This window comes from Salvelinus namaycush, chromosome 14 (assembly GCF_016432855.1).
Source record: "Salvelinus namaycush isolate Seneca chromosome 14, SaNama_1.0, whole genome shotgun sequence".
NCBI lineage: Eukaryota > Metazoa > Chordata > Actinopteri > Salmoniformes > Salmonidae > Salvelinus > Salvelinus namaycush.
In genome coordinates, this window is record NC_052320.1 from 40,644,613 (window position 1) to 40,716,701 (window position 72,089).

The 72,089-nt window shown below is 42.8% G+C and overlaps 1 protein-coding gene across 1 annotated transcript; it reads right to left on the reverse strand.

Moving 5' to 3' along the window:
- Nucleotides 1–2,874: 2,874 nt before the first annotated feature.
- LOC120058758 (prickle-like protein 2) lies at nt 2,875–31,607 on the reverse strand. Its single transcript, XM_039007495.1, has 8 exons — nt 31,455–31,607; nt 18,778–18,891; nt 18,526–18,663; nt 13,638–13,841; nt 12,971–13,157; nt 10,717–10,871; nt 9,821–10,616; nt 2,875–3,878 (listed from the first exon to the last, which is right to left on the reverse strand). Exons 1-8 carry the CDS (start codon nt 31,584–31,586, stop codon nt 2,875–2,877), a joined length of 2,730 nt encoding a protein of 909 aa, XP_038863423.1. The 5' UTR covers nt 31,587–31,607.
- Nucleotides 31,608–72,089: the final 40,482 nt, after the last annotated feature.

Consider the following 72,089-nt stretch of genomic DNA (forward strand, 5'->3'; position numbering starts at 1 on the left):
CTGTGAGACGCCTAAGACAGCGCTACAGGGAGACAGGACGGACAGCTGATCGTCCTCGCAGTGGCAGACCACGTGTAAGAACACCTGCACAGGATCGGTACATCCGAACATCACACCTGCGGGACAGGTACAGGATGGCAACAACAACTGCCCGAGTTACACCAGGAACGCATAATCCCTCCATCAGTGATCAGACTGTCCGCAATAGGCTGAGAGAGGCTGGACTGAGGGCTTGTAGGCCTGTTGTAAGGCAGGTCCTCACCAGACATCACCGGCAACAACCTCGCCTATGGGCACAAACCCACTGTCGCTGGATCAGACAGGCCTGGCAAAAAGTGCTCTTCACTGACGAGTCGCGCCAGGGGTGATGGTCGGATTCGCGTTTATCGTAGAAGGATTGAGCGTTACACCGAGGCCTGTACTCTGGAGCGGGATTGATTTGGAGGTGGTCACAGCATCATCGGACTGAGCTTGTTGTCATTGCAGGCAACCTCAACGCTGTGCGTTACAGGGAAGACATCCTCCTCCCTCATGTGGTACCCTTCCTGCAGGCTCATCCTGACATGAACCTCCAGCATGACAATGCCACCATCCATACTGCTCGTTCTGTGCGTGATTTCCTGCAAGACAGGAATGTTAGTGTTCTGCCATGGCCAGCGAAGAGCCCGGATCTCAATCCCATTGAGCACGTCTGGGATCTGTTGGATCGGAGGGTGAAGGCTAGGGCCATTCTCCCCAGAAATGTCCGGGAACTTGCAGGTGCCTTGGTGGAAGAGTGGGGTAACATCTCACAGCAAGAACTGGAAAATCTGATGCAGTCCATGAGGAGGAGATGCACTGCAGTACTTGGCCACACCAAATGCTGACTGTTAATTTAGATTTCTCCCCCCCCCCCCTTTCTGTTAGTCACGTCTGTGGAACTTGTTCAGTTTATGTCTCAGTTGTTGAATCTTGTTATGTTCATACAAATATTTACACATGTTAAGTTTGCCGAAAATGAACGTAGTTGACAGTGGGAGGACGTTTCTTTTTTTGCTGCGTTTAGATTGATGTATGATCACTAAGCAGCCAGCCAGTAAGGCAGTCTAATAGCAGCAGACTGGTAATGAAACAGATCGTATTTCCACACCAGTATTTGGAGCGGTGTCCGGAGGAACGGAGACTGTCAGTCAACCAAAACAACATGGGATTCCAGCTAGAACCAACCACAGAAATCTGGAACAAGCAGCATTACAGCATTCATATACACTTATAAGCGTTTATAATGGCCTATTAAACATGGGTATTGTTATAGTGTCACCAAAAGATGTGACATTTCCATTGTTCATTGAAATCCACTTTAATTCCAATATGACACAACATCAACAAATAAACATGCAAGCCTTTTCTATCTCTACATCATGATATACAAATAATGGTTCTGTAGTTACAAAATATATATAAATATTTAGGACCATTATGTACAGAACATTTACATTACCACATCAAAAACTTAAATAACATTTATTTGACTGTTATATACATTTAACAGGTATTACTATTGTTATTATTTGTTTTATCTAGTAGTAATAATATAACGTTGAAAAACAAAGCATGTGGCGGGAGAAAACGGGACTATACGGGACGTTACAGTGCCTGAATGGCCAAGGAGCATTGGCTAGAGCTGTCCTTGGTAAGCGTGGAGAGCAGGGCAGTGTAGTTAGGTTCAACAGGCTATTTATACAGGGTGATAACACGATCTGCTAGCCACCTGTACGGTAGATCCAGCAGCTCTTGGTTTCCACTGAGGTAAACGACAACACTGTATGGGCAGCTATCTAGCACACACCGTCCACAATCACACTTCCAGCTGACTGGTTTTGGAGGGCTGTGGTGTTTGCCAGACAGTTTTTGGTTCTCCTTAGTAAGTGATGGACTGATTATAAGTCATTGGTTGGTCAATGCTATGAGAAGGTCCACTCAGGTGGTTTTCCAAGGTCCAGTAGGTACATAAAATATGTGAGCACTTCAGCCATTAGTGCTCTTGGAGTTGTGTACCAATACTTATTTGAAACTGAGTTATTTCGGAGCATTCATTAAACTTTACAGACATGGTGAATTTATCCCTTGTCGGTTTCAAGACAGAAATATAATGCTAAAGAGTTGCTAAACTCCAGCATGAATTGCAATTATTTGCTGTATTATTTGTATGCCTTGTTGACATACTGAACATTATGCATGCATAAATCCAATTTCTAGAAATGTTTTAAACTGGTTTTAAATAACAGCTGGTAAATTTACTACAGCAGTACAATGTTATGAATAAGTCCCATATTTCTGTTATGTATCTGTGGAAGGCACACACACACACACACACACACACACACACACACACACACACACACACACACACACACACACACACACACACACACACACACACACACACACACACACACACACACACACACACACACACACACACACACACATCAATCAAATGCCGTAACCTTTCTTGGGCTATATAATAATAAACGGTTAACAATACAAATGTGATGTTTTTGCCAATTGTTAGTCACCTGACTCCAGTTATTGTAAACATTGCAGTTGTTTAAGAAGCCAGTCCATTGCAGGCTTCTTGTCCTGATTAGCTCATGCTGTGTAGGCGTATACCCCCCCCCCCCCCCCCCCACCGCATAGAGCTAGTTGTGTAACTCACACACATCAAATATATATAGGCCTCTCTTTGACACACACACGATCACTCTTTCATTTACTCTCTCTCCCCCCTTTCTCTCTCCCCCTCCCACTCCCTCTTCTTCCTTTCTTTCTCACTTTATTTTTCTCTGTCACCCTCCCACTCCCTCTCTCCTTTCTCACCATCCCTAACTCTCTCTATGAGATGATGCAGTTCTTGCTCTTCCTCCTCTGGCGCATGTGGAGCTGTCCGTGCAGCTGCCCTTGGTTTCCTCCATGTAGGGGTCCATGTATGGGTCCATGGTGGCCCCCCATCCCTCCCATCCCTGTAGGGCTGTATCTGTGGCGCAGCTCCTCATTGTGGAGGTAGCGTAGCTGGACAGGTCTGGGGATGGGCTCACCCAGGAAGTACCCCTCATCTTCTTCAGACTCAGAGGATGAGGAGCAGCTGGAGCACCAGGGGTCCGCCCCCTCCCCGTATCCCTCCCCACCCAAGTGTGGTCCCCCAAGGCCCAGCGGCTGCATCCCCCCACCCCCCGCTGCATTGTGCAGGGTGAGGTCTGAGGTGGTGCGGGGGCAGGGCCGGTAAGGCTGCTGTCTGTACCCGCCTATGCCCTCCACCCCAAACAGGTCCCGGGCGGTACGGCCGGCAGGGAAACGGTCATAGTCCTCCTGAACACGACGGTGCGGGGGTTCCATCATATGACTTCCCCGGTCGGCCGCCAGGTGGAGGGCATTGTCAGAGCGTGAGCGTCGAGAACGCCGGTAGTGGCGACCGCTGCTGCGGTGGTTGCCGTTTCCATCATTACCATTGCCACGGTGTTTGCGTCGCCGCGATTGTGTTGGCTGTTGTTGCTGTATGGGCTCTGGCCCATTCGGCCGACGACGAGGGATCCTCTCACTCATGGGGGTCATGCGGAGGTTACCACTACTCCCCATTAGGCCCACGCGACCTGTACCCTTAAAGGCCAAGGGCTGGGGGGAATCCCAGTACCCCAGAGGGTACCCCACCTGCACAGGCGCATTCAGGTACCCGTAGGGCCGAGAGGTCAGGGACTCAGAGCTGCGGAACTGGACAGAGGAACGCAGTGTGCCAATGTTACTCTTCTCAGACACATTCATCCCAGAGTCTTTACTAAGGTCTGGCATGGAGTATCGGGACAGGTGCTCCTGACGCTTACTTACCCCATCCAGTGAGTTACCTGGGAAAGATACACACACAGGTTATTCATGTATATAGATACTGAAGGTATTAAATAATCAATCATGATCCCTATTATCATATTACATCTTGACATGGAAATGTTAGAAAATGATTGACACTTTGGGCTCTATTTTAACAAACCTATTGCAATGGTAAATCTTAGTGCTAGGGGAGGGCTATAGGTTAGGGGGTTTGTCAGAAATATTTTTACTATTTTCACTGCGGGAATTATAAGCTCAATAGCTGACAGTGGCTCGAAAGGGCTGGGTTTTGATGAATACATAAATGATAGGTGTGACGAGTCCTTGACCCCTCACTGGTCAATAGCGCATGCCGTTGTCTCAAGTTCTGTTGCTTATTAACGGTCTTTGCGTTGTCATCAACTCCAATTCGGCCGTGGTCACCGAATATTATTTTCCTAGTCCATTGTGGATTGATACCGTTTTTTATTAAATAGCATAGGCTACAGTAACGCGTAACAGCAATAGTAAAACAATCAAAATAATCCAGTGTTTGCTCAATATGTTTTGACTGTTGACGGTCAACCCTGTTGTAATTGGCTTCAGTATAGTACAGGCCTTTACGCGTCGCACGTATCCTCAGATAAAAAATACTGGGCTCCTGTAAATGGTATTGTATGTGTGAGGCATGTTCTCAATAAGCAAGATATAACCTAGGCCTGCTGTTATAGGACAGAATCATTTGCATATGTTTGGAGGAGCCGCACATATGTCGGATAACCGGACAAGAGGCGGGGGTGGATACAAGCCAAATGGAGTAGCCTATACACTGCAGGTAGGCCTATGTGAATAATGCCAACGCCTCACAAGTAGACCATTTAGAAACAGGCTACTTGACTAATGCATGGAAATACAAATGCATTTAGCAGATGCTCTTATCCAGAGCAACTTACAGGAGCATTAAGGTCTAAGTGCCTTGCTCAAGGGCACATCGACAGTTTTTTCAGCAAGTCATCTCAGGAATTCAACCAGCGACCTTTTGGTTACTGGCCCAACGCTCTTAATCGCTAGGCTACCTGCCACCCTGGGCCAAGGATAAGAAAGACACCAGACTCATTGCTGTTGAACCAGCTTTCAATATAGTAGGGTAAGGGTGGCATATTAAGTAGCACTTCCAAAACTAGGGGTCGTCTGATAAGAAAATGAGGTAGCGGGAGAATTTCCAAAATCCTGGTTATACATATACATATATATATATATATATACACTACCAGTCAAAAGTTTGTACTCATTCAAGGATTTTTCTTGATTTTTGCTATTTTCTACATTGTAGAATAATAGTGAAGACATCACAACTATGAAATAACACATATGGAATCATGTAGTCACCAAAAAAGTGTCAAACAAATCTAAATGTATTTTAGATTCTTCAAAGTAGCCACCCTTTGCCTTGATGACAGCTTTGCACACTCTTGGCACACTCTCACATCAACACCTTTGTCAGATAACACTGTGAAACTAAGAATTGATTCTGTAGCTAGCAATCAAGAGGGCGACACAAAATGGGGCTCCATCTATCACAGGATGGCGGGCAGGCCTCTGCACTCTAGTTATGAATGTCTCCCTCTGCCATATGGACGCATTGTATGACACACCCACTGAGCTATAATGGATACACTGAGAGCAACTGGCAGGCAAAAGAGCTGAGCGCCGAACTTTGAGATATGTAGCAGGTAACTCCGGTTGTAAACTCCATTGCGCATGCCTGTTTGCAAAACTGCTGTGCATTCGGAAAGTGTTCAGACCCCTTGACTTTTTCTACATTTTGTTACATTACAGCCTTATTCTAAAATGGATTAAATTGTTTTTTCCCCCTCATCAATCTACACTCAATACCCCATGATGACAAAGCAAAACAGGTTTTTATAACATTTTGAAATATCACATCACAAGTATTCAGACCCTTTACTCAGTACTTTGTTGAAGTATCTTTGGCAGCGATTACATTCTTGAGTCTTCTTGGGTATGATGCTACAAGTGTGGCACACCTGTACCTCGGGATTTTCTCCCATTCTTCTCAGCGTCGCTGAGCGTCGCTGCACAGCTTTTTTCAGGTCTCTCGATTGCGTTCAAGTCCAGGCTCTGGCGGGGCCACTCAAGGACATTCAAAGACTTGTTCCGAAGCTACTCCTGCGTTGTCTTGGCTGTGTGTTTAGTGTGGTTGTCCTGTTGTAAGGTGAACCTTCGCACCAGTCTGGGGTCCTGAGCGCTCTGGAGCAGGTTTTCATCAGGGATCTCTCTGCTCCGTTCATCTTTCCCTCAATCCTGACTAGTCTCCCAGTCCCTGCCGCTGAAAAATATCCCCACAGCATTATGCTGCCACCACCATGCTCACTGTAGGGCCAGATAATCTTGTTTCTCATGGTCAGAGAGTATTTAGGTGCCTTTTGGCAAACTCCAAGCGTGCTGTCATGTGCCTTTTACTGAAGAGTGGCTTCTGTCTGGCCACTCTACCATAAAAGCTTGATTGGTGAAGTGCTGCAGAGATAGATGTCCTTTTCTCCCATCTCCACAGAGGAAGTCCGAAGCTCTGTCAGAGTGACAATTGAGTTTTTGGTCACCTCCCTGACCAAGGCCCTTCTCCCCCGATTACTCAGTTTGGCCGGGCGGCCAGCGCTAAGAACAGTCTTGGTGGTTCTAAACTTTTTCCATTTAAGAATGATGGAGGCCACTGTGTTCTTGGGGACCTTCGATGACGCAGACATTTTTGATACCCTACCCCAGATTTGTGCCTCGGCACAATCCTGTCATAGAGCTCTACGGACAATTCCTTCGACCTCATGGCTTGGTTTTTGCTCTGACATTCAATGTCAACTGTGGGACCTTATATAGACAGGTGTGTGCCTTTCCAAATCATGTCCAATCAATTTAATTTACCACAGGTGGGCTCCAATCAAGTTGTAGAAACATCTCAAGGATGATCAATGGAAACAGGATGAACCAGAGCTCAATTCGAGTTATATAGCAAAGGGTCTGAATACTTATGTAAATAAGGTAGGCCTGTTATTATATTTTAATACATTTGCAAAAATAAACAGTTATGTCATTATGGTGTATTGTGTGTAGAATGAGAATGACATTTATTTATTTAATCCATGTTAGAATATGGCTGTAACATAACAAAATGTGGTAAATACTTTCCAAATGCACTGTATGTGGAGATATGGGATCAGAGCATGACAATGTTCTATTTTATTTAACCTTTATTTACCTAGGCAAGTCAGTTAAGAACAACTTCTTATTTACAATGACACCAAGGCTTGGTGGTTATCGAGAGGATGTAAGGGGTGTGTAACTGGTGGCAGCGAAGTCAGACGCAGGCGAGCAGAACTGGGTAATAACCGGAGCAGTTTAATATATATATATATATATATATATATAACCACCGGCATCCAGAATAATAAAGAATGAGTACAAAACCCGTCGCGTACCAGAACAACAATGTGCACAAGCACTTACAACAAACAAAACCACACAAAGACATGGGGGGAACAGAGGGCTAAATACACAACACGTAATGAGGGAATGAAAACCAGGTATGTGGGAAAACGAGACAAAACAAATGGAGAAAAAAAAATGGATCGGCGATGGCTAGAAGACCGGAGACGTCGACCGCCGAACACCGCCCGAACAAGGAGAGGAACCGACTTGGGTAGAAGTCGTGACGGAGGAACTGTTGTCATTCACACTGGATATAAAAAACATACTTTGTTGACTGTCTGTGTAATGAACTGAGCATGTGTCTCCTTTCCTACGTAATAGACATATTTGGGAAACTGAACGATAAGAACGCAAGCATGCAGGGCAAATGCAAAAACCTTATACAGATGAGTGACCATATCAGTGAAATCCATTTGACTGTGATCCTGGCTCATTTGACATGCCCTTAAGTGAAACCAATCAGCTGATCGCACTGTCATGTGCCCGAATTCTGCAGACAATGCATTCACGGGTCACTATGGAGGAGTTTTGGTTCCGGACTCAAAGGGAATACTGTGCCGTCTCCCTCCGAGCATTACAACTCATGGTGCGCTGATTCAGTGCTCTCGTCTGCATTAAAAACAAATATCGATCCAGGTTGGATGTGACAGGAGAGATGTGGTGTGCACTGTCAACCACGCCCCCTGACTTTGTGAAGCTCCGACGCGACATGCACACCCATCTCATTAGTGCTGGTGAGATAAGAGACATTATGTCAGACTCATTTGCAATTGACTGTCATAGCCCCACATTTAAAGTACATGATGGTGAGTTCAGAAATACTGTTAGAATGTTTTGCAATTGACTGCCTGGCCCCAATTAAAAACATAAACATAGGCTGTTAATTACATATATTATTTTTTCACATGGTTCAGGTCACAAGAATTTTTAGATATCAAAATGGGGTCATGGGACAAAAAAGTTTGGGAACCCCTGCAATAAGGGCTTGTTTTTTAATCTAAAAAAACTGAAAACAAGCAATTGTTATAGGATATTCACTTAAATGTTTTTAAATACGAGTGTCACCGGATCATCCTATCTCTCGTTCCATGATGGGCATGGAGGGGTTTTTACATACATAAAAATAATAACAGTAGCTGGATAAAATAATGTACAATAGCCCACATATATAAAAAATGGATGCTCCCAAACTTGATCTTTTAATAAAGCTTTGGTGATTAAGATTTATTTCAAAACAGTCACACGAGCCAAACCCTTTATGATAGTCTTCCCAGCAAACCGGGAACATTCCCAGAACATTAGCTAAGATTCCCAATAACTTCTAGTTTTATCTAACATTAGGATGATAACATCCTAAAAACATTTTTTTTAAGGAAATGACATTGGTATGTTCTCCTAACATTCACTAAAATGTTGTGCACAACATCTGTAACAACCACCACAGAACATTCCCCAAACATTCTCAATAGGTTTCCAGGTAATGTAATAACACAATGTACCTGTAATGTTTTCCCAGCAAACCAGAATCGGTTCTGTGAAAGTTCCCAGAACATTTGATAGGTCGTGGCAAATGTTCTCATAACACACAAACCGTGCAGTCGTACTGATGATTATAGAATGTTTGCATAAATCAGTCACCTGATGTTGCAAGAATGTTCCTAGAAGACATTTAATTTGTTCTTTTTTACCCCTTTTTTCTCCCCAATTTCGTGGTTAGTTACAGTCTTGGTTAGTTACAGTCCCCAAGTTAGTTACAGTCTTGTCTCATCCTTGCAACTCCCGTACGGAGAGACGAAGGCCGAGAGCCGTGTGTCCTCCGAAACACAACCCACCCAAGCCGCACTGCTTCTTGACACAATGCCCACTTAACCCAGAAGCCAGCCGCACCAATGTGTCGGAGGAAACACCGTACACCTGGCGACCGTGTCAGCGTGCACTGCGTCCGGCACAGAAGTCACTCGTGCGCGATGGGACAAGGACATCCCTGCTGGCCAAACTCTCCCCTAACCCGAACGACGCTGGGCCAATTGTGCGCTGCCCCATGGGTCTCCCGGTCACAGCCGGCTGCGACAGAGCCTGGACTCGAACTCAGGATCTCCAGTGGCACAGTGATGCAGTGCGATGCAGTGCCTTAGACCACTGCGCCACTCGGGAGGCCCAATTCTTTCTTTAAACATTGCCAGAATGTTTCATTAGATCGTGGGGACCAGCGTTACCTGAAATTTGCACTTTGGCACAAGTTTTTAAGGATACACCCCAGATATTGCCAACCCTCCCACCTCAGCGCATGATAGGTCATTTAAGACATGTAAATTACCAATCCTGATGCTAGGGTTTGAAAACAGAAGAGCGCCGGCTTTAACAGGTCGAAATTGCAAAACGAGCATGCATTTGACAATTGTGCTGGCTTAACACCCGCCGAAATTAAAAACCCTTGTCTACAATGTAGCTTCTAAACTCAGTTGAGAGGGTACAGTACCTGTAGCATTGGACAGGGCCAGAGACTCCATAGATCCTCGGGGGGTCTGTTCCAGAGGGGTGAGGGGCTCTGTGAAGCTCATGCCATTGCTCATTGCTTTCCTGGTCCTGGTCAGGGGGGGCCTGCTGTCCCTCTGGAAGCCATGCATGCTGATGCTCCTCTTGTCCGAGAAGCCCTGGCCTTGGCTGGACACCTCGTTGAAGCTCATCTGGGTCTTCAGCTTGGGTGTGCGGAACTCGTCCTGGCTGTGGTGGATCCAGTTGTCCTGGAAGGATTGACCCCTCAGTGCCGCCATGGGCGTTCGCTTGGTGTTGCCCTGCACTTTAGCCCTGGACTCAGGCCTTTTTCCTGGGTTGACAGGGCTCTGGGCTGGGGGCAGAGGGTTGTGGGGGCTGGGGCTGTAGCCTTTCCTGGGGTTACACAGGCCCAGGAGCAGGGATGTGGGGGTTGGAGAGGCATCCTGCTGGGAGCCCTCGTAGGCTGTCTCATAGGCTGGGGGGTAAGGTTCATCCCGGCTCATCCACACTTGGTTGAGACTAGGGGTGCGGCTGGGGGCACGACTGGGTGTGCGGCTGGGTGTTCGACAGGGTGTCTGGCTAGAGCCAAGGCTCAGACGGTCCATCTGAATAGACAGGGGGTCCACCTCAACAGACAGACGATCAGTCATGGGCGCTGGCTGGCGACGCTCCTGCTCAGCATTTCGGCGCTCCGGTTTTAGAATCTTGATGCTGTGGTGAGACTCACGGGAGCGGGCACTCTGGAAGGCCGAGTCAGATGAGTCTGACTCATCTGGGTCCTGATTGATGGAATTTATAGAATTTATAACATAGAATTGAAATACATATAAAATACACATACTATACAACTGAACATTCAGTCAAATGCTGGTTGTTCACCTGTCCGGCACTGCAGGAGCGTGAGCAGTAGATCTGTCCCTGTTTGGGCAGGAAGGGGCGCCCCAGGAGGGAACGCTTACAGCGGGCACAGCAGAAACACTCCTCTGTGGCGTGCCAATGCTGCCCGTCATACGTCATCTGGCCCTGGTCAATGCCTGGGGAAAGGATTAGATCCTGTCAATATGTACCTGGGCTTGAACCAGGGACCCTCTGCACACGTCAACAACTGCGACCCACAAATCATCTTTACCTATCACTCCACAATAGCCGCCACCCTTGCTGAGCAAGGGAAACAACTACTTCAAGGTCTCAGAGTGAGTGACGTCACCGATTGATACGCTACTAGTGCGCACCCCGCTAACTAGCTAGCCATTTCACTCCGGTTACACTCACCCCCCTTTTGACCTCCTCCTTTTCCTCAGCAACCAGTGATCCGGGTCAACAGCATCAATGTAACAATATTGCTTCCATCCCTCTCCTCGCTCCAACCTGGCCTTGAACTGTCACGCCCTGATCTCTTTCACCTGTCCTTCTGATTGTCTCCACCCCCTCCAGGTGTCGCTTATTTTACCTGGTGTATTTATCCCTGTGTTTCCTGTCTCTCTGTGCCAGTTCGTCTTGTGTGTTCAAGTCAACCTGTCTGTTTTTCCCGTGCTCCTGCTTTTCTATTCTCTTTTACTAGTCCTCCCGGTTTTGACCTTTGCCTGTTTTTCTGGACTCCCTTCCCACCTGCCTGACCATTCTGCCTGCCCTGACCTCGAGCCCGCCTGCCCTTCTGTACCTCTGGAACTCTGAACTGGTTTGGACCTTTTGCCTGTCCACGACCATTCTCTTGCCTACCCCTTTTGGATTGTTAATAAACATCTTGGACTTTAACCATCTGCCTCCTGTGTCTGCATCGGGGTCTCGCCCTTATAGTACCAACCAGGGACTCTCTGCACACATCAACAACTGACACCCTCGAAGCATCGTTACCTATCGCGCCACAAAAGCCGCGGCCCTTGCAGAGCAAGGGATACAACTACTTCAAGGTCTCAGAGCGAGTGACTTCACTGATTGAAACGTTGCTAGCGTGCACCCCGCTAACTAGCTAGCCATTTCACATCGGTTACAATTAGAATTAGAAATAATACTACTACTTACTACTAATAAGGTTTCAGTGTCGGGATATCACATACTGAGTCTAATGAACCCATTATCTACAGTGAGAGACTGTATCACTCCTCAGTAAGACAACAGCTAATCTGTAAAATATGAGCCTGCAAAAATATTTTTATGATATTTACTGGAAGAAGAAATTAAATACAGTACAAACACTGTTTTATTTCCCAGAAGGTGACTGATATTGGGATTTTACCCAAAACTGGGATTATGCGGTCTATATAATAATTTAAAAATACATTAATAGAAAGCCCTCCTCCTAAACCAAGGGAACTAATAATATTTCACATGGTCCATCTGGACACAACATGGCATCCTCTGGGTCTGAATGGCTCATAGCTTCCCCCTATCTAACTGGATTCTGGGCAGCAGATAATAACCACCTTCATTTCCCTAGCCAGCCATGTCTTAGCACAGCTGAATGATGCACAGGGCTCTGAGTGTTCTGTTCTGCTATCGAGTGACAGCTGCTTTCCAAATGACTTCTACTGTAAATTGGTATGTAATGTTTTCTATTATAAGCTTTAGTCATGAATGCTTGAAGCTATGGATTTCTCTCTCAGATTTTATGACTATTCTCTCTTAACGACTACAGGGTCCTTGAATGACTCCATTGCGTTTTGTCACACGAAAAACATGTCAATAATGAAATTAGCTGAGACACGGAAAGAAGACGTTAATGACACAGAGAAAGACAAAGTGAGATTGGTAGTGTGTGTGGGAACAACACAGTCAAAGAGTGAGGCTGGAAGACAGGGTTAAGATACATGTAAAGAGACACAGAGACAAAGAAAGGGTGAAAAATAGAGCAAGGGAAGAAATGGTACAAAGAAAAACAGCGATTGATATAAAGTTAACAAGAGCGACTGAGTGAGATGGCAGGAGACGAACAGCAATGGAGAGAGTGGCAGATACAGAGGGTAAGATAGAAAAACAGGAAAAGGACGCAGGTGCTTTTTGAAGAATAGAATCTTTGCATTATTTATCTATTTCCATGTCTACACGTACCATCTGATACTAATCAATAGAAAGAAAGAGAAGAGTGCAGTAAACATGTATACATCGTGTTTAGGAAACATCTCGAACCGTGTACCTATGTGTTCACCGCAGGCGTCGCAGTACTCTGCATACAGGGACTCAAAGCAGTGGCAGCAGTGTGGACGTCCATCCTTCATGATGTAGCGCTGGCCGCCCAGCGGAGCCTCACACTCATAGCAGCAGAAGTGCTTCATGTGCCAGTGCCTGCCCTCTGCCTCTGTGCACTCATCAGCAAAAATAATCTAAAAAAAGAGTGTGAGAGAGAGAGATAGAGAGACAGACAGATAGACAGAGAGCAAAGATAATCATCAGCAAACATCATCTGAAGCTATTAGAGACACCAAGCTCATCAGCAAAGACAATGAAATATAATAATCAGGAGAGACAGAGAACAGACTGTCAAACCATAGAACACCAGAGAGGGAGAGAGATAGACACCAAGCGGTGACAGATTCTGGGCTTGCACGCACCTTAGCATTAGCAGAAATAAGACTCAGTCAAACGGAGCAAAACTTCTGCAGAGCTGGATAACTGCGGTGTGGAAGGACGGATGAGATCTCTCAACACTCTTTACCCTGTAAAACCCAATCTCACCCTTCTGAGCTTCAGCTCCAGCTCCTCCCAACTTCCCACCACCTTAAACCCCATCTCAACCTTCTGAGCTCCAGCTAACCCAGCCAACCCTCCCACCACCCCAGCCCTCTAAGCCCAGCCGGGCTCACCTCATCGCAGGCACAGCAGCGGGGTTTGAGTATCTCTGAATGGTGCCGGCCGCAGTAGATCTTCCCTTCCTGGTGAAAGTAGATGAGGTCCACCAGGAGCTCCTCACACATGCTGCACACAAAGCAGTGAGGGTGCCACACCAGGCCGTGGCCTGCCCGTGACGCAAACACCACCATGTCCCCTCCATTTATCTGGCCCCCACACTGAGAGAGAGGGAGCGAGAAAGGGCAGGGGAGACAGGGAGAGGGAGTGAGAGATAAATAGATGAAAAGAGAGAGAACGAGAGAGTCAAAGAAGGGAATTGACCGAGGGGGAGGGGGAGCGAGATGCCAGTTACATGATATAAATAATCCAATCTTTTTAAATGTGCATGACCTAATCACAAAAGGGCTTCTATGGCAAATCCTTATGATTAGACATCAAACAGAAAACCAAGCCAAGCTGATTATTTTCAAATATTTGATTTTCTTTAGCAAAGATTTTATCCCATTTGCACTATCCCTAGTGCAGTGGTTCCCAAACTTGTTATAGCCCCGTACCCCTTCAAACATTCATCTTCCAGCTGCATACCCCCTCTAGCACCAGGGTCAGCACACTTTCAAATGTTGTTTTTTGCCATCTTAAGCCTGCCACACATACACCATATGACACATTTATTGAACATAAGAATGAGTGTGAGTTTGTCACAACCCGGCTCGTGGGAAGTGACAAAGAGCTCTTATAGGACCAGGGCACAAATAATACACTGCTCAAAAAAAAAAAGGGAACACTTAGACAACACAATGTAACTGCAAGTCAATCACACTTCTGTGAAATCAAACTGTCCACTTAGGAAGCAACACTGATTGACAATAAATTTCACATGCTGTTGTGCAAATGGAATAGACAAAAGGTGGAAATTATAGGCAATTAGCAAGACACCCCCAATAAAGGAGTGGTTCTGCAGGTGGTGACCACAGACCACTTCTCAGTTCCTATGCTTCCTGGCTGATGTTTTGGTCACTTTTGAATGCTGCCGGTGCTTTCACTCTAGTGGTAGCATGAGACTGAGTCTACAACCCACACAAGTGTCTCAGGTAGTGCAGTTCATCCAGGATGGCACATCAATGCGAGCTGTGGCAAGAAGGTTTGCTGTGTCTGTCAGTGTAGTGTCCAGAGCATGGAGGCGCTACCAGGAGACAGGCCAGTACATCAGGAGACGTGGAGGAGGCCGTAGGAGGGCAACAACCCAGCAGCAGGACCGCTACCTCCGCCTTTGTGCAAGGAGGAGCAGGTGGAGGACTGCCAGAGCCCTGCAAAATGACCTCCAGCAGGCCACAAATGTGCATGTGTCTGCTCAAACGGTCAGAAACAGACTCCATGAGGGTGGTATGAGGGCCCGACGTCCACAGGTGGGGGTTGTGCTTACAGCCCAACACCATGCAGGATGTTTGGCATTTGCCAGAGAACACCAAGATTGGCAAATTCGCCACTGGCGCCCTGTGCTCTTCACAGATGAAAGCAGGTTCACACTGAGCACATGAGCACATGTGACAGACGTGACAGAGTCTGGAGACGCCGTGGAGAACGTTCTGCTGCCTGCAACATCCTCCAGCATGACCGGTTTGGCGGTGGGCCAGTCATGGTGTGGGGTGGCATTTCTTTGGGGGGCCGCACAGCCCTCCATGTGCTCGCCAGAGGTAGCCTGACTGCCATTAGGTACCGAGATGAGATCCTCAGACCCCTTGTGAGACCATATGCTGGTGCGGTTGGCCCTGGGTTCCTCCTAATGCAAGACAATGCTAGACCTCATGTGGCTGGAGTGTGTCAGCAGTTCCTGCAAGAGGAAGGCATTGATGCTATGGACTGGCCCGCCCGTTCCCCAGACCTGAATCCAATTGAGCACATCTGGGACATCATGTCTCGCTCCATCCACCAACGCCACGTTGCACCACAGACTGTCCAGGAGTTGGCGGATGCTTTAGTCCAGGTCTGGGAGGAGATCCCTCAGGAGACCATCCGCCACCTCATCAGGAGCATGCCCAGGCGTTGTAGGGAGGTCATACAGGCACGTAGAGGCCACACACACTACTGAGCCTCATTTTGACTTGTTTTAAGGACATTACATCAAAGTTGGATCAGCCTGTAGTGTGGTTTTCCACTTTAATTTTGAGTGTGACTCCAAATCCAGACCTCCATGGGTTGATAAATTTGATTTACATTGATAATTTTTGTGTGATTTTGTTGTCAGTACATTCAACTATGTAAAGAAAAAAGTATTTAATAAGAATATTTCATTCATTCAGATCTAGGATGTGTTATTTTAGTGTTCCCTTTATTTTTTTGAGCAGTGTAATATAATAATCAATAATTTTGCTCTTTATTTAGCCATTTACATATAAAACCTTATTTGTTAATCGAAAATTGTGAATAACCTACCACAGGTTAATGAGAATGGTATGTTTGAAAGGATGCATATACAGTTGAAGTCGGAAGTTTACATACACCTTAGCCAAATACATTTAACTCAGTTTTTCACAATTCCTGAAATTTAATCCTAGTAAAAATTTCCTGTCTTAGGTCAGTTAGGATCACCACTTTATTTTAAGAATGTGAAATGTCAGAATAGCAGTAGAGAGAATGATTTATTTAAGCTTTTATTTCTTTCATCACTTTCACAGTGGGTCAGAAGTTTACATACACTCAATTAGTATTTCGTAGCATTGCCTTAAAATTGTGTAACTTGGGTCAAACGTTTCGGGTAGCCTTCCACAAGCTTCCCACAATAAGTTGGGTGAATTTTGGGCCATTCCTCCTTACAGAGCTGGTGTAACTGAGTCAGGTTTGTAGGCCTCCTTGTTCGCACATACTTTTCAGTTCTGCCCACACATTTTCGATAAGATTGAGGTCAGGGCTTTGTGATGGCCACTACTTCACAAGGTCCTTTGTTGTTGTTCTGGGATTGATTTGCCCTTTTCGCACCAAAGTACGTTCATCTCTAGGAGACAGAACGTGTCTCCTTCCTGAGCGGTATGACCGCTTGCATGATCGCATGGTGTTTATTCATGTGTACTATTGTTTGTACAACGTGTTACCTTCAGGCATTTGGAAATTGTTCCCAAGGATGAACCAGACTTGTGGAGGTCTATCATTTCTTTCTGAGGTCTTGGCTGATTTTTTGGGATTTTCCCTTGATGCCAAGCAAAGATGCATTGAGTTTGAAGGCAGACCTTGAAATACATCCACAGGTACACCTCCAATTGACTCAAATTTGGTCAATTAGCCTATCAGAAGCTTTTAAAGCCATGACATAATTTTCTGGAATTTTCCAAGCTGTTTAAAGGCACAGTCAACATAGTGTATGTAAACTTCTGACCCACTGGAATTGTGATAGAGTGAATTATTAGTGAAATAATCTGTCTGTAAACAATTTTTGGAAAAATTACTTGTGTCATGCACAAAGTAGATGTCTAACTGACTTGCCAAAACGATAGTGTGTTAACAAGAAATTTGTGGAGTGGTTGAAAAATGAGTTTTGATGACTCCAACCTAAGTCTATGTAAACTTCCGACTTCAACTGTAACTCTGCAATGTTGGGTTGTATTGGAGAGTCTGAGTCTTGAATCATTTGTGTGCTTGTATTTACTTTTCATGCTAGTGAGGGCCGAGGGCCTCCCACTCCTCTTTCTATTCTGGTTAGGGCCAGTTTGCGCTGTTCTGTGAACACAGTGTTGTACGAGATCTTCAGTTTCTTGGCAATTTCTTGCATGGAATAGCCTTCATTTCTCAGAACAAGAATAGACTTGTTTCAGAAGAAAGGTCTTTGTTTCTGGACATTTTGTGCTTGTAATCAAACCCACAAATGCTGATGCTCCAGATACTCAACTAGTCTAAAGAAGGTCAGTTTTATTGCTTCTTTAATCAGAACAAAAGTTTTCAGCTGTGCTAACATAATTGCAAAAGGGTTTTCTAATGCTCAATTAGCATTTTAAAATGATAAACTTGGATTAGCTATCACAACGTGCCATTGGAACACAGGAATTATGGTTGCTGATAATCGGCCTATGTAGATATTCCATAAAAAATCTGCCAGCTACAATAGTCATTTACAACATTAACAATTTCTACACTGTATTTCTGATCAATTTGATGTTATTTTAATGGACAAAAAATGTGCTTTTCTTTCAAAAACAAGGACATTTCTAAGTGACCCCAAACTTTTGAACGGTAGTGAAAGTGAACCCCAAATCAATGTATTTCTCATCATATTTGTGCCTCTACGATGGTCAAACGTTTCTGTTCTGTTGTTCTGTGCTTTCCCAGGTATGGGGGCAGCAGTTCTTCGGCTGCATCAGAGTCACAACCGTCAGTGTCTATGCTAGCTGGGCTAACAACAAATGTAGAATTACTGATGCTAGCATTGGATGTTTTCATGGAAGCAGAACAACTTGTGTTGTCGACAGGTGCAGGTGTAGTACTGCTGGTAGTAGCAGTACTACCAGTAGAGTTGGTATGTCTCTACGGACGCGGGCCTTACTTTTTTTTACGATTCATCCATTTTCCAGCAAGCGGAATGAGCAGCAGCTGCGAGAGAGTAACAGTTAATGTGATTGGATGTTAATTATTTGAGTCGGCTACCTGTATTTGACATTGTGTTGCTATTTCGCTGAACACTAGATGGTTTAATTTTATTTTTGGCAGTGAAACGAGGCTACTCAAGCGTGAAAAAAACCGCACCCAAAAAATGAAATGAAAATGTAAAGACTTATTATTGTTATATATATTGTTTAATTGTTTTGTACAGGTATTCCCCAGTTTGGGAATACCTGCCCTAGTGGAACCCCCTATGTGTCTGCTCTTTATGCTGTAGGATTTCTGTGATGGTTGTTTTGTGTCAGCAGTGTGTACCTGTTCACAGATGGCCCCACTGACGGACAGTGGGAAAGGGCGGACATTGCCTCGGCCCAGGTTGTCCCTTTTCCTCTGGTTACTGAAGAGCTTGAGCTCCCTCTTTTCCTCGTCGTCCAGGGCGTTACAGTACCGGACCTGACAACCAGATCAACATACTCCATCATCACCATTATCAAACACATCAGCCATACCTGCGTGAATGTGTCAATAGTCACTAGACAGAGAGTTTCAGGTAAACTAGTGTGTCACCTCGTTGTCGTGTGGGGGCAGCTGGTGAATCAGCTGTTTGATGCGGTGCTTCTCTCCTGGGCTGTTCACATACGGCACCCTGTCCTCAGGTAGAGAACTGTAGTACTGATGCACCTGACAGGGACACAAACCATAGATGAGTGATTTGATTTGATTTGAGTGGCTAGTGTGGTCCTCCCTTCCTAAAGTAAGACATGTGCATCCCTGTCATTATCTCTGTTGCCGTTGGATGGAAAAGAAAAACAGAATTGGTTTCTAATGGTCAAATGTCTGTCGATTGAAAGCATACCTTGAGTTTTAAAGAGCCCTCCCAGATTAACATGAAAGCAGCTGTTTCTAATGAATTGATCATGGGCTTCATATTCTGCTGTGTTGGTTATTGGTCTGTCCTCCATCAGCCTTATTCTTGAGAACAATGGCTGGAACCGTGAGTGTCTGGGACAAAGGATCCTGTTGCACTGCAGCAGATGCAGCGATGGAGAGCAATGTTCTCTTTCAATAGCTGACTGATCAAATCAAATCAAACTTTATTTGTCACATGCGCTGAATACAACAAGTGTAGACCTTACCGTGAAATGCTTACTTACAAGCCCTTAACCAACAGTGCAGTTCAAGAAGAGTTAAGAAAACATAAAAAATGATAAAAAGTAACACAATAACATAACAATAACGAGGCTATATACAAGGGGTACCGGTACTGAGTCAGTGTGTGGGGGTAGGTACAGGTTAGAGGTAATTTGTACATGTAGGTAGGGGTGAAGTGACTTTGCATAGATTATAAACAGTAAGTAGCAGCAGTGTACAAAACAAATGGGGGGGGGGGGGGGGGGGGGGGGGTCAATGTAATAGTCCGGTGGCCATTTGATTAATTGTTCAGCAGTCTTATGGCTTGGGGGTAGAAGCTGTTAAGGAGCCTTTTGGTACTCTTGGGGTGTTTGGAGCATGATAGATCGTTGGTGATGTGGACACCAAGGAACTTGAAGCTCTCGATAAAACCCTGTTGCTATGTAGAACTGAGTCATGTTTTGGATTGTGTTTGTAGAGTGCCGACTGTAGGCCCCTATTCTACTTAATAATGGGAAAATGAAAAAGTACACTACCAGTCAAAATGTTTTCTTTATTTTTACTATTTTCTACATTGTAGAATAATAGTGAAGACATCAACACTATGAAATAACACATATGGAATCATGAAGTAACCAAAAAAGTGTTAAACAAATCAAAATATATTTTATATTTGAGATTCTTCAAAGTAGCCACCCTTTACCTTGATGACAGCTTTGCACACTCTTGGCATTCTCTCAACCAGCGTCACCTGAAATGCTTTTCCTACAGTCTTGAAGAAGATTCCCACATATGCTGAGCACCTGTTGGCTGCTTTTCCTTCACTCTGAGGTCCAACTCATCCCAAACCATCTCTATTGGGTTGAGGTCGGGTGATTGTGGAGGTCAGGTCATCTGATGCAGCACTCCATCACTCTCCTTCTTAGTCAAATTTTTATTTTTATTTTTTATTTCACCTTTATTTAACCAGGTAGGCTAGTTGAGAACAAGTTCTCATTTACAACTGCGACCTGGCCAAGATAAAGAGCTTGGGCTCCCTCTTACACAGTCTGGAGGTGTGTTGGGTCATTGTCCTGTTGAAAAACAAATGATAGTCCCACTAAGCGCAAACCAGATGGGATGGCGTATCGCTGCAGAATGCTGCGGTAGCCATGCTGGTTAAGAGTGCCTGGAATTCTAAATAAATCACAGACAGTGTCACCAGCAAAGCAAAGCACACCCACACTATCACACCTCCATCGTTCACAGTGGGAACCACACATGCAGAGATTATTTATTATTTATTTTCTTACCCCTTTTTCTCCCCAATTTTGTGGTATCAATTGTGAGCTGCCACCTGGGTCTCCCGGTCACAGCCAGCTGCGACAGAGCCTGAACTCGAACCCAGAATCTCTAGTGGCACAGCTAGCACTGCGAAGCAGTGCCTTAGACCACTGCACCACTCAGGAGGCCCACTGGTTCTCCTTCTCTGCGTCTCACGAAGACACGGCGGTTGGAACCAAAAATCTAAAATTTGGACTTCCAGATTTCCACCAGTTTAATGTTCATTGCTCGTGTTTCTTTGCCCAAGCAAGTCTCTTCTTCTTATTGGTATCCATTAGTAGTGGTTTCTTTGCAGCAATTCAACCATGAAGGCCTGATTCACACAGACTTCTCTGAACAATTTATGTTGATATGTGTCTGTTTCGTAATCTTTGTGAAGCATTTATTTGGGCTGCAATTTCTGAGTCCTATGGGACTCCCAAACACAGCCGGTTGTGGCACAGCCTGGGATATGAACTCGGGACCGTAGTAGCACTTTTAGAACTACTGCGCCACTCGGGAGTCCCTGAGGTTGATAACTCTAATGAACTTATCCTCTGCAGCAGAGGCAACTCTGGGTCTTCCTTTCCTGTGGCGGTCCTCATGAGAGCCAGTTTCATCATAGCACTTGATGGTTTTTGTGACTGAACTTGAAGAAACTTTCAACGTTTTTGACATTTTCCGCAATGACTGATCTTCAGGTCTTAAAGTAATGATGCAATGTCATTTCTCTTTGTTTTTTTGAGCTGTTCTTGGACTTGGTCTTTTACCAAAAAGGGCTATCTTCTGTATACCACCCCTACCTTGCCACAACACAACTGATTGGCTCAAACGCATTAAGAAGGAAAGAAATTCAACAAATTAACATATAACAAGGCACACATGTTAACTGAACTGCATTCCAGGTGACTACCTGGTTGAGAGTATGTCAAGCGTGTGCAAAGCTGTCATCAAGCGAAAGGGTGGCTACTTTGAAGAATCTAAAATCTAAAATATATTTTGATTTGTTTAATAGTTTTTTGGTTTTTACATTCCATATGTGTTATTCCATAGTTTTGATGTCTTCACTATTATTCTACAATGTAGAAAATACAAAAAATAAAGAAAAACCCTTTGAATGAGTAGGTGTGTCCAAACATTTGGCTGGTACTGTATCTATGGTATCTATGACTTTACTGTAGGCAACAATCAAAGTAATTACAGGCATTCAGTTAAACTTGTTTAGCTAAAGTCACTTGATGAAATGGAGGGGAAACGCTTCAGGTAATTATTCTCCAAGAACACAATGATCTGATCGTATTATTATAATGATTTGCAACATAATCCTTGACACATACAGAGCAGATCTAAACTAAAATCATATTGTGGCTCACACCTCCCACATGAAAAAAAATGACAGTTTACCATAGAATTCTTCAGTACTTACTATATAATTCTGTAGTAAACTGTATTATACTTAAGCAATAAGGCACAAGGGAGTGTGGTATATGGACAACATACCACAGCTAAGGGCTGTTCTTAGGCACTTCGCATCGCTGTAGTATATTGGCCATATACCACAAACCTCCGTGGTGCCTTATTGCTAGTATAAACTGATTACCAATGTATTTAGAGCAGTAAAAATACATGTTTTGTCATACCCGTGGTATACCATGGCTGTTAGCCAATCGAACTTCCCAATTTATAATGTAGAATACCCTACTCCACACTGTAGTATCCCTCGATCATGTGTAGTACTTACTATATAATGTTGTAGTATACTTTAAAATACTATACTACACTCTGTAGTATCCCTCGATCGTGTAGTGCTTACTATATAATTGTGTAGTATAGTATAGTATACTATACTACACACTGTAGTGTCCATCGATCATGTAGTGCTTAATATAGAACTGTGAAGTATACTATAGAATACTATACTACATGCTGTACTATCCCCTTATTATGTGTAGTCCTTACTATAGCATTTTGTAGTATACTGTTGAATACTTTAGTAAATAATACAGTATTATCTCCAAAAAACACTGTGTAACTACTACAGTATTTCCACACTACAGTGTCTGCAAAACAAACAACATTTAAAAAAACATATAGTAATACTACAGTATTCAGTTTGCATATACCTCACCCATTCCCTTCCCCATATCCCAATTTGTGCCTCCCATGAATGAGAAACCTACATGCCAAGTATAGACCATATGTTATGTTCCCTACAGGTAATAGAGGAGCCCTCGATATGGATTGACAAGATAGTGGAAAGTGAAGTTTTGTTTGAAACTGCTAGGCAGTCGGGTGAAGATAATAGCACAGAGAGTGAGAACGAGTAGGGTACAGAGGCGAAGAAGAAGGTCAACAAGAGATGTAGTTGTTGCGGTGGAAGCTAGCAAACCCCCTAGACTCGTTTTTTAATAGGAGTGAGGGTATTGGACCAATGCTACCTGGGAAATCCATTTAACGTCTCGAGGAAAATCTGGAATGTGTTGGAGGAAAGTGTTGAGAGTCACAAGAAGTGGTGTTATTTAGATTTCTTTTGTGTGTGTCTGCGTAGCAGAGGAAGCGGGTCATACGTCTCATAAAGATATCAGAGTAGAGTGTTTCCTGTATGGATTCTCAAAGCAAGGCGCCTGTCAAGGGTGTCATTTCTGGGGTGGCGCATGAGAAAAGGCAGAGGATACTGTAACTGAAGACATACTGTAGATGGAGTGGTTGGTGCCTGTTGACTGATCTGAGAGGTGGATGGAGAAATAAAAATCCCTTCATCCATACTACTGTTCTTTGATGAAGAATTTCTCCCTTCTCATATAAAGATAGGATTCATGAGATATCCTGTAAGAGCTTTTGTGCACAAGCCCCTTCAGTGTCATAAATGCAGAAGATTTTGTCATCTGTCAAGTGTGTGCAGACGGGAAGAGTATAGTATGCCCAGATTAAGTGAAATGCTGCAATTGTGGTGGCGAACACACCCCCTAAATTCCTGGAGTGCCCTGTTAGGGTGAAGGAGATCGAGGTGGCAAGAGTAAGGGGTGTCCAGCTTGTTCCCTATCTGGAGGCGGCGAGAAGAACGGAACGGAAGCAAGGAACAAAGGTTGTAGAGCCACCACCACAAGTGAAGGTTTCTCATAAAATGTTACATGTTAAAAAGGTGGACATTTGGCTATTTATTACATTGGTCATAAACTGTACAGCACAATGCGAGAAGAGAAAATTGGAATCATTGTGAATGCAGCTGAAATTTCACAGCTGAGGCCTTGCAAGAAATCCTGTTGGTGAATGTTCTTCCCTCACAGGCCCCCGAGCCTGTGTAGGGATGCATTTTGGAATGGACTGTGATTGAAGAAGTGGGATGGGTTTTGTTTGTTGACGTGTCAATTTTCGATATTTGGTATGATGTCATTTTCCCCCTTTCCCGCAATGTTTTTTTAAATTATATTTTTTGGTTCCATTAATAATAATGCACCATTAACTGTCACGATCGTCGTTGGAAGCATACTCGGACCAAAGCGCAGCGTGATCTGGGTTCCACATATTTATTTAATGAAACGCACAAAAAAACAATAAAGAATAACCGAAACGTGACGTTCAGGAGTGCTCACAGGCAACAACACAAAAACAAGATCCCACAAAACACAGTGGGGAAATGGCTGCCTAAATATGATCCCCAATCAGAGACAACGATAAACAGCTGCCTCTGATTGGGAACCATACTAGGCCAACATAGAAAAAAACAACCTAGATTACCCAGCCTAGTCACACCCTGACCTAACCAACATTGAGAATAAAAAGGCTCTCTATGGTCAGGGCGTGACATTAATGTTGGATGCCAATCGCCGTTAAACCCTATCGAAGAAGTAGAGCAGAAGCTCTGAACTATCCGTTTAGACCTACCTACTTACAGGTTATGGAAAATGTGCTCTTTTAGCAATTATCCAGTAGGTTTCCTCAATGTGAAAGACCAAACTTCTATGTCAAACATAATAAAACAAAAACAGTATAGTAAATACAACAGTATAATACAGTCATGTCTGCAAAAACACTGCAGTAAATACAACAGTTTAATACACTAATGTCCCCCAAAACACGGCAGTAAATACTACAGTATACTAGTCATGTCCGCAAAAACACTGTAAATACTACAGTAGAGTCTGAAATAACCCTACAGTGAATACTATAGTATATAAATATAGCAATACTACAGTATTTATACCATAGAATACTATAGTATTTTTCATTTTGCACCAAAACACTAAGGCTCTCCAATCCTGTAGAAAACAATCACTTAGGCAACAGTAGACGCCAAACTAAGTTGTCTTGATTTCATTAATCTCCTGTCGGTTCAGAGAAAGGCCACAGCTTCCATCAGCATCCTGTCAAGATGGCTGACTAGAGAAAATAACTATCATCAGCAATGCCTGTCGTCTATTAATAGAGCCTCGGGAGCGAGCGAGCAAGGGCGGGAGGTACAGCACTTTACTGTGGAGACAGGAGTTTTAACTTCAGCCTGATTGACCTGAGAACAAACACAGAACTAATTTCTCCATCATCTGGACAGCTCCCGTTCATGGAAAGCACAAGGAATGCTTATGTCTGTGCTATTTTCTCTCTGTGCAGGAAGTTTACGCTTTAGTTTGTTCCAATTTTGTTCCTGATCGAATAAAAACATTGCAATGCAACAAACAGCATAAAATGAAATGATTTGAATGAACCATTATTTAACCAGGGATTCATGCTGAGACCACGGCCTCTTTTGCATATGAGCCCTGCATGAACACATCAATAAACAACATTTACACTATACATAGCTACAGTATATACTGTACACATCAATTACACAATACATGGGAAGCAAACACAAAACATGAAAAACAAAACACATTCTTCCGCCCTCTAACATCCACCTGAATTGCCCTAGAGCAGGGGTCTCCAACCGTTCCTAGAATGAGAGCTACTTAAAAAAATGTTACGAGCTAGTAATTTTTTCCAGCTTTCAAATAGGTACGTCCTTCTCTTCTCCTCTCCACCCCAGGTCTTTAGTTTACAAGAGAAAGTAGTGTACTATGTTTCTGTCAATATACCTGGTTAATAATGGTTAATAAACAACTGTAAGGGGGGGCCCTATAAAATCTATGATTTCTCCCCCAAATTCTGTTTTATATTTTTCCAAATTCTGTTTCTCAGTTTTATTATTCCTGGTTATAGATTTTCATTTGTATTTCACTCCCAGAATTACAATACTTCATAGAGAAACTGTAACGGTTTTCGTCGTCTGAAGAAGAGGAATCGGACCAAAGCGCAGCGTGGTAAGTGTTCATGCTTTTTATTGAAACTGAACACTATAACAAAATAACAAAGGGAATAACCGAAACCGAACCAGTCCTGTCAGGTGCAAAACACTAAACAGAAAATAACTACCCACAAAAACCATGTGGGAAAAAGCTACCTAAGTATGGTTCCCAATCAGAGACAACGATAGACAGCTGTCCCTGATTGAGAACCATACCCGGCCAAAACAAAGAAATACAAAAACATAGAAAAAGAACATAGAATGCCCACCCAAATCACACCCTGACCAAACCAAAATAGAGACATAAAAAGCTCTCTAAGGTCAGGGTGTGACAAAAACAACAGAATTGAAGCTGTGGACAATAAAAGGCCACTCTAAAATGTGCAGTTTTGTCACACAACACAATGCCACAGATTGGCATGCTGACTGCAGGAATGTCCACCAGAGCTGTTGCCAGAGAATTTGGCACCACGTTCAACCAGCCTCAAAACTGCATACCATGTGTAACCACGCCAGCCCAGGACCTCCACATCCAGCTTCTTTACCTTCGGGATTGTCTGAGACCAGCCACCTGGAAAGCTGATGAAACTGTGGGTTTTCACAACCCAAGAACATTTGCACAAACTGTCAGAAACCATCTCAGGGAAGCTCATCTGCATGCTCGTCATCCTCACCAGGGTCTTGACCTGACTGCAGTTCGGCGTCCTAAACAACTTTAGTGTGCAAATACTCACCTTCGATGGCAACTGGCATGCTGGAGAAGTGTGCTCTACATGGATGAATCCCGGTTTCAACCTTTTCTGGCAGATGGTAGACAGCGTGGCAGTATGGCGTTGTGTGGGCAAGCTGCTTACCAATGTCAACATTGTGAACAGAGTGCCCCATGTTGGCGGTGGGGTTATGGTATGGGCAGGCATAAGCTTCGGACAACAAACACAACTGCATTTTGAATGCACAGAGATACCTTGACGATATCCTGAGGCCCATTGTCGTGCCATTTATCCGCCGCCATCACCTCATGTTTCAGTATGATATTGCACGGCCCCATGTCGCAAGGATCTGTACACAATCCCTGCAAGCTGTAAATGTCCCAGTTCGTCCATGGCCTGCATTCTCACCCATTGAGCATGTTTGGGATGCTGTGGATTGACGTGTACAACTGCATGTTCCAGTTCCCGTCAACATCCAGCAACTTCGCACAGCCATTGAAGAGGAGTGGGACAATATTCCACAGGCCACAATCAACAGTCTGAAAAACTCTATGTGAAGGAGATACTGACTGATTTTCTGATTCCTTCCTTTTTTTAAGGCATCTGTGAACAATATATGCATTTCTGTATTCCCAGTCATGTGAAATCCATAAATTAGGGCCTAATGAATTTACTTTAATAGACTGATTTCCTATGAACGGTAACTCAGTAAAATCTTTGAAATTGTTGCATAAAGCATTTATATTTTTGTTCAGTAGATACAAATTATATACTTACTCATGATATACTTGTCACGACTTCTGTCAAAGTCGATGCCTCTCCTTGTTCCGGCGGTATTTGGCGGTCGACGTCGCCGGTCTTCTAGCCATCGCTGATCCATTTTTCATTTTCCATTTGTGTTGTCTTGTTTTCCCACACACCTGGTTTCATTTCCCTCATTATGTGTTGTGTATTTAGCCCTCTGTTTCCCCCATGTCTTTGTGCGTGTTTGTTTGTTGTAAGTGCTTGTGCACATCTTGACTGGTGCGCGACGGGTTTTGTACCCATGTGTTGTTATTTTTGATGCCTTTGGTTTTGCCATTAAACTGCTCCGGCTATTACCTAGTTCTGCTCTCCTGCGTCTGACTTCCCTGCCACCAGTTACGCACCCCTTACAGCAAATGGGTCTTCCAAATGGACAATGACCCCAAGCATACTTCCAACGTTTTGGCAAAATGGCGTAAGGACAACAAAGTCAAGGTATTGGAGTGGCCATCACAAAGCCCTGACCTCAATCCTATAGACAATGTGTGGGCAGAACTGAAAAAGCGTGTGCGAGCAAAAACTCCATTCACCCTAGTCATAGACTGATCTCTCTTCTACCGCAAGGCAAGCGGTACTGGAGTGCCAAGTATAGGTCCAGAAGGCTTCTTAACAGCTTCTACCCCCAAACCATAAGACTGCTGAACAGCTAATCTAATGGCTACCTGGACTATTTGCATTGCCCCCCCACCCCCATTTTTACGCTGCTGCTAATCTCTGTTTATTATCCATGCATAGTACCTTTACCTCTACCTATACTTTACTTAAAAAAAATGTTTTACTTCAGTTTATTTTAGTAAATACTTTCTAAACACTTTTTTTCTTAGAACTGCATTGTTGGTTTAAAGGTCTTGTAAGTAAGCATTTCACTGTAAGGTACCTGTTGTATTCGGCGGTGACAAATACAATTTGATGTGATTTGATTACAACAGTGATTGTTTATTTGTGTCAATTAATCCCATAAGGTTGCCAACTGGCGATTTTCATTCATTCATTCATCAAGCATGTCACACATATTATCTAGATACTGACTGTAAGCACTTGGTGGCCTATAGCGACACCCCAAAAGAAAAGGCTTTACATGTGCCAAGTGAACCTGCAACCACAACAATTCAATAACACTTGACATAAGATCTTCTCTAAGCATTACAGGGATATGGATCTGAATTTACACAGCAGCACCTCCCCCATAAGCATGTCGGTCTCTTCTATAGATGTTATATCCTTGTATTGCTACTGCTGTATCATCAAATGAATTATCTAAGTGACTCTCAGAAATGGCGAATATATGTTATCTGATGTTAGCAAGTTATTGATTTCATGAACCTTATTTCTAAGGCTACCTATATTAATATGGGCTATTTTCAGCCCTTTCCTTGGGTAGCTTATCAGAGATAGAGATAATATGGAAAAGTAATAGAAAAATATATACATTCAGCAGTCCATTAATCAATTGGTGTGTGTGTGTGTGTGCTGCGGGGTTGAAGCTACGAACCCATAGGTTTGGCTCTCATCCCTTCCAGGCTTCTGGGAGGGAGAGTGGACAATGAGCCTGTCATAGTGGATGTAAGTAATGTCCCCACGTGCTCTGGCAGCTTTCATGGCAGGGATAAGTTATTTCCTCTTTTGGTGCACAGCTTCACGATAGTCCTTGTTGAGGAAGATATATGTTCCACTCAAGTTCTTGGCTATTACCAGAACAGCTACCTTGTCCTTGAACCTCAGGAACTTTACCACTATCGGCCTGGTTTTTCCAGCCCTATGGGCGCGCTCCACCTCAATCTTCCTGTGGTCCATCTTCAATTTCTCAGAGATTATTTCCCTCACTTTGTCCTCGGACTACGTTCAGGTCTCATGTGGAGATTCTGCAATTCCGTCCACAACCTTGTTGTTGCGGCTTGATTGTCGCTCGAGATTTGATTCCTCCATCATTGTTATTTATCATGGATTCACACACAGAACTGATGTCCTCTCTCAATGACTTACAGATTGCTGTCATCTTGCCGTTTTCCTGACCCTGGGAGAACTGCAAGCTGTTCTTCAGATCCTGGACCTCTCTGGTCAGGTCGTCCATTCTTTTATTAGTTGAATCCACCAGTATTTGGACAAAACACTTGAAGCTATTTTCTGCTTACAGAACTCTTTGTGTTTGTTTAAAAGATCCTTCAACTGTGATAGAGAAACACCACTGTCCTCAACGGTACTCCCGCCGGCTTTGGTATTTGTCATGGTAGCTATAAACCATGTACTCCTCGCAGTTCCAGACAGGGCAGGTCACAAGGAAGATTGAAAACAACAACAAATAGCAGGGATCTAGACAGCCACAAACCCGGACAATCCGCGGTCCCAGCCACAATGGCTAACCGCGTTGTGGGCTGCAGTCACGGGCTCCAGTCACAGGCTGCTAGCATGAAAGGCAGCTAGCTAGCCTATCATGCTATGCCAAATAGGTCCTCAGACCCGGCCTTGGTCGGCAGGATCATTGGACAGAGAGTAGCAGTCCCAGCTACTGATGCTAACTGCATCACATGATCCAAACTCAAAAGTTATCCAGCTACTAAGAAACTTTCCAATACACTTTCAAAACAACAAACTATCCAAAACAACAAACCAAGCTCTCCCTGGTTCCACGTTCAACAGGAAGGGATTTGAAACAATTACAATAATTGAAGCTCTGACAGAGCCTGGTCAGCTGTGGGGGCAATAGCATACACCACAGTGTCATCTGCATACAGATGAAAGTTTGAATTATTACAGATACAGTAAACCAATATTGTTTGAAAGGTTGCTGGATCGAATCCCCAAGTTGACAAGGTAAAGATCTGTTTTTCTGCCCCTTAACAAGGCAGTTAACCCACTGTTCCCCGGGCGCCGAAGACGTTGATGTCGATTAAGGCAGCCCACCACACCTCTCTGATTCAGAGGGGTTAAATGCGGAAGACACATTTCAGTTGAAGGCATTCAGTTGTACAACTGACTAGGTATCCCCCTTTCCCCTTTCATGTAAATAGTGAAAAGAACCGTACCAAGAACCGATCCCTGTGGGACACCCTTTGTTATGTGTTCTGTCCTTACATTTTTTTTCAAACCATCTACATGTTGCCTGGTTCAGACCAATTGATGAAAGCCTCTGAATAAGTAATGAGTGTTCTACTGTGTTGAATGCTTTAGACAGGTCCAAAGAAGTAGCATAGATGGTGCTATGACCAGGTCTGAAACCTGACTGGTGTACATTTAGAATACATGTTATAATAAAAAATGATCTAAGCTGAGTATTTTCAATCAAATCAAATGCTATTTGTCACACCGCCAAATACAACAGGTGTAGACCTTACAGTGAAATGCTTACTTACAAGCCCTTAACCAACAATGCAGTTTTAATTTAATTAAAAAAAATATATATATATAAAAGTAACAAAGAATTAAAGACCACTGAAATCTTTTTTTTTTTTTTTTTTTTTTACCTTTATTTAACCAGGCAAGTCAGTTAAGAACAAATTCTTATTTACAATGACGGTCTATCCGGGAACAGTGGGTTAACTACCTTGTTCAGGAGCAGAACAACATATTTTTACCTTGTCAGCTCGTGGGTTTCGATACAGCAACCTTTCGGTTACTGGCCAAATGCTCTAACCACTAGGCTACCTGCTGCCCCCAAAATACAAAATACAACCATAATTTCATTACTTTCATATTTTCATGTCTTTCAGACAATGCATTCCACAGATTATCCTCCAGCTCATCTTCAGTTTGGTCATGGTTTCTGTCTTTTTCTCCTCTATTCTTCTCTCCTCAAACCACACGTGGCACTCAGCGCATGATCGAGGGGATTGAAAATTAATTAACCATCAGTTCTGTTGCTCGTTTACCGTGGGTAGTTGGGTTAAAGAGGTAACAGAGAGGTCAGAATTGGGTTGTGCACCTGTTCAGGGCTGAGACCGAGGGGTGTAGTCAGCAGTGTAAGAGAAGGGGAAAAAAGGGGTACAAAAGAGTGGGTAACAGAGAGGTGGGTAGTGTACCTGTTCAGGGCTGAGGCCAGGGGGCACCCAGGCGTATTCCTCCAGCGCGCAGCCTGAGTCGTCGTCAGAAGTAGAATTCCTCTGGAAGTCGTACATCAACTTAGTGACACTCTTATCCATCTCCAGAGACATGGCCCTCACCACATGCTCCTCACTGGGACTCTTAGAGTGGACACCAGTCTTCTTTTAGCAGAGAGTGTGAGAGAAAGGAGAAGGGGAGAGAGAGAGAGAGTGAAAGAGAGGGAGAGAGAGAGAGGTAGAGCGAGAGAGAGGGGGGAGTGAGAGAGGGAAAAGGGGAGCGTGCGAGAGAGCGCAAGAGAGGGAGAGGGAACAAGAGAAAGTGAAGAGAGCATGAGAGAAATAGAGAGATATAATAATTAGTATTCTAGACTACAGGCTGAGGGCTCAGATTTCCCAGTGGCATACATCAGGGCTATGGCAGATATATTAAAACATTTTAAGCAATTTGTTACAAGCAATTACTCATGAATATTGTACAGAGACACACACACTTGGAATCTAACAGATAACTAAAACAGCTTCTCAGAACCTCTTACAAAACACACACAAAACCAAATGAGATAACTAAAGCCATGAAAGGACAATGACTTAACTAGTCTCCCTCTCTGTGCTTTGAGGGAGAGCCGGTGAGTGAGTCAGAGTGCATGAGGTACTGTGGTGTGTTGTTTATCTCTCTCTAAAATGGACGCTGCTGATTCCTCTAAGGGACTAGGTAAAGCTGGTGTAGCTGCTAGCCCCTGGCCTGGCCTGAGGAAGGCAGGCAGTGCACTACTTACATCACCACTGTATGGAGGCTGAGTGGAGAGAGAGGGAGAGACCTGGAGGGAGTGTTTTTTTTGTTGACGTAACACACTCTCACTGTACCGAGTGGTTAGTCATCAACACACTCCTCTGATCTGCCTAGGCAACATATTAGGGGGTGGGGGGATTCGGGGGGAGGGAAGGTCTCTCGCTTTGCTCGCTGGCTTGTGTTCAGTTCTGCTTTCTAGAGAAAAAACGGAGGCTTGTCTATCAGTCACAGTCAATCAAAGATAATATCCATTATGTGCAATGATAATGAAGATGAGCACATACAGTTGAAGTCGGAAGATTACAAACACTTAGGTTGGAGTCATTAAAACTTGTTTTTCAACCACTCCACAAATTACTTGTTAACAAACTATAGTTTTGAAAAGTCGGTTAGGACATCTACTTTGTGCATGACACAAGTAATTTTTCCAACAATTGTTTACAGAGAGATTATTTCACTAATAATTCACTGTATCACAATTCCAGTGGGCCAGAAGTTTACATACACTAAGTTGACTGTGCCTTTAAACAGCTTGGAAAATTCCAGAAAATTTTGTCAATGCTGTAGAAGCTTCTGATAGGCTAATTGACATCATTTGAGCCAATTGGAGGTGTACTGTGGATGTATTTCAAAGCCTACCTTCAAACTCAGTGCCGCTTTGCTTGACATCATGGGAAAATCCAAAGAAATCAGCCAAGACCTAAGAATAAAAATTGTAGACCTCCACAAGTCTGGTTCATCCTTGGGAGCAATTTACAAATGCCTGAAGGTACCATGTTCATCTGTACAAACAATAGTACGCAAGTATAAACACCATGGGACCACGCAGCCATCATACCACTCAGGAAGGAGACGCGTTCTGTCTACTAGAGATGAACGTACTCTGGTATGAAAAGTGCAAATCAATAACAGAACAACAACAAAGGACCTTGTGAAGATGCTGGAGGAAACAGGTACAAAAGTATCCATATCCACAGTAAAACTAGTCCTATATCGACATAACCTGAAAGGCCGCTCAGCAAGAAAGATGCCACTGCTCCAAAACTGCCATAAAAAATCCAGACTACGGTTTGCTACTGCACATGGGGACAAAGATCCTACGTTTTGGAGAAATGTCCTCTGGTCTGATGAAACACAAATAGAACTGTTTGGCCATAATGATACTTTGAATGATCGGCTATGAAAATCCAACTGACATTTACTTGTGAGGTGCTGACCTGTTGCACCCTCAACATCCACTGTGATTATTATTATTTGACCCTGCTGGTCATCTATGAACATTTGAACATCTTGGCCATGTTCTGTTATAATCTCCACCCGGCACAGCCGGAAGATGACTGGCCACATCTCATAGCCTGTTTCCTCTCTAGGTTTCTTTCTAGGTTCTGGCCTTACAATGGAATTTTTCCTAGCCACCGTGCTTCTAGACCTGCACTGCTTGCTATTTGGGGTTTTAGGCTGGGTTTCTGTACAACACTTTGAGATATCAGCTGATGTAAGACGGGCTTTATAAATACATTTGATTTGATTTGATCGTTATGTTTGGCGGAAAAAGGGGTAGGCTTGCAAGCCGAAGAACACCATCCCAACCGTGAAGCACGGGGTTGGCAGCATCATGTTGTGGGGGTGCTTTGCTGAACTTCACAAAATAGATAGCATCATGAGGAATGAAAATTATCTGGACATATTTAAGCAACATCTCAAGACATCAGTCAGGAAGTTAAAGCTTTGTCGCAAATGGGTCTTCCAAATGGACAATGACCCCAAGCAAACTTCCAAACTTGTGGCAAAATGGCTTAAGGACAACAAAGTCAAGGTATTGGAGTGGCCATCACAAAGCCCTGACCTCAATCCCATAGAAAATGTATGGGCAGAACTGAAAAGCATGTGTGAGCAAAGATGCCTACAAACCTGACTCAGTTACACCAGCTCAGTCAGGAGGAATGGGCCAAAATTCACCCAACTTATAGTGGGACGCTTGCGGAAGGCTACCCGAAATGTTTGACCCAAGTTAAACAATTTAAAGGCAATGCTACCAAATACTAATTGAGTGTATGTAAACTTCTGACCCACTGTGAATGTGCTGAAAGAAATAAAAGGTGAAATAAATCATTATCTCTACTATTATTCTGACATTTCACATTCTTAAAATAAAGTATTGATCCTAACTGACATAAAACAGGGAATTTTTACTAGGATTAAATGTCAGGAATTGTGAAAAACTGAGTTTATGTATTTGTTTAAAGTGTATGTAAACCTCCGACATCAACTGTATCATCTGCACCACATGAATGACAGCTCTGTTCAGGAGCATAATTTTTACCACTCTTGTTACATACTGGAAAGTTCAAGGAGGTTCAGTCAATAATCACCATGACATATCTTCGCCGTGGCTTCAGAAAAAGTTGATCAAACAAATAGCAATTGTCTGTTGGAGAAAAGATGGTAATTACTCCATTTCAATCAAATGACAGAAGTATTCTTTCAACTGTGTCCAAAACTACAAAGGACTTCATCTTCAGAGAGAGAGAAAGTGAGAGAATAAGAGCTGAAGATACTGTAAATGGATAGAGAGATTGATTTAGTGAGAGAGAAAAAGAGTGATAAAGAGCTGTCAATGCAGTGCCAAAATAAATGTTTTTCCATTTTCACGTGTCATGCTTCACCTCCCTCCCAACTCCTCCTTCCATCCTCGTGTGGATCTGACAGGCTCTGTGTGGGTGGGCATGAGAGAGGGAGAGGGAGGGAGGGAGTAATAGAGGAAGAGCCTTTTATTCATGTAAAAGCTGACATGAGGAGAGGTGCTCGTCTGAAGCACTGAAAACCTAATCTCTCATGGACAGATCTACGTAAACAACTGGTACCGTAGAATCCGTCACGAAGGAATGGGATGCGTGGGCTAACTAGCAGCAGTAGTTCCAGTGTTTTGTGTTTTTCGTCACTGGTTATTTGGACAAATCGCAATTTCGCAGGTGTTAGCATCTTTAGAATTTCGGAATGGGAGGAAGGCCCGCAACTTGCAAAGAGAGAGGGTGGAGCTCCTCATTCCAGTTCCGTTCCCAGTTGTAGCATCTCTTAATCTCTTCTCTAAAAACATGCATGGACCCAGAACTGAATTGAGCAACTGTCTAATAACTTAAGACTTTTGTTCTGGACTAATAATGTTTATTTTAATTGGCAAGATTAGCAAACTGAGGCATGACATGCCAGCAACAAACGCTGAACCTACACATCCAAGTACAACTGATCAAATTATGAAAGACAAGATGTGTGAGCGTGGAAGAGGTGACATTTCTTTTGTTGTCTATCAACAATGAAAAGCCATCTGGGTCTGACAACTTGGATGGAAAATTAGTGTGTGCCGTCCTGCCTGGAGGGAAGCAAAAGTCATTCCGCTACCCAAGAATAGTAAAACACCCTTTACTGGCTCAAATAGCTGACTAATCAGCCTGTTACCAACCCTTGGTAAACTTTTGGAATAACTTGTATTTGACCAGATACAATGCTATTTCGCAGTAAATAAATTAACAAAATACTTTCTGCACGCTTATAGGGAAGGGCATTCAACATGCACGACACTTACACAAATGACGGATGATTGGCTGAGAGAAATTGCTTATAAAAACATTGTGGGAGCTGTTTTGTTAGACTTCAGTGCGGCTTTTGACATTATCAATCATAATATGCTGCTGGAAAAACATATATGTTATGGCTTTACACCCCCGGCTATATTGAAGATTGAGAGTTACCTGTCTAACAGAACACAGAGGGTGTTCTAATGGTAGCCTCCCCAACATAATCCAGGAAGAATCAGGCATTCCCTAGGGCAGCTGTCTAGGCCCCTTACTTTCTTACATATTTAATAATGACCTGACACTGGCTCTGAATATGCGGTTGACAACACTATACACGTCAGTTACTACAGCAAGTGAAATCACTGCAACATTTAACAAAAAGCTGCAGTCAGTTTCAGAATGGGTGGCAATAAATAAGTTAGTCCTAAATATTTCAAAAACTAAAAGCATTGTATTTGGAACAAATCATTCACTAAACCCTAAACCTCAACTAAATAATTTAATGAATAATGTAGAAAGTTGAGGAGACTAAACTGCTTGGAGTAACCCTGGATTGTAAACTGTTACAGTCAAAATATATTGATGCAACAGTAGATAAGATAGGGAGAGGTCCGTCCATAATAAAGCGCTGCTCTGCTCTCTTAACTTCTCTAGGATAGGGGGCAGCATTTTCACGTTTGGATGAAAAGCATACCCAAATTCAACTGCCAGCAACTCATCTCCAGAAGATAAGATATGCATATTATTAGATTTGGATAGGAAATACTCTGAAGTTTCTAAAACTGTTTGAATCATGTCTGTGAGTATAACAGAACTTATTTAGCAGGCGAAACCCCGAGGACAAACCATTCAGATTTTTCTTTTTTTGAGGACACTCTCTTTTCAATGGGTTTTCATTGGGAATCCAGATTTCTAATTGACCTTCTTGGAGTTCCTACCGCTTCCACTGGATGTCAACAGTCTTTAGAAATTGGTTGAGGTTTTTTCCTTTGTGTAATGAAGAAGTACGGCCATCTTGAACAAGGGTCACTTGAAGTGTACTGTTAGATAGAGGCGCGTAACCAGAAAGCTAGCCACAGTTTGTTTTAATCCTGTATTGAACACAGATCATCCCGTCTTCAATTTCTTCGATTATTTACGTAAAATGTGAAATGTTTTGGCAAAGTTTACAGGTAACTTTTGAGATATTTTGTAGTCACGTTGCACGTTGGAACCGGTGTTTTTCTGGATCAAACGCGCCAAATAAAAAGACATTTTGGATATATATCGACGGAATTAATCGAACAAAAGGACCATTTGTGATGTTTATGGGACATATTGGAGTGCCAACAACAGAAGCTCATCAAAGGTAAGGCATGAATTATATTTTATTTCTGCGTTTTGTGTCGCGCCTGCAGGGTTGAAATATGCTTCTCTCTCTCTATGTTTCCCAATCAGAGACAACGATAGACAGCGGTCCCTGATTGAGAACCATACCTGGCCAAAACAAAGAAATACAAAAACATAGAACATAGAACATAGAATGCCCACCCAAATCACACCCTGACAAAACCAAAATAGAGACATAAACAGCTCTCTAAGGTCAGGGCGTGACAGTGTGTGATTATTTATTGTTTAGGTCGGTACGTTTCCGGCTGGTTTTTTCCGGGTGCTGTGTTCACCCGTGTTTTGTGGCAACCGTTATTGTTCGCACATAAGTATTGTTACTTTGTGCTATTTTTTGTGCTATTTTTTCTTAAGTAAAGTACGTTGTTCACTCATCTCTGCTCTCCTGCGCCTGACTTAATGCACCAGCTACACCCACCGCCTGACAGAGGTGCACAGTACTACATAGAGCTATGTCCCTTGTATATATCTTTTAACATATTTTTTTTCTAAAGTATTTCTATTTCCTTCAGATCTGGAATCCCTCAACTGAAGCTAGCCAGCTAACTACCTACCAGCTATCAGTCAGCAAACCATTGCTAGCGGTCATCAGCTAACCTTTAGCTCGGAAAGCTCTCGCCAGTTCGAACAACGTGACTCAAACCAGAGCATAACGGACCTATTTCTCTCCATATCTCCGGATTCCTACCTCAAACTCTGAACATTTTCATCTGGATCTTCGCAACTAGCTAACCGCAATCCCGGGTGACCACCTGGCTATCGTTTCCATCCCGGAACAAGCACCAATTAGCCTGAAGCTAGCCCGGCCAGGGCTCCTGTGCTACCACCGAAGCCCACTCCTAGGCTACAATATCCGGACCCCTTCTACTGCCGGTACGGGGCACGGAACCCGCCGATCCTCTACGACTGGAATACCGACATAATCTGCCCGAGGATTCCAACAGGCCCCTCAGGTGTGACGCCCGCTGAAGGCCCATTCTGCTAACCTGCTAGGCCTGCTAGCTACCTAGAGCTACTTGGAACTCTACTAATTCCACGACTGGTCTATCGACATCACCGCACGAAGAGGCAAAAACAGACTTACCCCCATCTGCTAACTGCTAGCTTGCTTGTCCTGGTCTGCTAACTGCTAACGTTAGCTTGCCTGCCCCTGTCTGCTAACTGCTAGCTCCTGCTAACTGCTTGCTTGCTAACCCGGTCTGCTAACTGTTAGCTTGCCTGCCCCTGTCTGCTAACTGCTAGCTCCTGCTAACTGCTTGCTTGCTAACCCGGTCTGCTAACTGTTAGCTTGCCAGCCCCGGTCTGCTAACTGCTAGCTTGTTTAGCCCCGGCCTACTAACTGTTCGCTTGTTAGCATCGGCCTGCTAACTGTCTGAACCGTCGTGTCCCCAGTCAGCCCAACCACACACTGGACACATACGTTCACTTGGCTACGCATGCCTCTCTCTAATATCAATATGCCTTGTCCATTACTGTCCTGGTTAGTGATTACTGTCTTATTTCACTGTAGAGCCTCTAGCCCTGCTCAATATGCCTTAACCGACCATGTTGTTCCACCTCCTACATATGCGATGACATCACCTGGTTTAAGCGTCTGTAGAGACTATATCTCTCTCATCATTACTCAATGTCTAGGTTTACCTCCATTGTACTCACATCCTACCTTACCTTTGTCTGTACACTATGCCTTGAAACTATGCTATCGTGCCCAGAAACCTGCTCCTTTTACTCTCTGTTCCGAACGTGCTAGACGGCCAGTTCATATAGCATTTAGCCGTACCCTTATCCTACTTCTCCTCTGTTCCTCTGGTGATGTAGAGGTTAATCCAGGTCCTGCAGTGCCTAGCTCCACTCCCACTCCCCAGGTGCTATCATTTGTTGACTTCTGTAACCGTAAAAGCCTTGGTTTCATGCATGTTAACATTAGAAGCCTACTCCCTAAGTTTGTTTTACTCACTGCTTTAGCATACTCTGCCAACCCGGATGTCTTAGCCGTGTCTGAATCCTGGCTTAGGAAAACCACCAAAAACCCTGAAATCTCCATCGCTAACTATACAATTTTCCGCCAAGATAGAACTGCCAAAGGGGGCGGTGTTGCAATCTACTGCAAAGATAGCCTGCAGAGTTCTGTATTACTATCCAAGTCTGTACCCAAACAATTCAAGCTTCTACTTCTAAAAATTCACCTTTCCAGAAACAAGTCTCTCACTGTTGCCGCTTGCTATAGACCTTCCTCTGCCCCCAGCTGTGCCCTCGATACCATATGTGAATTGATTGCCCCCCATCTATCTTCTGAGCTCGTGCTACTAGGTGACCTAAACTGGGACATGCTTAAGACCCCGGCCATCCTACAATCTAAGCTAGATGCCCTCAAACTCACACAAATTATCAATGAACCTACCAGGTACAACTCCAAATCCGTAAACACGGACACCTTCACAGATGGCATCCTAACTAACTCGCCTTCCAAATATACCTCTGCTGTTTTCAATCAAGATCTCAGCGATCACTGCCTCATTAACTGCATCCGTAATGGGTCTGCGACCAAACGACCACCGTTCATCACTGTCAAACGCTCCCTAAAACACTTCTGCGAGCATGCCTTTCTAATCGACCTGGCCGGGGTATCCTGGAATGACATTGACCTCATCCCGTCAGTAGATGATGCCTGGCTATTCTTTAAAAGTGCCTTTCTCACCATCTTAAATAAGCATGCCCCATTCCAAAAATGTTGAATTAGGAATAGATATAGTCCTTGGTTCACTCCAGACGTGTCTGCCCTTGACCAGCATAAAAACATCCTGTGGCGTTCTGCATTAGCATCGAATAGCCCCCGTGATATGCAACTTTTCAGGGAAGTTAGGAACAAATATACACAGGCAGTTAGGAAAGCTAAGGCTAGCTTTTTCAAATAGAAATTTGCATCCTGTAGTACTAACTCAAAAAAGTTCTGGGACACTGTTAAGTCCATGGAGAATAAGAGCACCTCCTCCCAGCTGCCCACTGCTCTGAGGCTAGGAAACACTGTCACCACCGATAAATCCACTATAATTGAGAATTTCAATAAGCATTTCTCTACGGCTGGCCATGCTTTCCACCTGGCTACCCCTACCCCGGTCAACTGCCCGGCACCCTCCACAATAACCCGCCAAAGCCCCCACCATTTCTCCCTCATCCAAACCCAGATAGCTGATGTTCTGAAAGAGTTGCAAACTCTGGACCCCTACAAATCAGTCGGGCTAGACAATCTGGACCCTCTCTTTCTAAAATGATCTGCCGAAATAGTTGCAACCCCTATCACTAGCCTGTTCAACCTCTCTTTCGTATCGTCTGAGATTCCCAAAGATTGGAAAGCTGCCGCGGTCCTCCACCTCTTCAAAGGGGGTGACACTCTAGACCCAAACTGCTACAGACCTATATCTATCCTACCCTGTCTTTCTAAGGTCTTCGAAAGCCAAGTTAACAAACAGATTACCAACCATTTCGAATCCGACCGTACCTTCTCCGATATGCAATCTGGTTTCAGCGCTGGTCATGGGTGCACCTCATTCACGCTCAAGGTCCTAAATGACATCATAACCGCCATCGATAAGAGACATTACTGTGCAGCCGTATTCATCGACCTGGCCAAGGCTTTTGATTCTGTCAATCACCACATTATTATCGACAGACTCAACAGCCTTGGTTTCTCAAAAGATTGCCTCGCCTGGTTCACCAACTACTTCTCTGATAGAGTTCAGTGTGTCAAATCGGGGGGCCTGTTGTCCGGACCTCTGGCAGTCTCTATGGGGGTGCCACAGGGTTCAATCCTTGGGCCGACTCTCTTCTCTGTATACATCAATGATGTTGTTCTTGCTGCTGGTGATTCTCTGATACACCTCTACGCAGACGACACCATTCTGTATACTTCTGGACCCTCTTTGGACACTGTGTTAACTAACCTCCAGACGAGCTTCAATGCCATACAACTCTCCTTCCGTAGCCTCCAACTGCTCTGAAAACGCAAATAAAACTAAATGCATGCTATTCAACCGATCACTGCCCGCACCTGCTCGCCCGTCCAGCATCACTACTCTGGACGGCTCTGACTTAGAATACGTGGACAACTACAAATACCTAGGTGTCTGGTTAGACTGTAAACTCTCCTTCCAGACTCACATTAAGCATCTCCAATCCAAAATTAAATCTAGAATCGGCTTCCTATATTGCAACAAAGCCTCCTTCACTCATGCTGCCAAACATACCCTCGTAAAACTGACCATCCTACCGAGCCTCGACTTCGGTGATGTCATCTATAAAATAGCCTCCAACACTCTACTCAACAAACTGGATGCAGTCTATCACAGTGCCATCCGTTTTGTCACCAAAGCCCCATATACTTCCCACCATTGCGACCTGTACGCTCTCGTTGGTTGGCCCTCGCTTCATACTCGTCGCCAAACCCACTGGCTACAGGTTATCTATAAGTCTCTGCTAGGTAAAGCCCCGCCTTATCTCAGCTCATTGGTCACCATAGCAGCACCCACTCGTAGCACGCGCTCCAGCAGGTATATCTCACTGGTCACCCCCAAAGCCAATTCTTCCTTTGGTCGTCTTTCCTTCCAGTTCTCTGCTGCCAATGACTGGAACAAACTGCAAAAATCTCTGAAGCTGGAGACTCATATCTCCCTCACTAGCTTTTAATAACCTCTTGGCGCAGCGATCCCTTTAGCGGGATCATTTTCGTCAACATCCGGTGAATTGCAGAGCGCCAAATTCAAATTAAATGACTAAAAATATTTAATTTTCATAAATTCACAAGTGCAATATACAAAAACACACCTTAGCTTGTTGTTAATCCACCTGGCGTGTCAGATATCAAAAAAGCTTTACGGTGAAAGCAAACCATGCGATTATGTGAGGACAGCTCTCAGCAGACAAAACATTACAAACAGCTAGTAACAAAGTAGATTGGTCACGAAAGTCAGAAAAGCAATAAAATGAATCGCTTACCTTTGATGATCTTCATATGTTTGCAGTCACGATACTCCCAGTTACACAAATGTTCATTTTGTTCCATAAAGATTCTCTTTATATCCAAAAACCTCCATTTGGTTGGCGCGTTTTGTTTAGTAATCCACAGGCTCTTGCAGGTCACGACGGGCAGACGAAAATTCCAAATAGTATCCGTAAAGTTCGTAGAAACATGTCAAACGTTTTTTATAATCAATCCTCAGGTTGTTTTTACAATAAATAATCGATAATATTTCAACCGGACGGTAAACTTTTCAATACAAGAGAGAAAGAAAAGGTCTCGCTCCAGTGGAGCGCGCATGAACAAATCTGAGGACATCTGGCTATCCACTGACGCGATGAGATCATTCTCGCTCATTTTTCAGAATAAAAGCCTGAAACTATGTCTAAAGACTGTTCACACCCTGTGGAAGCCTAAGGGAAAGGAATCTGGTTGATATCCCTTTAAATGGAGGATAGGCTTGCAATGGAACAGAGTAGTTTCAGAAAAATAGCACTTCCTGGTTGGATTTTCCTCAGGTTTCCCCCTGCAATATCAGTTCTGTTATACTCACAGACAATATTTTGACAGTTTTGGAAACTTTGGAGTGTTTTCTATACTAATCTGCAAATTATATGCATATTCTAGCTTCTGGGCTCAGAAATAGACAGTTTACTTTGGGAACGTTTTTTATCCAAACATCAAAATACTGCCCCCTAGCTTCAAGAGGTTTTAAGCACCAGCTGTCAGAGCAGCTCGCAGATCACTGCACCTGTACATAGCCCATCTGTATACAGCCCATCTATCTACCTACCTCATCCCCATACTGTATTTATTTATTTATCTTGCTCCTTTGCACCCCAGTATATCTACTTGCACATTCATCTTCTCTGCACATCTACCATTCCAGTGTTTAATTGCTATATTGTAATTACTTCGCCACCATGGCCTATTTATTGCCTTAACTCCAGTATCTTACCTCATTTGCACTCACTGTATATAGACTTTTTGTTTTCTTTGTTCTACTGTATTATTGACTGTATGTTTTGTTTATTCCATGTTTAACTCTGTGTTGTTGTATGTGTCGAATTGCTATGCTTTATCTTGGCCAGGTCGCAGTTGCAAATGAGAACTTGTTCTCAACTAGCCTACTTGGTGAAATAAAAAAACAAAAAAGAAGAGTTACACACACAGGTACAAACACACACATACAAATGGACACAACATACACACGCACATCTGGATTGTGTGTTGTAGTAGAGTAGTGGCTGGAAGGAACACACTTAATGTATTGTGAAATATGTTGTACAATGTATTTGAATGTTTAAAAATGTTATTGTAATGTATATTACTGCCTTAATTTTTGCAGGATACCAGGAAGAGCAGCTGATGTCTTGACAGCAGCCAACGGGGATCCAAAACAAATACAAATACAAACTGAGATGAATGAAAACCTATAACCAAGGTTTATTAGTTATTGACTGACATATCTCCACAAATCACACACTGTTGTGGGTTCTACATGTCACACCGTTGTTATTTAAAAACACATGTTTCTCTTACATCTTATACATGGCAGCTATACATAAACACATGACAATCTTTTTATAGGCTACAAAACATTAATCTGCTTCAAAGTTATGAGAAAATACTCTCTATTCACTGGTCAGTAGTTATTTTCTCATCTTATGCCCAACAATGAAATTCAACATCTAAATGGTGATTTATTCTATTTGCAGCCACAGAAATATCAGCAGTTGCGTAACCTGCCCACGTACTCTATTATGATCTAGAATGGGAGAGATGATGTCAGCAAGTTGCTGTGCCAACGTTTACTAGATGTAGACCCTACATCCTCAATGAAGACACCTGAAATCCATTCATTTGTATTTAGATGTAGGTCACATTTATATAAGTGACCTGTCACTCACTCCTCTCCTGCACTGTACATCAATCAGTAACCAATATGTGGGCCAGAGTGAGATGATAAATATTGTGTGGTACACATTAGAATGGTCCTTTCTTTTTGCTCTAACTGTATAGAATGTGGGTTATTGCACCATAAAACAAGCTCTATAATGTATGTGATTTTAATGTACTATCCAATAAACCACTTCATGGGTTGTCTGAATACAACCATATATTTAATATAGCCATATACTGTATTTCATATCCCTCTCACCTTTACAGTTCACACGTTGGCTATCATTTATGTCAGACAGGTTTGCTGAGAGAGCAGCGACAGAGACCTGGATGTGGGATACAGAAGCCTAAAGCCTGTGTCACACAAATGCTGGATCTAGAAGCCTAGGAATAATGGATATAACAGCCTAACTGTTGAGGCCAGGATGGACTAGGCTCCTCTGGCAGCTGTGTGACCTGTAGAGAACAGTCTGCCTGGATTGAACACACAGATATAAAGACACTTCTCTCTCTCCGCAGCTCTACTGACAGCACTTTGTCACTCACAGCTATAGAGGAACTTCAATGATTCTGCTCATCCAATGAAATATTGAAGAAAGAATATCTGTGAAGCCACTAAGCCATACCCTTTACTAGATGAGAGGGTGTGTGTGTGTATTTATTCCTCATGTTAAACAGTACTAGTGGCTTAGTTCCACCCTAGGCCTGCTGTGTCCTTCCTTTGCAATACTGTAAAACATCAAAGACTTCTATAATATGCCCTTGGGCCGTTGAGAAAGCTGTGGCAGACAAGTGCATAAATTACCAACGCGCTTAAGGGTCAATTATTGCAAAACTGAAAATCCGGTGTATAATAGCCTGAATTATCAGAGTTGAGGTAAATAAATGTAGAATTTATGTTGAAAAGTGCTCTCCTCTAATGACATAAGTATCTGCTGATGTCAGCAGTGCATGGATTAAACCTTCATAAACATTCATTTGGCTGATAAGACCATTGTTCAGTAATAACGTTGGACTGAAAGGCCATTTTCTCTTGTGTGGAGAGTTGATTTGGTGGTTTGTTAAAGGGTTGTCTCCCTTTGAGACATATTCTTGGTCTAAAGTAGCCAACACAGAGACAGAAAATGACGATGGGACAACAGATAGATGCTACCGTACCTGACACCAACCCACTCTAATGAGGTTCCTGATGTAGAAGGCCATCCAAACTACCCAAGGATTGGTGGAAATCACACTACAGACAATTGAGACCACACTGTTATTTTGTCGTTGTTCAACAGCAAATATTGTGCAGCATTCTCTTGTGGCCCATGTTATTCAATGTGAGTCACTATCCACATTCTGACTGACTATAAAGAAATGGAAACAATATGAAATGGCACTAAAACATTTCAGTCTGACAAACAGGTGCAAATGTGACCTTAGAGCAGACACGGTGTCTACATCTTTCACAAAGGCAGCGTTGAAATAATGCACACTGACCGATCGGTTGTTTTACTGTTGGGCTTTGCTAGAATGTAACCTCGTCCCTGTGACACTGTGCTACAATAAGAAGTAAAACACTTATGACATTTTCACAAGAGTCACGGTGACTCTGGAGAAAGCAGCGGTGACATTGTGAGAGAGGGAGTGCACTTACAGCAGCAGTCCAAATGTCATCCTCTCTCTCCATTTGAACCAATAGCCATCCCCGATTAATAATGAAGTGTGATAGAGGGATGGGAGTGAGGGAGAGAGGGAGGGAGGGAGGGCAAGAGCATTCCCAACCCCCCCTTCCCTTATTTCATTTAGAAAGAAAGCATTCCAGAACACAGCAGTCTCCTCCCGCTTCCCTCCTTCCCTCCTTACATCTTAACACCTTTTTCATTTAGCAAGAAACCAGCGTTCCAGAAGACAGCCGTGTCACCCCTCTTCTCTTCCTCTCTCCTTCCCCCTCTCTGTGTGCCAATGGAGCTGGTTTCCATGGAGTCAGTTCATGCGAGTAGCCACGGTAACCCCAGTCCAGCCCTCCCTGGTACACCAGAGAGAGAAAACTCAATTACACAATGGCAAAGATGGAGGAACCGCACAGAATGTCTGTCATCTGTTTATCTGAGTGTGGGGACAAAGAGATGCAGATGGAGATAAAGTAATTAAAGGGAGAGACTTTCCATACTGATGTGATGAATCTTAAGAGCATGTGTGGTCAAAGACATTCATGCTCGTTGAATACCCTTAAAGGTCAAATGCATTTTTATCTCAATATCAAATCATTTTTGGGTAACAATTAGATACCTTACTGTGATTGCTGTCAATTGAAAAGTTCAAAAAAAAGCAAAAATAGCTTCTTAACAAAGAGCAATTTCTCAAGCAAGAGTTTTGCTAGGACAGTCTGAAAGTGGTCTGAGAGAGGAGGGAGAAATTGAAAACAACCCGTTATTCTTATTGGTCTATCACCAGGCAAGCCAAAACTCCATCCCACCAAAACTTGGCTCAAACAGCTCTTACACTAAAAGGGCATTATCATCCTTTTCACAGTTTCACAGTATTATTCCAACCTCATATACACCTTTCAAACCACTACGTTTATCTGCCAACTTCAGCATCCCGACAAATTTTTTGTTGACTTTTCTTTATATATAAAAGGTATTGGTGGTGACAAAGCCTCTAGTTTTATTTCCACCAACCAACCTAGTCATGATTGCGGTAAAGTTCTGCCTACAGCTTAGTATGAAATGTAGCCGTAATGCCATAATTTCTTTGCATAGCCCACCACGTGCACTGTTTTCTTAACCTCAACTGGATGGATCCATAAAGACTTAATATGGGAATATATATAACTGAATTACAAACATATTGGAATAAAGTAGGCTAATGCAATTGAAGGCATCAAATTGTAAAAAAAATTATAATAATTATATATGACATTTACATAAGTATTCAGACCCTTTACTCAAAACTTTGTTGAAGCACCTTTGGCAGCAATTACAGTCCTCTTGAGTATGACTCTACAAGCTTGGCACACCTGTATTTGGAGAGATTCTCCCATTCTTCTCTACAGATCCTCTCAAGCTCTGTCAGGTTGGATGGGGAGCGTTGCTGCACATCTATTTTCAGGTCTCTCCAGAGATGTTAGATCGGGTTCAAGTCCGGGCTCTGGCTGGGCCACTCAAGGACATTCAGAGACTTGTCCCGTAGCCACTCCTGCATTGTCTTGGCTGTGTGCTTAGGGTCGTTGTCCTGTTGGAAGGTGAACCTTCGTCCCAGTCTGAGGACCTGAGCGCTTTGGAGCAGGTTTTCATCAGGGATCTCTCTGTACTTTGCTCTGTTCATCTTTGCCTCAATCCTGACTAGTCTTCCAGTCCCTGCTGCTCGCTGAAAAACATCTCCACGGCATGATGCAGCCATCAACATTCTTCACCGTAGGGATGGTGCCAGGTTTCCTCCAGATGTGACGCTTGGCATTCAGGCCAAAGAGTTCAATCTTGGTTTCATAAGACCAGAGAGTCTTTTTCTCATGGTCTGAGAGTCTTTAGGTGCCTTTTGGCAAACTCCAAGTGGGCTGTCATGTGCCTTTTACTGAGGAGTGGCTTCCGTCTGGCCACTCTACCATAAAGGCCTGATTGGTGGAGTGCTGCAGAGATGGTTGTCCTTCTGGAAGGTTCTCCCATCTCCACAGAGGAAATCTAGAGCTCTGTCAGAGTTACCATTGGGTTCTTGGTCACCTCCTTGTCCAAAGCCCTTCTTCCCCGATTGCTCAGTTTGGCCCGAGTTGGGCCAAACTGAGGGTTGGGCCAAACGTTTAAGAATGATGGAGGCCACTGTGTTCTTGGGGACCTTCAATGCTGCAGAAATGTTTTGGTACCCTTTCCCAGACCTGTGACTCTACACAATCCTGTCTTTTCGTACGGCCTCATGGCTTGGTTTTTGCTCTGACATACACAGTCAACTGTGGGACCTTGTATAGACGGGTGTGAGCCATTCCAAATCATGTCCAATCAATTGGATTTACCACAGGTGGACTCCAATCAAGTTGTAGAAACATCTCAAGGGTGATTAATGAAAACAGGATGCCTCTGAGCTCAATTTTAGGTCTCATAGCAAAGGGTCTGAATACTTATGTAAGTAAGGTATTTCTGATTTTCATTTTTAATACATTTGCAAACATTTGTAAAAACATGTTTTCACTTTGTCATTATAGGGTATTGTGTGTAGATTGCTGAGGATTAATTTTTGTTTCAAATCCATTTTAGAATAAGGCTGTAACGTAACAAAATCTGGAAAAAGTCAAGGGGTCTGAATATTTTCCGAAGGCACTGTACATCTGTATATTTGATTTATTCTCTGGCTGGGCATATAAGTGGAGGTGGTAGAGCTCATCTCTTCGTTTGCTCATCTTTCACCAATCAGAAACTTTTAGCACGCAATAATGTAGCCTAAATCAAGTGTAGTCCTATTATTTTGCTCGATCGTGGAAATGCGACTCAAAAAGCCAGTGACTCACAAGACTCACATGCTTTTGAAAATATAGATTGATATTATTTTTTATTGGTGTCATGATGAAGATACTCTCAATCTAAGGCCCTAGGCCTGCTCCCTAACAAAGTGGAGTGAGGGTAGAAAATACAGCTGAAGTCGGAAGTTTACATACACTTAGGTTGGAGTCATTTAAACTTGTTTTTCAACCACTCCACAAATTTCTTGTTAACAAACTATAGTTTTGGCAAGTCGGTTAGGATATCTACTTTGTGCATGACACAAGTAGATTATTTCACTTATAAATCACTGTATCACAATTCCATTGGGTCAGAAGTTTACATACACAAAGTTGGCTGTGCCTTTTCACAGCTTGGAAAATTCCAGAAAATTATGTCATGGCTTTAGAAGCTTCTGATAGGCTAATTGACATAATTTGAGTTAATTGGAGATGTACCTGTGGATGTATTTGAAGGCCTACCTTCAAATTCAGTGCCTCTTTGTTTGACATCATGGGAAAATCCAAAGAAATCAGCCAAGACCTCAGAATTTTTTTTTAGACCTCCACACGTCTGGTTCATCCTTGGGAGCAATTTCCAAACGCCTGAAGGTACCACGTTCATCTGTACAAACAATAGTACCCAAGCATAAACACCATGGGACCACGCAGCCGTCATACCGCTCAGGAAGGAGACGTGTTCTGTCTCCTAGAGATGAACGTACTTTGGTGCGAAAGTACAAATCAATCCCAGAACAACAGCAAAGGACCTTGTGAAGATGCTGCAGGAAACAGGTACAAAAGTATCTATATGCACAGTAAATGAGTCCTATATCGACATAACCTGAAAGAACGCTCAACAAAAAAGAAGCCACTGCTCCAAAACCGCCATAAAAAAGCCAGACTACGGTTTGCAACTGCACATGGGGACAAAGATCGTACTTTTTGGAGAAATGTACTCTGGTCTGATGAAACAAAATGGAACTGTTTGGCCATAATGACCATTGTTATGTTTGGAGGAAAAAGGGGGAGGCTTGCAAGCCGAAGAACACCATCCCAACCGTGAAGCACGGGGGTGCTTTTGTGGGGGTGCTTTGCTGCAGGAGGGACTGGTGCACTTCACAAAATAGATGTCATCATGAGGAATGAAAATTATGTGAATATATTGAAGCAACATCTCAAGACATCAGTCAGGAAGTTAAAGCTTGGTCGCAAATGGGTCTTCCAAATGCACATTGACCCCAAGCATACTTCCAAAGTTGTGGCAAAATGGCTTAAGGACAACAAAGTCAAGGTATTGGAGTGGCCATCACAAAGCCCTGACCTCAATCCCATAGAAAATTTATGGGCAGAACTGAAAAAGCTTGTGTGTGCAAGGAGGCCTACAAACCTGACTCAGTTACACCAGCTCTGTCAGGAGGAATGGGCCAATATTTACCCAATTTATTGTAGGAAGCTTGTGGAAGGCTACCCGTAACGTTTGACCCAAGTTAAACAATTTAAAGGCAATGCTACCAAATACTAATTGAGTGTATGTGAACTTCTGATCCACTGTGAATGTGCTGAAAGAAATAAAAGCTGAAATAAATCATTCTCTCTACTATTATTCTGACATTTCACATTCTTAAAATTAAGTGGTGATCCTATCTGACCTAAAACAGGTCATTTTTACTGGGATTAAATGTCAGGAATTGTGAACAACTTCAAATGTAGATTAAACGTGGATTAAAAAAGCATGGGCTTACCTTGGGTTCTATTTAAAATATACCTTTTTTTGTATGACAGCGGTTCCACACGTTGCCGTGATGCAAGTTGTGTGGGAAAATTATTATTATTATTTGATTCTGTTATATTTCATTGTGTTCTTACTACAAAATATAGACTGAGTGTACACAACGTTGCTCTTCTACATGACATAGAGGTGAAAGCTATGATTCCTTATTGATATCACTTTTTAAGTGCACTTCAATCAGTGTAGATGAAGGGGAGGAGACTGGTTAAAAAAAGGCTTTTTAAGCCTTGAGACAATTGAGACATGGATTGTGTAGGTGCTATTCCGAGTGAATGGGCAAGACAAAATATTTAAGTAGTAGGTGCCACGCTTGTCTCAAGAACTGCAACGCTGCTGAGTATTTCACACTCCACAATTTCCTGTGTGTATCAAGAATGGTCCACCACCCAAAGGACATCCAGCCAACTTCACACAACTGTGGGAGGCATTGGAGTCAACATGGGCCAGCATCTCTGTGGAATGTTTTCGACACCTTGCCCCGTTGAACTGAGGCTGTTTTGAGAGCAAAAGAAGGGGGGGTGCAACTCAATATTAGGTTGATTAATGTTCCTACCCATGTTCCTACTGAGTGTATGGTTCTGTATTTACTTTCTTAGTCAACCTTGTGTTGTTCTGTTCCGTTGTGTTCTTGAACGTAGCCCTGTTTCTTTGTGTTCTTCAATGTAGCCCTGTCTTTCATTTCTTTGATTATTGATTTCACATGTGTTAGTTACTCACCTGGTCTCATCAGCTCCTCATTTAGTTCTGTTCATTCTGTTTGTGCCTTTGTGAGGTATTGTTTGTTTTGACTCTCCTAAGTCTTTTCCTAGCTCGTTTGTGAGAACCAGTTATAGCCTTCAGTCCTAGTTTTGATTCACCTGCCTGTTTGCCTACCTGTGTATGACCATTGCCTGCCTGTGACCACGATTCCTGCCTTCTGTGAAGGTGAAATAAACACCTGCCACGCTCTGCATGTGAATCTACACCTTTTTCTCCCTGTGTATTCATTATAGTATGTGTGTTGACTGTGATCGGGGTAGGTGTATCTTGTCTGTTTAATGCACAAAAAAAATGTGCATTAATTTAATTAACATAATTCATTCACTTGGATGTAACATAATTAAACACAAAATGTGCCATTCTATTGTTTTGAAAATACATTTTATTAGTCTTATTACCTGCCTAAATAAATTAATAATGGATTTATTTTTTATGGTGTATATTCAATGGATTTATTTAAATAGGCACCACCCACATCTGCACACCACTTGTCGCCGGAATGCTCACGGGAGGTGTAAAAGGCACATGCAGGCAAGAATGTGGTAAAATTCGGCCTGTTTGTAAGGGGGTCATATAAACATTGCCCAATTTAAAAAATAATAATAATAATTTACAGACAAAATACCGTCAATCCTATGTGAAAGCAGTAATAGTGTGGAAATATGTAAAACACAGGAAAATCACGTTTTTGAATGCAGTGGCCGTTAAGTGTACAATTTGTGTTGTGATCACGTTGTCAATTTTTCATGGGTTTCAATTAACCCAGCAACCACTCTTTCTGCTTCCAGCCCACCGGCCATCCCTCTCCCATCTTCCATGTGTTAAGATGCAGGATACATAGCAGCAGGTCTTGTGGATAGGTGTGTGTACTGTGAGCCTCTGAAGTCTGTTTAGGAGAATACAGTCAAGGACACATCCCATTGGGCACATCACATCATTCCAAGATGGACATTTGGGTAATATTTGGTTAAGGATCAGTGAGATTTCAACCTTTATTCACCCACTCATGACAGCCAGAAGTTTGTTGAATTCCCAATGCTTCACTATGCTTTTAACTATCTAAACCACATTTCAATGGAAAAACAATGTCAGCTTTTTGGTTTAGTTGTCATCTAAATGTGTTATCAATGCACTTTCAACCATTTTAAAAGCACAAAGTTGAAATGGGAATACAATGTCAGATATGCTGTATTTACACAACTTAATGTGTTGTTACACTGGGATTCATCTAATAACACAACCAATTGACCTGGATGGAGGTTGAGTTGACATTAAAAGTACATACATTAAAAGTGATCAATGCTGTTAACCATTCTGCACAGATTATTATAGCAATTGTGAAGATATCCACAGACCTGCGACCTTTGCATTCTATCGTGAACGTTGCACGCGTTCTATGATTTCACAAGAAAACACTTATTTTAAGGTTGAGTAAATACTCTTACATTAGTTTGTAAGATAGCTTTAACTTTAGGCTATTTACTGTATTACAAAAGCATTCTTGAATTGTGTTTGGTTGACAACGCAGACAAATATCAACATTTAAAGAACATCTAATAATTGGATAGTTTCATCTGAGCCACTGGCATAACCCTACACTATTCTTTAACTTTTATTTTTGGCTTAGTTGGAGACGTGAATCCAACGTATCATAAGTTAATAGGCTATTTACTGTTTTGCAAAAGTGTAATTGAATTGTGTTTGGTTTTGTAAAGGTTGTCGTAGTCGTTCTCCTCCTCGGACGAGGAGGAGCATGGATCGGACCAAGATGCGGAGGGATAAGTATTCATGATTTAATGGCAAACCAACAAACACTACAAATTAACAAAACAACAAACGTGACTAACCTGACCCAGTCCTGTGTGGCCCAAACGCTGACACAGGAACAAACACCCACAAAACACAAGTGAAACCCAGGCTGCCTTAGTATGATTCTCAATCAGGGACAACGATAGACACCTGTCTCTGATTGAGAATCATACCAGGCCGAACACAAAATCCCAACATAGAAATAGAAAACATAGACTGCCCACCCAAAACTCACGCCCTGACCAATAAACACATACAAAACAAGAGAAAACAGGTCAGGAACGTGACAGGTTTTCAACGCAACCAACATTTGAAGGAGATGTATCTTTTGTGCCAATGACGTGGTCTGGCTTTAATTCCAGTTTGTCTACAAATTAATAATTGATATGTTGGATTCACATTTGACATTTTAGTCATTTAGCAGATGCTCTTATCCAGATTGATTTACAGGTAAGACAGCTAGGTGGGACAACCACATATATGATATTTTCACAGGGATAGTTAGTACACTTTTCCTCAATAAAGTACAGTAGCTATCAGCAGAGCTGGGGGGGAGATCAAGTGAAAGTGTTGGTTCAGGATATATATATATTTTTTAATTGGGGGGGTCAAGGTGAGGAGGGGCATCATTTAAGATACTCTTCAAAGAGGTAGGGTTTCAGGGGGAAGCTGGTTCCACCATTGGGGTGCCAGGAGAGAGAAGAGCTTGGACTGGGCGGAGCTGGAGCTTCCCTCCTGCAGGGCTGGGAGGGCCAAGAGACCAGAGATGGCCAGAACGGAGTACTCGGATTGGAGTGTAGGGTTTGAACATAGCATGAAGATAGGGAGGGATGTTCCTCTTTCTGCTCCATAGGCAAGCACCCTGGTTTTGTAGTGGACGTTAGCTTCGACTGGAAGCTAGTGGAGTGTTCGGAGGAGTGGGGTGACATGGGAAAACTTTGGAAGGTTGAAAACCAGGGGGGCTGCAGCGTTCTGGATAAGTTGCAGGAGTTTGATGGCACAAGCGGGGAGCCCAGCGGAACACTGAGTTTCAGTAGTCCAGACGGGAGATGACTAGTACCTGGATTAGGACCTGCGCCACTTCCGGTGTGAGGTAGGGTCGTACACTATGGATGTTGTAGAGCATGTAACTGCAGGAGCGAGTCACAGCTTTTATGTTTGCAGAGAACCACAGGGTGTTGTCCAGGGTTTGGCCAAGGTACTTTGCACTCTGGGAGGGTGACACTGTGAAGTTGTCAACCGTGATGGAGAATTATTTGAGCGGGCAGGCCTTCCCAGCAAGAAGAGCAGCTCCATCTTGTCGATGTTGAGCTTGAGGTGGTGGGCCGACATCCAAGCTGAGATATCTGCCAGGCACACAGAGACGCGAGTCGCCACCTGGGTGTCAAAAGGGGGGAAGAAAAGTATAGTAGTTGAGTGTCATCCGCATAGCAATGATAGGGGAGACCATGTGAGGATATGATGGATCCAAGTGACTTGGTGTATAGAGAGAAGAGGGCCTAGAATCGAGCCCTGGGGGACACCAGTAGTGAGAGTATGTGGCGCAGACACAGATCCTCTCCACGTCACCTGGTAGAAGCGACCTGCCAGACAGGATGCAATCCAAGAGTTTGCAAAGCCTGAGACGCCCCAGCCCTAAGAGGGTGGAGAGGAGGATGGTTCACGGTGTCAAAAGATACGGATAGATCTAGGAGGATGAGAACAGAGGAGAACAGATTCAATAGGCTGAGTTAATGAGGAGCGGATGTCTTCAACCTTCTTTTCTTTGACACAGTGGTCGACATAGAGGGAGGATGGAGGAGGAGGGGTGGAGGATTAAGGAGGGAGGAGAAGGTGGAAAAGAGTTCCCTAGGGTTAGAGGGGCGGAAGCTTGAACATTTGAGTGATAGAAAGTGGCTTTAGCAGCGGATACAGAGGAAGAGAAGGTGGAGAGGAGGGAGTGAAAGGATGATAGGTCCTCTAGAAGTTTAGTTTTCCTCCATTTCCCCTCAGCTCAGCCCTGTTCTGTAAGCTCACAATGAGGCACTCAGCCACGAAGGAGCAGGCGAGGGCCGAGCTGGCCGGGAGGAAAGGGGACAGTGTGAGTCATAGGATGCGGAAAGGGAGGAGAGTAGGGTCAAAGGGAACGATGATAGGATAGAAGAGGAGAGAGTAGTGGGAGAGAGAGAGCGAAGACTGCGGCGGCACATGACTATTCACATCTTCATCTCAACCAAGAATCCAAGTAAAGAATATGACTAAGTCAAATCAAACTTTATTTAAAGTGCATTTAAAGTTGAATTTGACTTCATTTAGACCCAAATCCAACATATTAATTATGAATTTGTACACAAACTTGAATTAAAACCAGACTAAGTCAGTGGCACAGATGGAACTATCCCAGCTGAATATCTCCTTCAAATGTTGAAATTTAGTTGTGTTGACAACCAAACACAGTTTAATATCCAGTTTGTCTGCAAATGTATAGTTGATATGTTGGATTCATGTCTCTGTCTCAACCAAAAATCGAAGTTAAAGAATAGGACTAAATGTAATCTAATCTAACTTTAAATGCACTTTAAATAAAGTTTTTTTTTTTTGTCCTATTCTTTAACTGAGATTTTTGATTGAGATGGAGACATGAATCCAACATATTAATGATTAACTTGAAGATTACATTTGAAATCAACCAAAGCTTGAAACCCTGAGCCTATATGTATTGTCTATTTTTTGTTGAACCCTGGGTTGACTTGAAATAATAGCTGTTAATGACTTTGCAAATGTTGTATAGGCCTAAATAGTATCATTGATACATTTTTTAAAAATATATATATATATTTTTTATTTTATTTAACTAGGCAAGTCAGTTAAGAACAAATTCTTATTTACAATGACGGACTACCAAAAGTTAAAGGCCTCCTGGGATAAAAAAAAAAAAAATGTAATTATAATATAGAACAATATAGAACAATATAGAACATCACTACAAGAGAGACATCACAACAACACATAAAGAGAGACTTAAGACAAGATAGCATGGTAACAACACAACATGACAACATGGTAGCAACACAACATGACAACAGCACAAAACATGGTACAAAGATTATTGGGCACAGACAACAGCACAAGGGCAAGAAGGTAGAGACAACAATACATCACGCGAAGCAGTGTCAGTAGATATAAGATATTACTTTTTTATAAGATATGACTTTTAAAGTATGGTTACATTTAATTTGTTCTTTTAAACCTACCGTTTGGAAAGACTTCGATAGCAACTGTGAAAATGTTATTAAAAGATCTCTCAATAATCATTCTCACGATAGCACATTGGTAGTAGCCAGTGACCAATATAAAAACTAAGCAGGGCTGGGTTTGTTAAAAACACTGGATGCGAGACCAAATGAATAGTTGTAGATCGACGCACCAGTAGTAGGTGCTGCCCAGCCTATTGTTAATTTTTTCTGATAGTGGATATAACATTAAAGATCTGACAATGTTTTAAAGGTACAAATTCAACATGTTTTATACAAGGTTTGTTTGTGTTGAAAATAGGTTATAACGATGACAGAATCCTGTGGTTGAAATTTCAACCTCAAAACAACTGTTGATTACTTTTTTCAAATCCAATATATTTTCTATGTAGATCCAGACGTCACAATATAGTTAACAAATTGTAACGAGTGCGTTGAGAGTCGGGAAGCAAGTTCAGGGAGTGAGTGTTTTAATAAATGAAACAATAAACACGTAACACAAACAACGCACCGACATGAACAGAGTCAATAATCCCTGAGGAAAGAACCAAGGGGAGTGACAGATACAGGGAAGATATTCAAGGAGGTGATGGAGTCCAGGTGAGTGTCATGAGGCGCTGGTGCGCTTGACGATGGTGACAGGTGTGCGGGATAATCAGCAGCCTGATGACCTAGAGGCCGGAGAGGGAGTATACGTGACAAAAATGATGGTGAAACAATGTTGATTCAACCAGTTTGTGCCCAGTGGGAGAGGATATCCACACTGCACTGTCCTCGCTAACATCAGTAACAATTTATCTACTGAATAGCCCTATGTGCCTTTACATCACATTATGCAAGCAAAGCTGCCCCATCGTTCTGAAATCTGTACCTTCTGACTTGTTTAAAACTAAGAATAACAGATTTTTAAGGTAAGAATGGAATCAGTGCATAATACATATAGTCAGAAAGTATATTAATGATTAATACGACAACAAAAGGCTTAAAATACCTCCAGAAACAAGGGATTAAATTTGACCAACTACAGAAGAAAGTGGATGGGACCATTAAAGGTAGACTGGCCATGTGTACCGTATGTAACTGTTTACAGGAACTATACACAGCTCAATTACAGTACAATTCGCATAATCCAAACGTAAGGATTAAATCCTTTTTAAATTTCATCTGGATAAAACCTAAGCACATGAGAGTAAACCAAACCTCCATGGTTAGACAGACTGATATCAGCATGGAATAAAGGGATGGAGTGGGAGGAGAAAACAATAGACAAAGAAATGCATACAGTATCAAATATAGAACTCACAGATAGCAGCAGCTATTTACTTTAGATCCAAATCTTATTTGGTTGCAGTGACGACAATAAGGAAAATGGTAAGAATCCTTTTGAAAACTGCAGGCTCAATCCTCACACGAATGCATGCTCACATACACAGGAGCACGCACACGCACACGCACACGCACACACACACACTAACAGTACATCTCCTTGAAGTGATGCACAATCAAGAGCAATCTGTCGGGCTGTATCACCGCCTGGTACGGCAACTGCTCCGCCCACAACCGCAAGGCTCTCCAGAGGGTAGTGCGGTCTGCACAACGCATCACCGGAGGCAAACTACCTGCCCTCCAGGACACGTACACCACCCGATGTCACAGGAAGGCCAAAAAGATCATCAAGGACAACAACCACCCGAGCCACTGCCTGTTCACCCCGCTATCATCCAGAAGGTGAGGTCAGTACAGGTGCATCAACGCTGGGACCAAGAGACTGAAAAACAGCTTCTATCTCAAGGCCATCAGACTGTAATTAGCCATCACTAACATTGAGTGGCTGCTGCCAACATACTGACTCAAATCTCTAGCCACTTTAATAATAAAAAATTGGATGTAATAAATGTATCACTAGTCACTTTAAACAATGCCACTTTATATAATGTTTACATACCCTACATTAGTCATGTCATATGTACTATATACTGTACTCTATTCCATCTTGCCTATGCCGTTTGGCCATCGCTCATCCATACATTTATATGTACATATTCTTATTCATTCCTTTACACTTGTGTGTATAAGGTAGTTGTTGTGAAATTGTTAGATTACTTGTTAGATATTACTGCATGGTCGGAACTAGAAGCACAAGCATTTCGCTACACTCGCATTAACATCTGCTAAACATGTGTATGTGACCAAGAAAAATGGATTTGATTTGAAGTGACAATTGCCAGAGGCCTATTGGTTCCTGAAATGTTAAGTAGGACTCTTTTACCTACAGTCTACAGAGGCACAACATTATTTCTCAGGAAGTAAAAAAGCTGTAGTTAACGGTTGACAAATGCGGGTTCCTCTCCCACAGTGTGTGGGATGACCTAAAATAGAATCCCTGGGTGCCACCAACCAGGCAGGCAAATCACACTCAAGTACTGTACACACCACGCCACAGCACAGTCAGGAATCAATGTTGGAATAATAGGACTCAGCGAGAAACTGAGAGGAAATGAATACCCTACTCCCTCTACTTCTGCACATCTCTCCTTCCCCATCCTCCCTGTAGGTATTGTGCCATATTGATATGTATTACAGGGAGAGAAGCACGATAAGGTAATATGACAGGAGGCGAGGCACAGTGGGATGGGAGTGGATACAATAACAGGAGAGTGATGGTGAGAGTGACGGTGAGTACGCATTTCACTGTTAGTCTACACCTGTTTATCACAAAGCAGTGTAATGCAAGTACAAAGCCAACTGTCACTAGTTCCATTGTTAAGACTGGGAGAATGGATCCAGCAGGGAGAGCAGAGAAACATATCCTCTGTATCCTGCTGATGATTCACTACCTGACTTTTGAATCTTTAATCTGGGCGTGTGTGTGTGTGTGTGTGTGTGTGTGTGTGTGTGTGTGTGTGTGTGTGTGTGTGTGTGTGTGTGTGTGTGTGTGTGTGTGTGTGTGTGTGTGTGATTGTGTGTGTGAAAGAGAGAGAGGGAGAGGAGAGAGTCTGTTGCTATGCATTTTTACACGTCCCTGCCTCCCACCAGCCTCTTCACATAAACCCTCAGTGAGCTGAGCTGAGTGCTCATAATGTAATGCTTCACCACTAAGGGCTCTGAGGATTAGTAAACTGTATATACAGCACCAGTGGTCATGGACATTCTCAAAGCACGATCTCTCTATATACTGTACAGAGGAAAGGGCTTTATCCCCCTTTAGAATGTTAGCGGTGTTAAAGTTTTCTAAACCTTCCAAACGCCACTATTCTAAATCATCTGGAGAACCCTGGCAGTTATGCAAGACAATGATGCTGTATTCTGACAGTACGTTGTTGAGAAAGTGCCTGGACAGTCATTTTCACACACAAAGAAACCTCTTCACTAAATCGAAAAATATCATCCTTTGAGACTTTCAGCGATCAGATTCTTTTTCGCTTCTATATAACTGTGAATGTTCTCAGAAGCAGCAAGAAGTCATAAATTCTCCTCTCCTGTTTGAGTGATAACATTTTGGATTGAACCAACCTGGTCTCAGAGCATTTCGTATTATTCACTCCATTTAGTATGATAGGTTACGAATTACAATTCGTATTATATGTTCTCAATTTGCAAAACATACAATATGTTATGGATTTTCTAAATGTACAAAATGTCACATATTTTCAAAATGTATGATATGTTACAAATTCTAGTTGGATAAATTCTAGTTGGTGGCTAGGTGGATAACATTAGCTAGCTGGCTAGCGTTAGCTAGACTAGGGTTAGGATTAGGGGTTAGGGTTAAGGTTAAGGTTAGGGTTAAGTTTAGGAGTTAGGTTAAAGGGTTAAGGTTAGGGTTAGAGGAAGGGTTAGCTGAAATGGTTAGGGTTATGGGAAGGGTTAGCTAACAAGTAGTTGCAAAGTAAATAAAAGTAGTAAGTAGTTGAAAAGTTGCTAATTAACTAAAATGTTAAAGTTGTCCGTGATGAGATTTGAACTCACAACGTTTGGGTTGCTAGACATTTGTGTTATACACCCACCCAACCAACCTACTTCCATTTTTGCCTTAAGTAACTATCTGTCTTATGTAACCATAACCAACGTAACATCTCACACTCATTTCAGTGTTCTGTATTTAAATTCACTGTGTTACGTCTTGTCTGTGAGACCAGGCTGATTGAACAGGACAGATGTGTCCTCTCTTGCCAGTAGCAAGTACTCTCAGCATTCTCATTCCAGAAATAAATAAAGTCATAAATGCTATCTATTTTCAAAAATGTTAATAAATTAATTTTTAAGTTTTAACATTAATTTCCTGCAATTCTGCACATTTTGTCATGGGGCGGAGAGAAAATATTGCTATTTTGTAACACATTTTATGCAATTCTACTAATTTTTCCATGGGGCAGAGAGACATTGTTGCAGTTTTAAAGCAACTTTCCTGCAATTCTACACATTTTGCCATGACTTATGCCATGTTAATGATATCTGAGTGAGAGTGACTATCAAAATCAAATGGGGGCCCCCTGGAGTGCCCTGTTGGTATTTGGCCATGATTACTTCAAGTTTAGCTAACTGGCTAGACTAACTTACCAATCTAAAAATTGTTAGCTGACATGAGTATTGTGTGACAGTCAGTGACTGTCAGTAAATATTTTTGGTCGGGGGACCCCTAGCAGCCTGGGCCCTAAGCAATCGCTTATATCGCTTATGCCTGGAGCCGGCCCTGATGAGATTTATATGTAAAACATTTACATTTAACATCTTAGTCATTTAGCAGATGCTCTTATCCAGAGCAATTTAAAGTCATCTTAAGATAGCTACAGTGCCTTCAGAAAGTATTCATACCCCTTGACTTATTCCACATTTGTTGTGTTAAAGCCTGAATTCAAAAAGTAATTTACATTTTTTATTATTATGTCTTACCCACCTGCACACAATACCCCATAATGACGAAATTAAAACGTGATTTTAGATTTTTTTTTTTTGATTTATTGAAAATGAAATACAGACATTTCTAATTTACATAATTATTCACAACCCTGGGCCAATAAATCTTAGAATCACCTTTGGCGGATATTACAGCTGGGTAAGTCTCTAAGAGCTTTGCACACCTGGGTAGTACAATATTTGCCCATCATTTTTTTATTTTTCTTCAAGCTCTGTCAAGCTGGTAGCATTTTCAAGATTTCAAGATGCCATAGATTTTCAAGCAGATTTAAGTCAAAACTGTAACTAGACCACTCGGGAACATTCAATGTCATCTTGGTAAGTAACTCCAGTGTATATTTGGCCTTGTGTTTTAGGTTATTGTCCTGCTGAAACGTGAATTTGTCTCCCCATGTCTGTTGGAAAGCAGACTGAACAAGGATTTTCTCTAGGATTTTGCCTGTGCTTAACTCTATTCCGTTTCCTTTTTTTTTTTTTTTACTCCCTAGTCCTTGCCGATGACAACCATACCCATAACATAACATGATGCTGCCAGCATCATGCTTGAAAATATAAAGAGTGGTACTCAGTGATGTGTTGTGTTGGATTTGCCCCAAACATAACGCTTTGTATTCAGGACATAAAGTTAATTTCTTTGCCACATTTTTAAGCAGTTTTACTTTAGTGCCTTATTGCAAACAGGATGCATGTTTTGGAATATTTGTATTCTGTACAGGCTTCCTTCTTTTCGCTCTGTCAATTAGGTTATTATTGTGGAGTAACTACAATGATGTTGATCCATCCTCAGTTTTCTCCTATCACAGTCATTAAAATCTGTAACTGTTTTAAAGTCACAATTGCCTCATGGTGAGATCCCTGACCAGTTTCCTTCATCTCCGGCAACTGAGTTATCAAATCAAACTTTATTTGTCACATGCGCCGAATACAACAAGTGTAGACCTTACTGTGAAATGCTTACTTACAAGCCCTTAACCAACAGCGCAGTTCAAGAAGAGTTAAGAAAATATTTACCAAATAAACTAAAGTAAAAAATTATAAAAAGTAACACAAAAAAATTACAATAACGAGGCTATATACAGGGGGTACCGGTACCGAGTCAGTGTGCGGGGGTACAGGTTAGTTGAGCTAATTTGTACATGTAGGTAGGGGTGAAGTGACTATGCATAGATAATAAACAGCGAGTAGCAGCAGTGCACAAAACAAATGGAGGGGGAGGGTGTCAATGTAAATAGTCCGGTGGGCATTTGATTAATTGTTCAGCAATTATGGCTTGGGGGTAGAAGCTGTTATGGAGCCTTTTGGTCCTAGACTTGGTGCTCTGGTACCGCTTGCTGTGCGGTAGCAAAGAGAACAGTCTATGACTTGGATGACTGGAGTCTCAGACAATTTTATGGGCTTTCCTCTGACACGCCTATTATATAGGCCCTGGATGGCAGGAAGCTTGACCCCAGTGATGTGCTGGGCCATACGCACTACCCTCTGTAGTGCCTTACGGTCAGATGCCGAGCAGTTGCCATACCAGGCAGTGATACAACTGGTCAGGATGCTCTTGATGGTGCAGCTGTAGAACTTTTTGAGGATCTGGGGACCCATGCCAAATCCTTTTAGTCTCCTGAGGGGGAATAGGTTTTATCATGCCCTCTTCACGACTGTCTTGGTGTGTTTGGACCATGTTAGTTCGTTGGTGATGTGGACACCAAGGAACTTGAAACGCTCAACCCGCTCCACTACAGCCCCGTCGATGTTAATAGGGGCTTGTTCAGCCCGCCTTTTCCTGTAGACCACGATCAGCTCCTTTGTCCTGCTCACGTTGAGGGAGAGGTTGTTGTCCTGGCACCACACTGCCAGTTCTCTGACCTCCTCCCTATAGGCTGTCTCATCGTTGTTGGTGATCAGGCCTACCATTGTTGTGTCGTCAGCAAACTTAATGATGGTGTTGGAGTCGTGTTTGACCACGCAGTCGTGGATGAACAGAGAGTACAGGAGAGGACTAAGTACACACCCCTGAGGGGCGCCAGTGTTGAGGATCAGCGTGGCAGACGTGTTGTTGCCTACCCTTACCACCTGTGGGCGGCCCATCAGGAAGTCCAGGATCCAGTTGCAGAGGGAGGTGTTTAGTCCCAGGGTCATAAGCTTAGTTAGGAAGGTGACCTATTTTTTGTAGTGACTGGGTGTATTGATACACCATCCAAAGTGTAATTAATAACTTCACCATGCTCAAAGAGCTACTCAATGTCTGTTTTTTATTTAAAAAATGTTTCCTTCCAATATGTGCCCTTCTTCATGAGGCATTGGAAAACCTCCCCGGTCTTTGCGGTTGAGCAAAGGTTGAGCATGTTTGAAATTCACTGCTCGACTGAGGGACCTTACAGATAATTGCGTGTGTGGGGTACATAAAAAAATTATGTTAAACATTATTAATGGACACAGATTAAGTCCATACTACTTATTATTTGACTTGTTAGGCAAATGTTTACTCCTGAACGTATTTAGGTTTTCCATATCAAAGGGGTTGAAAACGTATTTACTCAAGACATTTCCGCTTTTCATTTTTAATAAATTTTTTAAAATGTCTGAAAACACAATTCCACTTTTACACTATGGTCGCCAGTGATGCAAAATCTCAATTTAATCTATTTTAAATTCAGGCTGTAACACAACAAAATGTGGAAAAAGTCAAGGGGTGTGAATACTTTCTGAAGGCACTGTAGGTGAGACAACCACATATCCCAGTCAAATTTTATTTATTTATTTTATTTTATTTTATTTTATTTTATTTCACCTTTATTTAACCAGGTAGGCAAGTTGAGAACACGTTCTCATTTACAATTGTGACCTGGCCAAGATAAAACAAAGCAGTTCGACACATACAACAACACATAGTTACACATGGAGTAAAACAAACATACAGTCAATAATACAGTGAAAAATAAGTCTACATACAATGTGAGCAAGTGAGGTGAGATAAGGGAGGTGAAGGCAAACAAAATATATATATAAATAAATAAAAATATAAAAAAGGCCATGGTGGCGAAGTAAATACAATATAGCAAGTAAAAACACTGGAATGGTTGGTTTGCAGTGGAAGAATGTGCAAAGTAGAGATAGAAATAATGATGTGCAAAGGAGCAAAATAAATAAATAAATACAGTAGGTAAAGAGGTAGTTGTTTGGGCTAAATTATAGATGGGCTATGTACAGGTGCAGTAATCTATGAGCTGCTCTGACAGCTGGTGCTTAAAGCTAGTGAGGGAGATAAGTGTTTCCAGTTTCAGAGATTTATGTAGTTCGTTCCAGTCATTGGCAGCAGAGAACTGAGAATATACAGGATACGAACATTCCATTCCAGCTATACAATGGATATACAGTATAGCCTTTTGGGGGGAAAAAAAACACATTTTCATACACATCTAAAATCTATGTATTAAAAAATCTGAAAACAGCAATATTTTACACACGTGAAGGTACTCATAAGCAATCGTTTCTGATGAGAAAACACAAATGTGAAAAATCTTTTGTAGTTTTGGAAATAAACTCTTTAATATACTTCCTAATCTCTTCTTTCATTGGCAGTGAAGTACGTGCAAATCGTTTTCTTAAACAGTGCAGAGTGTGAACTCAGCCATATGGGAAGGATTTACTTCACTCCATGTATGTGCAAAGTGTTGTGCATGTGAAAGAGACTCTCTGTGATGTGTTGAATCTGTAAATGTGCTTTGTGTGGAGCAGCCTGGTTTATTTGTTAGAGTTAGTGTGCAGACTAAGCATATATGGAGTGATGTGTGTGAGCTGTGCTGCTTTAATAATTGTTGCACCAATGAGGTCATCATTATAAATAAGAATTTGCTCTTAATTGACTTTCTTGTATAAATAAATATGAAATAAAAAATGTATAAATACAAATATACATACTGTAACTGCATTTACAGTATCACAACAACCTTTATCATGATGATGGCATATTGTCACCTGTATTTCCATTTGCTAATATTTCACACAAGAATGATAGTCTATGTAGAGTATAAACTATCATGTTAATGTCATTGACCTGGGAATAATTGCTTTGAGTAAGATATATTTCACATAAGCCCGACCATGTAAAAGGAAGGAGGTTGTCTTGTAGTCTAATGTCTGGGGAATCTCATGCAACAGTTTGTGCTTGGCTACCAATCCATCCCAACAACAAAAGTAACACTCATTCAAGGCATGATTCATTTAAAACCCTGTCCCATTGTTACTGCTTTTATTATAAACCAGCTCCATTGTGTAGCCATGTCATCAACAATGGCTATGTAATGGCTCATGTCAGTTTCTTTCTAGTACTCACAAAGAGACCCGATTTGACTTTGACAGTCCACCATTTAAAAAGAAGGCAGACAATGAAACAAGACAAATTGTTGAGATCTCCATAGACCAAGTCTAGCTCACAAAAGCCCCTTGAAGTAGAACAAAAATGTGTTTACGTAACATACCATTCCAGGTGTTGCCATAGTTTTAGGTTCTTCAACTACTACAGATGTAGGATCTTAGCCAGTTTCTTACAGCAGGAAAAGAATCCTGCAGCAATAGGAAATGCAAATTATTATGTGGACTATAATTAATTTTTGTAGGGGTTGATATATTTTTCTTAAGGGAAAATCAAGTCTTAAATTTCGAAGTGGAAATACACGACACATTTTAAATGTCCCGCATTGCAGGAAAGTTCACCATCAACAGTGTAATCAATTTAAGATCCTACATCTGTAGGTGTTTTCTGAACAACCTACTATGTGGTGTTTGATGTTATAGCTGATTATTTGATCGTGAGACGAAAGATTTAGACTAACAGGGATGCATGGTGTCTAGGATAGAAGAGACAGGACCAGAATAGAACCAGAGGGTGATTACAAATGGATATTGGGCATTGTAAGCTTTTAGTAGTTTCACGCCTGCTCCCGTTCGAGGGCGCCAGGAGGCCCATCATTACGCACACCTGTCACCATCGTTACGCTCATCGGCGCGTCATGGGACTCACCTGGACTCTGTTACTTTATTGATTGCCTCCCCTATATCTGTCCCTTCCTCAGTTTCTTCCCCGTGTCTGCATTAATGCCGTTTTGTTTACCCTGTCCGTGGTTTGTTTCCTGTCTGTCATTTATTAAATATTCACCCCAATACTTGCTTCTCGTCTCCCAGCGTCTGTCCTCACAGAATGCAGACACCAATATTGGAAGCATCAGGGAGTTTTTTTTTGTTTTGGGGGGGTTGGTGACGTCGGGTCCGGGTGCCATTGCCTAAGGAACCGGGGATGCCTCAGCTGGCTCGTCGGGCTTCCATGCCTTAGCTGGCTCGAGAGGTTTTCTTGCCTCGGTTGGCTCGGCAAGCTCCTATCCCATTTCATGCCTCAGCCGGCTTGTCGGACTCCCACGCCTCAGCCGGCTCATCAGGCTCCCATCCCACTCATGGCCCAGCCGCCTCGTCGGGCTCCCACGTCTCAGCTGGCTCATCAGGCTCCCATCCTACTCATGGCCCAGCCGCCTCGTCGGGCTCCCACGCCTCAGCCGGCTCATCAGGCTCCCATCCCACGTCATGCCTCAGCTGGCACGTCGGGCTCCCACGTCTCGGCCGGGCCCGTCAGGTTCACCCAGGTGGGACGCCGGGTTGCGCCCCTAGAGGGGGGGTATTGTCACGCCTGCTCCCGCTCCCTCCCTCTGGTGCTCAAGGGCACAAGGCGGCCCATCATTACGCACACCGGTCACCATCGTTACTGATTGCCTCCCCTGTATCTGTCACCTCCTCAGTTTCTTCCCCGTGTCCGCATTAATGTTGTTTGTTTCCTGTCTGTCATTTATTAAATATTCACTCCCTATACTTGCTTCTCGTCTCCCAGTGTCTGTCCTCACAAATAGAGCTCTTTTAAATGACCTACTACATTAAATGTCATCCCAAAGTTCACTAGGGTTCATCAAACTAGAATTCCTGACAAACTGTGGGATAAGGGGATACCGGGGAAGATTCATAGATTCATGTCTCATGGGTTGGTTGTCACAGTGCTTATTACACCCAATCTAGAGGGTGCTGTCTAATAATTTTCAAGATTAAAATGTGTTAATTCTTTATCCACCTTGTCAATTCATGTCAGCATGACAAAACGTTCAGGTGAGGAGAATTCATATTTTTCATAGGTGAAAAATGTCTTGGGATTTTCTTCATAAATGTTTGAATTGTGGGAGTATACATGAACACTTATGCTTGTTGAAAAGGGAAGAGGTAGCACTACATTCCAAACATATTTCTGAGTTGCTAAATCAAGCCATGTGGTAACTACCATCTTATATAGCATTGGGGGTTTGGTTGGGGATGGATGTCACATGACATGTGGGGTTGGTTGTCTCCAGAGTCATACACTGTACATAGAGAGTTGTGCCAATGCGGTTTCTGTCTGAACGTTCTGAGAGCCCCACTTTCTCTATGAAGATATCAAGTGAAATCAGATATGCAGTTTGTTGATAGCACAACACAGTACAGACTTGGGTACACATTATCCTGAATGCTAATCAATAAAAATGTATGTTAAATTCGCTGCTCTGTTTTGCCTGTTTACAGCGGGTCATTTCATAGAGTATTGCCAGAGGAGCTCTTGTATTGTTACATCACCTTCATTTCGAGAATAATGGCAGCTGTTCTAAAACCTGACATAACTCTCTCCATATATGGCTCTGGTTGTCACCATCAACTCCATTTTAACCATATTCTTCTGGGACATTACCACTGCCTGTGTACAATAAATCCGAAGCTCTTTTAGGCTGTTGCTATTAAGACCTTCCTTCCCATTAAACATGAACACCTTTGGCCGACATCAAAATATGAAGTGTGGAGAGCATTTGCGCATTGGGAAGACGTCGCTGAGATATCAGAATAGAATGTTGATGCCTGGCCAACATATAAACGACTTAGAACTGTAGAATTTAGAATGCAGGTATTATAAATACATCTGTGAGACTTCTTGCCAGCAAACAATGTCTAAACTGCATCTTCCCGATGCATCATGTTTGAATCCGTTGGGCAGAAGTATCTGTGCTATCTGGGATTGTTGGTTAGGTTTAGGGTTAGGATAAGGGTTAAGTTTAGGGTTAGGATAAGGTTAAGTTTAGGGTTAGGATAAAGGTTAAGGTTAGGGTCAGGGCTAGGGTTAGTAGATTGAAATGTTACTGATAGTCTGTAGAGCATCTAGAGATGGACTATCCCCATTTTATTCTCGAGGCATAAAATTATGAATTTGGTTAGGAATATTTTTAGGGCTCCCAAGTGACGCAGCGGTCTAAGGCACTGCATCTCAGTGCTAGAGGCGTCACTATTGACCCCGGTTCGATTCCAGGCTGTATCACAACCGATCGTGATAGGGGGTCCCATAGGGCGGCACACAATTGTCCCAGCGTCATCTGGGTTTGGCCGCGGTAAACTGTCATTGTAAATAAGAAATTGTTCTTAACTTACTTGCCTAGTTAAATAAAGGTCAAATAAAATAAGATCAAAGAAAGGCTATTTCTAAGACTATGTATGCTATATTGCTTCATTTCCTGTTACAAAGGGAAAAAGCTACTTGCAAACAATGTGACAATCAACCCCATACTGTGTGACATCTGTGATGTTTGTTTGATGGGTTATAACTCTATGTTGAAATAAGATATGAGGATAAAATGAGTCCCTATTTCAACTCAAGACCTTGGCCTTATCCTAATATTGAAAAGAGTCTTGTAGGATACACTGGTGCTGAGAAATATACCTGCGAGTAAAAATACAACCAACACTGGTCTCCCCTACGGATGTCCAACATGACAATAACAGAGTATGTGCCTAATTTGGTGGTTTTCAGAGGCAATCTGTTAGCATTAGTGTAAATGTCAGTGTGGTGTTAGTTGCAGTGTGCAGATGTAGACCTTTACACAACACACAATTAACTAACGAGGTGGATCTGGTAGCTTTTAGCGAAGTGTTTCTGTTTTTGTGGGGCCCGGGAGGCATACATTGATGTGGGGAGTTAACTCATTATGGATGACATCACCAGTATGGTAGGAGGGACCATCACGCTAACAACTGGCAGAGAGAAAGAGAAAAAGGATAGAAGGAAGTACCAGTAGAGAGTATCAATAATCGCTAGTATATTAGTGATCAATGGTAGTAATGTTCAAGACGAGTTACTGAATTACTGTAACTCCACTTCCTCCACAAGGAAGGTGTTGTTCTTTTACTCCAAATGGGCCTCGTGACAAATTGGCTCTTGTAGGCATGTGGTCATTCTAAAGACAGTTCATTGGTTACTGTGAACATTCAGAAATGCTGTTTCTGTAAACAATTAACTGCGACAAACTCAACAAACTCATTTAAGAGTCAACAAGATAGTCCTCCGTTGGTTCTCTACTGCTCTAAATGAACCTTCTCGTTCCTAAGCAGATAACCTCGGTCAAATAGGGTCTTAATGGCGCCCCGTCATTCTAAGGACAGGCCATTGGTTATTGTACATGCTTAATGATGTTTCCTTAGCTATTAAGGCATGACAAAGTCAACAAGCTGATTGAGGACATTGTGTAAAAGGGTCTAATAGTGCCTCAGTCACCCTCTTTCAGGGTTAAAGGTTCAACAACCTCTGATTGGCTTTTTAACAAGGAGGCCCTGGTCTTATAACAATGAATGTAGTTTTATGGCAACTTAGAGTAGCCTATATATGTGTGGACCAGTATACAGTATGTCATATTAACGAGTTTCATTACATCAGAGTTTGTAAAAAGTATATGAGGTGCTTAGTATTTCTATAGCGCGTCTGGGTGATTTAGTGGTTGTCTGAGAGAGAAGCTTTGGCTATGCATGACTTAACACTATTTGAACATATGTACTGCAGGCACACGCACTCACACACACACTGCAATCGTGCACTGCATTTATAGGGCTGGGGGAATGTCTGCCTGTCACAAAAATCATTAGCCACAGCCTCGAATTAAATTACCTGGCCGTTACAGTGAGGACTACAGGGGTAAAAGAACTCCCAGCACCCCCCTCCACATTACGTATTACGTAATTACACATTACGTACAGGACTGACCTCACCTCGTCAGCCAACTAAAACAGCAGTTCAGTGCCAGTAGATCAACACAATCAGAAAGACTCATGAGAGGGTGGTTGGGAGGGTTTGGGATGGTAAGCAGGGAGTGGCTAGTTGATGCCTCTGTTAGTTCCACATGTTAGAATGACGGTTAGAGAGCTTCCCATGAGGTAGATAGGACATTCTGCTTGTCTCTTTCAGAAGTCCACTTCCACTGCACACACAGAAGATAGAGAGATAGAGAAAGAGATGCAGTAGGGAGAAAGAAAGTGCGAGAAACATGGCAAAATAGCCAGAGACAATTATAAATCAATGTACATATTGGCCAGTAGCGCTTCACTTTTCACTTGACGTCCCGAATGCCCTGAGGGAAAAACCCAATACAGCCCATTCCTGCAGTGGGAAAGCTGTAGGAAGGCTGTAGGGAGGCTGTGGGTCGAGACAATTGTATTAGCAGTGATCTTATTCTGCTTGATGAGGGGGTGGATGAGAGGCAGGTGGTACAGCACTGTAGCAGCTCTGTTGATTTGAAGTTTGTGTGAATGTGTGTGTTTGTGTGTGCCCCAGGATGTGTATGTGCTCGTGCATGTGTGTGTGTGCATGCTTTCATTTGTAAGAGTGTGTGTACGGATGCTTGCGGTTTTTACAGAGAAGGTGTAATAGTTAGCAGCTTCGCTGCATTGCTCTCCCCCATCTCATCAAACCCATTAAGGGGTTGGGGAGAAATCATTAGCAGAAAACCACATATTTCTGGTCTGCTGGATCCAGGCTCTAAAGGAATTCCAAACAGAGAACTCATGGAAAGAGGGATTTAATATGCAGATCTGCAATCTGGAGAAGAAGGGTTTAGATTTGGGAGTGTTGAAGCATTTTATATGGCGGTCTCGACGCAAAACTAAGACCGGGTCGCTCCACACCTTTCTCATTGCAAAGCTAATACCAGTCTCTATGGCAGTCTCGTCGCAAAACTAAGACTGTCGCCAAAACAAAGACGGTTCTGCTGAGTTGTTCTGCCGAGTTATTTGAGGAAGGAAAGAGAGCAAGGCTCCACACCAATCTCTCACTTGAGTATTTTAGCTAGTTAATTGCTTTTTTGTAGCTTTGGCAACTATTTGTGTGTTTTCTATCCCTGTTTGCTCATCTCTCTGTATGCTTTACAGACGCTTCCCACCCCTTGTTTGCAATCCTTTTAATTTAGTGTACCCTGCGTGCACAACCTATGTGGAATTCCTAGTCTCTGGTAGTATTTTGAACTGCCGATCTGTGGTCAAGAATGCCAAGTTCATCTTAGCCTATGCTGCCCTTCAGTCCCTTTACTTTTTGGCCCTGACGGAGAGATGGATCACTCCAGAGAACACTGCTACTCCAGCTGCTCTCTGATCACATTTTCTCTCATAGTCCGAGAGTATCTGGTCATCGTGGTGGTGGCACAGGGCTACTCATTTCCCCTCTTTTCTCCCTCACTCAACTCTCCTCATTTTGGTTGTCACTGTTACTTGTCTACTTAAGCTGAACATTGTCGTCGTCTATCGCCCACCAGGTGCCCTTAGAGAGTTCCTCAATGAGCTTGACTTCAACCTCCCGACGTCTGCATTCGATTAATTTCTTTACAACTCTTTCTTTCCCCTCCTTGCCTCATTTGACCTAACCCTTTTCCGGTCCCCTCCCACTCACAAGGCAGGCAATATGCCGAACCTTATCAATGTAAGAGGCTGTTCATCTACTGATCTCATGGCAACCCCCCTCCAGGTCTCTCATAACTACTCTGTTTTCCAACCCTAGCCACTCAGCCCCTACCCAGATTGTCATGCGCCGTCGCAATCTTCGTTCTCTTTCTCCCACTACTCTCTCCTCTTCTATCCTATAATCCCTTCATTCTATTAGTCCTTCTCCCGCATGTCTTCT

Coding starts and splice junctions, on each gene's coding strand:
- LOC120058758 (XM_039007495.1), bottom strand. CDS start 31,586: ATGTCTCTGGAGATGGATAAGAGTGTCACTAAGTTGATGTACGACTTC. Junction 10,872..12,970: donor CGCCTGCGGTGAACACATAG/GTACACGGTTCG, acceptor TCCTTTCCCCAG/GCATTGACCAGGGCCAGATG. Junction 10,617..10,716: donor GCTCCTGCAGTGCCGGACAG/GTGAACAACCAG, acceptor TCCATCAATCAG/GACCCAGATGAGTCAGACTC.